Source organism: Lactuca virosa, chromosome 1 (genome assembly GCF_052849685.1).
Source record: "Lactuca virosa cultivar CGN04683 chromosome 1, Lactuca_virosa_CGN04683_v6, whole genome shotgun sequence".
In the NCBI taxonomy this organism is placed as follows: Eukaryota; Viridiplantae; Streptophyta; class Magnoliopsida; order Asterales; family Asteraceae; genus Lactuca; species Lactuca virosa.
Genome location: NC_136426.1, coordinates 88,496,397 through 88,568,485, shown reverse-complemented (window position 1 = coordinate 88,568,485; position 72,089 = coordinate 88,496,397). Strand labels below are relative to the sequence as shown.

Sequence of the window (72,089 nt, the reverse complement as noted above, 5' to 3'; positions counted from 1 at the left end):
TATTTTATAAAACCAGTGAAGTGTATATTTTTTGTAAATCCAAAGTAACGTTGTTAATCCCTATGTGAGTCGTTACAACCATGCTTGATGTGACTGATATGCCTGTCATGACGTTCTTCAGACGTCGGTTTCGGTAAGATATTTGTCACCCTAGACTGACCACGTCTAGCTGTAGCGAACAACTCAGGTGTGGGGGTGTCAACCCCGTATAGATCTATACACAATTACCTCGCTCTCCCTCCAGGAGACTCTGGTTATAACTACAGGACTTACGGTGTATGCTAGGTAGGTACGGTGAAGGAGAGTCTCATAAGAGCCTTAACAGATTTACGCAAATCTTTCTGTTACGAATTCTGTTTTGTATACCATTTTATAACACTTTTTATAAATAATCATTAATGGACTTGTCTACTTGTAATGTATGTCGTGAAAATAGCATACCATTCTTGGTTTTAAACCCTTTAAAATAGCGACAATTATAGTACGACTATTTTACTAGTAAAATTATTTTTTTTACAAAATAATCAAGTTTTGTAGTTTGTTCAATATAAGAGTTTTGTAAAACAACATATTCTATTTTGTTGCGACCCTAACATGTCACGATTTCCACAAAATACACATAAAAATCTTGAAATTTATTACATCCAAGTATTTGTGTAAGTATAAGTGTTAAAAATGCATATGTCCAAAAGTTAACCATTTTTTAGTGTAACACCCATATTTTCGCCATTTTATGTGTTTATACATGACCCCACAAACTTTTATAACACAAAAATGTTGTTAACATTTCCTTTGATTTTTAACATACATTAAGCACCCTTTTTATTTGAGAACTTGTTTCATCTTCAACTTCTAACCATGATACATGAACTTTCCAAAGGATATATTTACTCTAGCATCATGAGGCTTGTAAATCTCAAGTTTATGGAGTGTTAGCATGAGGTATTCAACCTTTCAAACACAAGTAGTTACATAAACCTACAAGTGCATGCAAATATCCAAAGATTTAAACAAAACTTGACTTGTATTCCCCTCCAAAAGGATGAAAAGCAAGAAAATAGTGGGGTATGAAGCTCACATTGGTTGATTTTCGAGAGGTAGAAGAAGAAGGAAATTTTCGAGCCCAACCTTGTCTTGGAGAGATTCTCGAAAGGTTGGTGTTTCTAAGAGCTTAACACATAACAAAAGTGTGTAAACAAGAAGTTGTTATCATAAAACTGTTTAGATTTACAAAGGTTACATGAAGTTCTTACCAAGTTCAAGAGTTTTTGGAGGAGAATCCTTGCAAAAGGCACACCCACACACGAAAATTTTTTGAGAGGAAAATGAGAGAGGACTTAAGAGAATGCTTGAATGGAAGTGATCTTTGGGTGTGGTGAGGGGTGTGATGGTTGCGGAAAAAGATAAGATAGAGAGAGAGGGAAGAGAGTTGACTTGTTGCTTAGTTGATGTGAGGCTTGCATGGGTACATGGTAGTCCATTGCATTGGTGTATGTTAGGTAATAAAGAGGTGGCAACTCCTTTTTTCATTCTTTTTTTTTTGTTCAAACCCCAACCGATCCCATAGGGTTCTCAGTCCAAAAGAAAGCCCAAAAGAACTGGGTTTCGATTTTTGGCTTGGCCCAATAGGAGTTTTCGGCCCAATAAGGCCTAAAGAAAAAGGATTTCGGCCCAATAAGGCCCAAAGGAATGCTCTCGGCCCAATAAGGTTCACGGAAAGAGTTTTCGGCCCAATGGAAAGCCCAATTGAATTTTTCGGCCCAATAGGGCCCAAGGAAAGGTTTTCTGCCCAATAAGGCCCAATGAAGGAGTTATCGGCCCAATAGGGTGTTGGGCCGAGAATTCTTGGGCTAAGGCCCAAAATTGATTGGACTTAGCTATTGTATCGAGTTTTTGGGCTTGTGTGAGGCTTGATTCACAATGTATGCACGTATGAATTTGAATAACATTGTAGTTTGAATTTCACAAAATGGGATGGTACAAGGTTACATGGAGGAAATTGTCTCGTACAAGAATCACAATCTCAACCTTAATTTGCTAGTTGTGACAGGATTTCCCCAAGAAGGGATTGATTTGTTTCCACTACAACCAGACCGGCCATAAACGGGCCGATTGTCCGAGGTTGCAGGGATGAGGAGGAGCAGTGGCGGCGCCTGCGCCCGCCACAATGAGGATCACTGATGGTCGCCCTGCTAAGGCGGATGTTCCAGCGGTGAAGAGTCGCGCATTTCAGTTGACTACCGAGGAGGCTCGGGTAGCGCCAGACGTCGTGGCTGGTACGTGTTTTATTTTCCTGCTTGATATTGATTTGTATTGCTTATGTGTATATATGTGCTCATGTATAGGGACCTTTTTGGTCAATGGTATGTCGGCTCACGTTCTATTCGATTCGGGTGCTACCCGATCATTTATATCTCTTGCGCTTAGCAAGAAGTTCCGGGATATGCCGGGGACTTTGGATTCCCCACTTGAGGTTGAAATTGCGGACGACCGCACTATGAGTGCTGTGAGGGTGTATCGGGACTGTGTCCTGAATGTGCTTGGGGAGAGGTTCTGTGTTGATCTAGTCCCAATACCGTTACGAGGGCTGAAAGTGATCGTCAGGATGGACTAGTTGGGGGCCAATGGAGCCATGATCGATTGCGAGCGCCAGCTGGTGAGGGTTCGAACCCCAAGTGGGGGATAACTGGTTATTCATGGAGATAGGGTCTCGTAGGGGCCAACCCTATGTTCAGTTGCGAGGGATAGGAGACTTCTTCAACAAGGTTGTTCAGGATTTTTGGCATACATCTTGGATACGAGGGTTGAGACCCCGACGGATTTGGGCAGTGTACCGGTGGTACAGGAGTTCCGGGATGTCTTTCCCGAGGAGCTACCTAGAGTGCCTCCGGAGAGGCAAGTAGAGTTTCTCATTGATTTAGTGACGGGTGCCGCTCCGATAGCCAAGGCACCATACCGGATAGCTCCGCCCAAGATGCAGGAGCTGTCTACGCAACTTCATGAGCTTCTAGACCGAGGGTTTATTCGTCTGAGTAGTTCCCCGTGGGGAGAACCGATCATGTTTGTGAAAAAGAAGGATGGGTCACACAGGATGTGTATTGATTATCGGGAGCTGAACAAGCTAACAATGAAGAAACGTTATCCGCTCCCGAGGATCGATGATTTATTCGATCAGTTGCAGGGTGCATCTTGGTTTTCCAAGATTGATATTCGGCCGGGGTACCATCAGATGAGGATTAGGGATGAGGATATACCCAAGACAACTTTCAGGACTCGGTACGGGCACTACGAGTTTGTGGTGATGCCATTCGGGCTCACCAATGCCCCAACAACATTCACGGATCTCATGAACAGGCTGTGTGGGCCGATGTTGGATCGGTCGGTGATCGTGTTTATCAATAATATCTTGGTCTATTCTATGTCACACCCCGAACTAGACGGCGGAAACATCTGGGGGCTTGCGCGTGACTTCATCTTGTAATATCATAACAATTGTATATAATTGAAACAAGACAACACCATCATCATACATATCAAAATACAACCAGCATTGTTTACATCAAGTACAATATCATAAATTACATGTCCAAAATATTTAATGTATGATGATAACAAAATATAACAAATTCCACATTTCCTGCTGACCTTTCTGCTTAACGATTCCCTGAGAATACAAGTTATTTTGAAAAACGTCAACATATATAATGTTGGTGAGTTCATAAGCATATTTGAATGAAAAGTTTTGAATTGTTTGTAAACACCAAAAAATCCGATATTTTCTGAAAATGGTTTGAACCTGATGTATCAAAATCAAGTATTAATGCATGTGTGTTTTCTGTATTTGGAATGTATATAAAATGTAATTCAGATAAAAATCCTGTATTTTATGTAGCAAGTAAAATGTATTGTTTAACTGTGTATTACCCCAGAAAATCCTATATTTTCTGTTTATAAAAGTGTTGTGGTCTCAACCCTAAGACCCAATATCAGTGTATGTATGTTTTTGTATCAACAAGATTTTATAGGTGTTCCATAAAATTATGTTGAAGAGGATCTCTATGTGAGCCGTTTTAACCATACTTGATTATGACGAATTCGCCTGTCGTGGCGTTTTTAGGCGCCGACTTGATGTACGGTAAGGTTTGTCACCCTAGACTGGCCTAGTCTAGCTGTAGCGATCAGCTCAGGTGTGGGGTGTCACCACGTATAGATCTATACACAAACTTTCGCTCTCCCTCCAGGAGACTCTGGTTATAACTACAGGATACGATCGTACACTCTAGAGGTGTCAACCGACATGTTTCACTAACATCCTTGACTGAGTTTACGCGAGTATTGTATTATGTTATATAATGTTTACTTGTATGTTCTATGTATGAAAAGCCCAACGAGTATGTATGTGAATGTACGAGGCCCAACAAACATGTAGGAGGACCACTAAGGCCCAGTAAACATGTAAAGCATAGTTCAAGCCCATTAAGCATGTAAATGGACCACTAAGGCCCAATAAACATGTAATGCATAGTTCAGGCCCATTAAGCATGTAAATGGACCACTAAGGCTCAATAAACATGTAATGTATAATTCAGGCCCATTAAGCATGTAAACAGACCACTAAGGCCCAATAAACATGAAATCGATGAATTTATTTCGTTTGTTATTACATTGTTTGTTTAAGCTTGATTGTTTCCTAGAATGTCATAAAAAGTCCACTTTGTGAAAATATGACAGTTTTTGGCCCAAGTACCCATAAGTTGATGTATTCGACCCATTAATATAAAAATTTACATTTTGGCCCCTTTTTAAATAAAATGACATTTTAGGCCCAAGTTTTGTAAAAATAATATTTCCGGCCCATATATATATAAAATGACATTTTTTGGCCCAAATATTTATATATTTCTGTTCTCAGCCCGTCATTATAAGAATTTACATTTTTAGCCCATTTTTGATAAAAACGACATTTTCGGCCCATGAAATCGTAGATTTTCATTTTTGGCTCAAATTTGTATAGAATGACATTTTGGTCCACAAAAATCATAATGTTTACATTTTAGGCCCAATAACCGTAAATGCCCATTATGGCCCATAATGCGAAATTTAACACTTTTAGCCCTTTCAAAACTATGATTTTCATAAAGAACCATTTTTATGTATATTTTGACTCCTTTAGTCCATGTAAAGCCGTAAATTTCATAAAACCACCTTCTTGTTGTTTATTTGTCAAAAATGGTCCCTTTACAAACTTTTGTTTAGTTTTTCCAACATTCTTAACATGTTTAACACTTTTATCTTTGTAATAAGATGTATAAAGTGTTTTAGTTTGCTTATATTGTCGAGATCTATGAAGTTCATCACAAAATCACACATATAACTTAAAGAACACACATAAACATGCACAAATACATAGATCTAACACATATCAACTTGTATTCTCCCCCAAAACATGTTAAAACCGAAAACAAGGGGTATGAACTCACTTTGCTTTGAAGTTTCGGTTTTTGATGAAGAAGATGAGGAGATTTCGGTCCTAGCAAGCTCCTTGAGGAAGTTTTTGAACTTAGATGGTTCTAGGGAGTTAGATCATGAAATAAAGCTATGCAAGAAAGAGTTCATAGTATTAAGATGGAAAGTAGGTGTTTATACATGATAACAACTTACCAAGAGGTTGAAACCTTGATGAACACTCTTGAAACACCCACACACACCCATGATTTTTAAGGAGGAAGAAGGAGGAATTTTTCTTGAGAGGATTTTGGAGAGTTTGAAAAATCTTGAAGTGAGATGTGGAGAGGGGGGGCGTCTCGGCCGAATATCAAGAGAAGAGAGAGAGAGAGAGAGAGAGAGAGAGAGAGAGATGTGAGGTGATGTTGCATGGAAACCCACCATGCAAAAGTGATGTGTCACTTGCAAATTAATTCTCTTTTTCTCTCTTTTTTTTATACGCATAATGGGCCGAGGATTTGGGCTAGAGAGATGAGAATGAAATGATTTGGGCCCAATCTTGGCTTTGTTCGAATCTTAAGAAGCCTAATAGTATTTTTCGGCCCATTGGGCCCTTATGAAGGTTCTCAGCCCAATGAAGCCCAATTAAAATGGTTTACGGCCCATTAGGGAAAATGAAATCATTTATGGCCCAACAAGGCCCACATAACCCAAAATGTTAAAGTCTTATGAATGTGGGTCCAATTAGAGCCCAATAAGAGAATCCTAGTTCATATTAAACTTGAACCGGGATTTTTAGGGTTTTCAACCCTTGGTTGACTATATGAGATGCTTTGTATAAGGTTTTGAACTTTACTTGTGAACATTGAGTAAGTTTGTTGTCATTGAATGAGCATAGTGTATAATATCAAATTAGGGTTACAAGCATCACAGCAGCTGATGTTTTCATGAGACTAAAATTTCCTAGCTAAAATGCTAGTTGTGACATTCTAAGACCAAGGAGCAGTACGAGCAACATCTGAGGGAGGTATTGGTGACACTGAGGACGGAAAGCCTTTATGCCAAATTCTCAAAGTGTGATTTCTGGTTGAGAGAGGTATAGTTTTTGGGGCACATCATCAACCAAGAGGGTATTTTGTTTGATCCATCCAAGATTGAGGCAGTGATGCGATGGGAAGTACTGAAGAATGCATCTGAGATTTGTAGCTTCTTGGGTTTAGCGGGGGTACTATCGGAGATTCATCCAGGATTTCTCCAAGATTGTTGTACCTTTGACCCGTTTAACCAAGAAGAATGTGACTTTTTGGTGAGGCCCGGACCAACATATGGCTTTCGAGACCTTGAGACAGAGGTTATGTGAGGCCCTGATTTTAGCACTACCCGATGGGTTGGATGATTTGGTGGTATATTGTGATGCGTCTATCACGGGATTAGGCGTTGTACTGATGCAGAGAGGGCATGTGATCGCGTACACCTCAAGGCAGCTGAAGCCTCATGAGGCGAACTACCTCACTCACGACCTGGAGTTGGGGGCATTGGTGTTCGCCCTCAAAATATGGAGGCATTACTTGTATGGAGTTCGATGCACCATCTTTACTGACCACAAAAATTTGAAGTATTTGATGGATCAGCAGAACCTGAACATGCGGCAGAGGAGGTGGCTGGATGTACTGAAAGATTATGATTGTGAGATCTTGTACCACCCAGGGAAGGCCAATATGGTGGCCGATGCTTTGAGCCGCAAGGCGGCAAGTGCACCGATTGGGAACGTTTGTTTGAGGATGACGGTGATCTCTCCATTGTTGGATATGATCAAGCAAGCTTAGGTGGAGGGTGTGAAGAAAGAGAATTGGAAGATAGAGCGGATTCGGGGTCAGTATCCCTTGTTTGTTCGGGATAGACGAGGTCTTCTGACACAGTGTGGCCGGGTGTGGGTACCGGTAACCAGGGGTGTGAGGCAGAAGATCTTGGAGGAGGCACACAAATCCAAGTTCTCTATTCACCCACGGGCCACGAAGATGTATAGGGATTTGAGGTTGAGTTACTGGTGGCCCTGCATGAAGCGGAAGGTTGCGTGGTTCGTGGAGCGGTGTTTGACCTGCAGGAAGGTCAAGGCCGAACATCAGAGGCCTCACGGCAAGGTACATCCGTTAACAATTCCTATATGAAAATGGGAAGAGATCACCATGGACTTCATCACGGGGTTACTGAGGACGGCGAGGGGTGTGGATGTCATATGGGTTATTGTGGATAGATTGATGAAGAGTGCCCACTTTATTCCGATCTCCGAGAGCATCTCCGCTGAGAAATTAGCGGATATTTACGTGCGAGAGGTGGTGGCTAGGCACGGGGTGCTAGTGACAGTAGTCTCTAACCGGGATGTCCAATTTACATCCAGATTTTGGAGGAAGTTCCACGAGGAACTGGGCACTCAGTTACATTTCAGCACGACTTACCACCCCCAGACGGATGGCCAACGTGAGAGGACGATCCAGACGCTCGAGGATATGCTTCGGGCATGCATGTTGGATTTTGGAGGGAGTTGGGATACATACCTCCCACTAGCAGAGTTTTCATATAACAATAGTTATCATGATAGTATCGATCGACCACCGTTTGAGATGTCGTATGGTCGGAGGTGTAGGAACCCTGTTTGTCACACCCCCAGCCATCGGCGGAAACACCGGGTGGTGTAACATCATTCTTTGTATCACATTTATATAACATATACTAAACAGTACTAAAGAAAATACATACCTTTATTGATGATTGAAAGTGACATTATTGTTTTCCTAGTACTTATTACATAATATTCGACTATGGCATACTTCTTAATGAACAGAAAGGTAATAGTAAAACTTCTCCTGTTCGAATACATACCAGCTTTTCAAGTTCCTGAAAACACATGCATTTTAAAATACGTCAACATAAAGTTGGTGAGTTCACAGGTTTTGACTCCATATGAAAATAATACTTTTCCTAAGTTCAAAAGTTTAGTTTTTGAAAGTATCATTTTGACGCTCCAACATTTAGTATATATATTAGGTATAATAGTTTACTTATCAAATAAGTGTTATACCTAAACGTTCCTTGGACCTAGGGTATAAGTAGGGGGGAAACTTATACTTAACATTAATACTTGTATACGACAAAGTATAATGTTTCTAACAATTTGCTACCATGAGCATGTAACCGCTGCTATGATATAATACCTCTGATAAAACACACTCATGATTTCCATGAGAAACAACACACTCATGATTTCCATGAGAAACAACACCGTATGCTTCATCGACACCGGAACAATAACAAGTAAAAGGATAGTTCGTCACTCGCTTATGGTTGACTGTAGCTAACAATCACAAGTGGGGTGGTCAACCCGTATACTAATTATACACGACTTCCTCGCTCACACGAGATTAACGGTTACAGTTTAGAGGGTTTCCACTAAGATCCCCAATCTTAGTTGATGAATACAATTACTCATGTAGACTCCGACGGCTTCCTATAGCTATAACAATAAAAGCATTTTCATGTCTAAAACCCTAAGTTATTATACTATGCCTTTAAACATTACTCCTAAGTTCATATTACTTTAGGCAGTACAACAGCTATAACTTGAGGAAAAAAAACAGGTTTTATCTTAACATAAAAACCAACAATAACAATTTATAACATACCAAGGTTTATCTTGTCATAAAACCAACAATAACAACCTATAACATACTGTCACACCCCCAAACTGGAACGGCGGAAACGTTCGGGGGTGGTTGACGTCATGCGTAGTATCACAACAGTTGTATCATAGCAAGCATAGTAAACACAACCAAACATTGAATACATATATGAAAAAAAAAGTTTACATTGTCTTAATACATAGTTTTGTTCATATCAAAAGTAAAATGGAAAGACGTGGCTCTAACGCTCCGACTTCTCCAAATTCCTGGAAGTACATGTCTACTAATTCCCTGAGAATACAAGCAGTTTTGAAAGAATATCAGCATAAAGCTGGTGAGTTCATAAGCATTTAGTTTTGGTGGAAAATGTTCTTTGATTCTTTTGAAAAGTGTTCCTCAAGAAAATCCTATATTTTCTTATGAAAAGCGTGTTTAAAAACCCGTTCCTTCCATGACTTCCCGGTTCGTACTAAATACACACAATCCAAGGAGTCAAGGAACGAATACGAATATCTATTAGTAGAAAATAAACCATCAGTTTTAGAAATGCCGGTGTTATCCTGGGAAAATCCCATATTTTCCCTAAAAACAGCTTATCCATCCCAGAGGTAGAGATGAAAGTTTAGAAATCCCTGATTACTATCAGTATATATAAAAGTAGTTTTATTACTCAAAATAAAACAATGAAGAATAGAGTCCGTAAACCAAAGTTAGTTTATACTTATTTGCGAGTCGTATAACCATACTTGATATGACCTAGAAACCTTTATAACGTTCTTCAGGCGTTAAGCTAAATGACATTTGTTCACCTCAGGCATGCCTGCCTAACTGTAGCTAGCAGTTCAGGTGTGGGATTCTCAGTCCCGAATAGATCTATTCACAAATCTCACGCTCTCCCTCCAGGAGACTCTGGTTATACTGAGATAGGATTTAGCCCTGTACACCTAAGGGTACAGTATTGAAGTAGAGCCTCACAATTATGTATAATCTAATTTACGATCTAGAAACAGTATAAAACAATATTTATCATTGAATAATTGTACTTTACACTCCTGAGAAAATATATAACATAAACTAAATCTGCCATAGTTTATATATATTCATCCATGAAATCTGATTTGGTAAAAACTGCCTAGAGGGTTATCCCAAGCTATACCCATTATAGTTTAATAGAATTGTTATGGAAAATGCTTTGTAAAAACCTTTTTGAAAGCTATAAAGTTAGAATTCCAAAATAAAAGTTTCCCTTATGCTCAACATATTACAAAAAGGGATAAAATATCCGAATATGTTATTTAACGTGGAAATCGTTGGACTGTATTAATAAGTTAAAACTTAATAAAATACTTTGAGTTTGGCTTGTATCCCCCCCCCTAAAAACATTAAAAACACGGAAAATGTAGGGGTATGAACTCACCTCGGGTGGTGGTTTGAATGAAGGATCGATACGGAATGCTGAATGTTCAAGTGAAGCCTTGAACACGTTTGATCCTAATTAAATGCAATGATACATAAAGGAGTCAAATGAGGGTATATCACTACTAGATATGACGAGGAACCACTCTAGGGACTTGGCACTACTTGCACTAAGTGTTAGAACCTTGTAGGATTGCATGAGGGGAGTGTATGGCCACCTTGAGTGTGTGTGCGGCCATGGGTGTGCGGCCGAAGGGGTGTGCGGCCGTACACTCATGTTAGAAAGTGTCTTTGAGGTGTTTCAAGGTCCATACTTGCATCCATGAAGTGTTCTAGGTCTATACTCAATTGTAGTGCAAGTTAAGGATCCTAGAAGTGGGTTTGCGGCCCTAGGATAAGTGTGTGGTCGCACACGGGAGTGTGCTACCGCACAAGGGTGTGTGCGGTCGTACACAGGTGTGTGCGGTCGTACACCCTACATGATGATGTCCAAAATGCCAATTCTAAGGTGTAGCAAAGCTAGGGTCATGTCCAACTCGAATAGGGAAGTCAAACTCTCACTTTGGATGGTATTTTAAGAGTGTGCGGCCACCATATGTGGGTGTGCGGCCGCACTCCTTCAAAGAGATGAAGAACATGACGGGACTCAATGATTCAAGGCTTAGATTAAGTGGTTGTTCAAGCACAACAAGCTAAGGGATGGATTACTCATGTTTTTGAAGCTTTGGAGGGTTTGTGGTTGAAGAAGCTTGAGAGAAATGGTGTTGTGTGCTGCCAAGGTGTTAAAGGAATGAAAGCAAAGGGGTCTACCCTTTATATAGGGGTGGGTGTGTGGCCATGAGGGGTGTGTACGGCCGTACACCCATGTGTGCGGCCGCACACTCCTCCAAAAAGGGGTGTATGGCCTGATTTCGTTACTATACGACTTGCTGACTCATTCCTAATCTCGACCTTGGTTGTACTCAAGCTTAGAACGCTTAAATGAACCCTTAACCAGTGCTAGGAGTTAACAGAAACGAGTTTAACTTAGATTAACTGACTAGATATACCAGGTAGAAGTTTCGGGTTGTCACACATACCAAGTTTTATCTTGACATAAAACCAATAATAACAACATACTTTTTAACATATAGAACTTCCGAATATAACTTCGGAACTATATCGCACACAACATATATATAGAATCCTAAGTATAACTCAAGATCTACATTAGTACAAGAACATGCTAACAAGTTGATAATAGTTGTATATATTCAAAATATTATATTTAGAACAACTATATCCCGGTTATTATAACTATCTACGTTGATACTAATATACTATCATATAGACATAATAATAACGTATATACAATATTTAGCATGCATTTTCCCCCGAAAATATTAGAAAGTGGGGCCGTGAAACTCACCCTAGTAGCGTGATTTTATGTAATCTAAGCAGAAACGGTCAGCGGTACGAGGTCGTCGGGGCTCGGAATGCAAGAGGGCTTCAGCAAATTAGAGAAAGGAAAGAAGTTCAGGTGTAAGAATGACTGGGGTCGAACTTGCCATTTATAGTAAGTTTTTGGACTCTCACATCGTGAGTTTTATAAGACTCACGTCGTGAGTCAAGCATGATCATCTCATATACTTGCCATTTGCGTCCCTAGCTTCGGAAGGTGGCCAGATAAATCCTCACGTCGTGAGATATCCTTGCTCATGTCATGAGTTTGGAACTTATCCCTTCGCAGCCTCATCACGCACCTTCTAGATCCGAAATGTGGCAAAATGACTCCTCACGTCGTGATTTTCTATGCTCACGTCATGAGTTCAGTCGGATTAGGGTTTCTGGCAGCTGTATCTTCAGAAGGTCGTAACTTTCGCATACGAACTTCATTTTTCACGTTCTTTATATCCACGCGTAGGTATTTACGAGTACTAAAACTCTATTTTAGACTTCAATAGCTAATTCTAAGTCTATTTTAAATTCCTCTTATTATAGAGATTTATAGTGTTCGGTTTATCATAACTTCTTCATGCGAAGTCAGATTCAGACGTTCTCTATATTTTTGGAATCGTATGGACGTATACTTTGAGTTGCATCATAAAGAAAGTTCATATTTGTATTAGAATTTATCATGAACTGCATAGCACTTTTATCACATTACTAGTTTAACAAAATCACATTACATGATTGGCATAACCACATGTGATTGTCTCTTGACCTATTTTGACTGGTGTTACACTGTTTGCTGGGGTGAGGTATGGCATCAGTCATATAGAGCACCGAGGAGGTGCTCAAGACTACCGAATTGATTCAGCAGGTACGCGACAGGTTGCGAGTCGCGTAGAGCCGTCAGAAAAGCTATGCTGACCGGCGCCGTTCGGACCTCGAGTTCCAAGTGGGGGATTTCGTTTTGTTGAAAGTCTCACCATGGAAGGGTGTTCATTAGGTTTCGGAAGAGGGGTAAGTTAGGGCCCCAATATATTGGTCCATTCAGGATTACTGCCCGGGTGGGCAAGGTGGCTTATCGCTTGGATCTGTCCGACGAGCTTAGCCAGAGACACGACACCTTCCATGTGTCTCAGCTTCGGAAGTATGTCACAGATGAGGTCGTGGTTGTTTCTCTGGACGACATTCAGGTGGATTAGATCCTGAACTACATTGAGAGGCCCGTTGCGGTTCTGGATAGGAAGACTAAGGTCCTTCGTAACAAGGAAGTGAAGCTAGTGAAGGTGCAATGGCAGCATCGAAGAGGCTCCGAATGGACAAGGGAGCCGGAAGATGAGATGCGATACCACTACCCAGATTTGTTTATGTTGGATTAAGTGTCTAAGCCCATAACTATTTTTGGTATGTACTTAATTTGTCGATCTTTGGGTTTTGTCCCCACCTTCTGGGTTTTCAGTTACTTCTTTTGTTCGACTACGAATTCTGGTGTTCGTACTTTGGCAAAAAGGCGGGTCATTCATCAGCTAATCTCTAAACAAGACGTCCCGAAGAAAAATTGGCAAAGGAAATGGCTCTGGGTTAACCGGGACCTTGTGGGGCGTGGGTATCGCAAAACACGAGACTTTCCTGATCACATTCCCAAATTGTTCGGGAGCAAGCTAACCCTCAGCAAGCAACTAAGCGACATTACCGTTGTTGGAGAGAATTGGGAGGATTTCGTTCTTGCTGCGGCTGGTATGAGTGCCGCCTGGCAAGCCCGCGGGAAGATGGCTCAACTGTTCTTCATGAGATGCGGTATTCTTTTGTTTCTTTCTTCCCTTCCCTCCACCCCCCCCCCCCTTTTAAGGAAAGGGGAGGAAGAGTAGGGTATCCGATGAGTCCTTATATTCATTTCTTATTTGTGCAGGTGTTGAAGTCGAGATCTCTTTGGATATGGCCTTGCGCGGTCACTATTGGGGTAGACTCTATCATCGGGAGGTCGATCTTGTAGAGGCTCTTCCCCCTCCCGTATCTGAAAGGCGTATGCAAGAGCTAGCTGGATTGCTCTTCGTGGAATGGGGAAATACTGGTTCTAGTGGGCCTGCATTGCCTTCCCAACCGGCTGTTGGAGTCGTTACCCCGACTCGTCCACTGAATTCTGCCCCTTCTTGTTCGTCCATGGGCGCACCTCATGCTCCTGTCCGGAAAAGACGAAGTGTGCATGTGGTGTCGTCGTCAGACGAGGAGACAGAATCCGATGATGTGGGTCTTCGTCCTCGTAAAATGCGCAGGACTGTATCTATAAGCAAGATTCTTGGAAGCATTGGGGATGTTCTTGGCAACAAGTTCTCAATGTCTGTGCAGGAAGATAAGGTGATGATCCCTGATTCTGCGACGCCACCTCCTCTATCGTTTTCCACAGCCTCCCCGATTGATCTTAGTTCTGACTCAACATTTGGGGGTGCATTGGGTTCCCCCGCTGGTTCCATTCAGTCAAAGAAGCCTTTGGAGGAGGGCGGAATGGGAACTGCGCCTAGCTCCTCATGCTCCAAAGCTTATGCCCCAGGCTAGGCGATTACTGGGCATTCTTTACTATCGAATGATACCAATGCCCAGGAATGGAGTGTCTATGCTTATTCCCCGGCTATGATGAGATTTATTGCGGGCAAATCTGGGGTTCAAGTTGTTGGTGACCTTCGTTATGTTGCAGCCCAGGCTTCTGCTCTGATGGTTGCAGCCGCCGGCCGGGTTTGCTGTGTCGGGGTGACCGAAGCGCGGCTGAGACCTTTGCGCAGTACCATTGTAAACCTGAAGGAGGAACTCCAGGGTGAAGAGGCTGAGTGTCGCGTTCTCTCTGAACAGAATTGTGTTGTGCCCTGCGAGAAAGCCATTCTAGAGGAGCATGTGCTCACTCCGGAGGACCGAACAGAGCGCCTCGAGGATCAAGTAAGCTTTCTGACCCGAGAAAAGAACGTGCTGGCGAATAAATTGGCCCGGTGCCAACGTCAACTGGCTCGAGCACGTGTTGATGGTGTCATTGCTCGGGGTGAGTTACAATGGTTGCTAGAGAAAGGAGTGATGCGTGCGATCGAAAGTGTCATTGAGAGCACTGAGTTCGCCAAAGGGGTCCAGGGTGTTTGTGAGGCTTGTGAAGCGCTTGGGTTCGAGAAGGGGAGACAACTGAGTGAGTGCTCCACGTCTTCCGGTAAATATGAAGTTTCGGGTCCTTACCAAGTGGCGAGCAGGGCTAAGGAAGTCAACACTGCCCTTACATCTTTTGTCGAGATGGATTTTGCTGGCCTTATCCGTTTAGGGGAGTTAGATTATGATGGCTTCCACCAGTTGTGGCAAGCGGATCCCAGGATGTTCTTCCTCAGACTCTGAGGGCTGATTTGTATATACTCCTAGTTGGTTTTGAAATAGATGTGCCTTCCCATGCATTGTTTGCAAGGGAAGGGATTGTACATTTTGTCATGCATTGTCATGGAAGTGCTCTCTTCCTTTTTACTTTCGTTGTACGTGCGTGTATGTACATTTTGATTTTTCCTGTAATAAATTCAGGTTATGGCTGTTCGACGTTTCTACTGTGATTTGTTTTTTGTATACTTTCCCTTACTCCAGGGTTTACGTCGTATTGGCTAGTGTGCCACAAACGTCGCATAGCTGCTACTACTGAGTTGTGCTTCGTTGATTCGTGTGTTCAATCAGGCTTAATGTGTTAAGCCGCGAGATATTAGTCACTACTGAGGACTGTACTGTATGGTCTAGTTGCCAATACATAGGCCGAGATTGTCACCTCGAGGCCTTATACTGTTATATTATCAGGGGAAAGGTTATGAACCTTTTAGAACCCCTTTTTCTTGTGCCTTTAAGTGGTATTTGTACATTCTCAGCTCTGAGATATTATAGGCACATTGTAGGTAAAGATTATGACTCTTTTGAGACCTACGGTTGCATTTTTGCATAGGTTTTGCTCAAGTAGCGTAGGTGATCTGCCATTGTTGCTACTTGGAAAATATGCACAACCTTTTTACTTTTTGCAATTTAAACAGAATTCTGGAAGGCTCTTTCAAAATGCAAGTTATAAAAGAAAGGACGCATATCAATAGACACTTGGTATCTAAGTGCCAGGGCGCATGCCCGGCTTTCGCGTCAGCACCGGGAGTATGGTTATCCTGTGCGGAGTTAGACCATGCTCTCTGTTGGGCGGTGACGTACTTTACTTTTTTGCAACTTTAAACAGAATTCTGGAAGGCTCTTTCAAAATGCAAGTTATAAAAGAAAGGGCGCAAATCAATAAATACTTGGTATCTAAGTGCCAGGAAGCATGCCCGGCTTTCGTGTCAGCACTGGGAGTATGGTTATCCTGTGCGGAGTTAGACCATGCTCCCTGTTGGGCGGTGACGTCCTTTACTTTTTTGCAATTTTAAACAGAATTCTGGAAAGCTCTTTCGAAATGCAAATTGTATTAATTCTTTAGGAATGAAAGAAAGGACATAAGTCGATACACACTTGGTATCTAAGCGCCAGGGAGCATGCCCGACTTTCGTGTCAGCGCCGGGAGTATGGTTATCCTATGCAGAGTTAGTCCATGCTCCCTGTTGGGCGGTGACATCCTTTCTTCACCTGATGTAGATGGGCCTTCATGGGTCGAGGCTTCCTCTTGCTTCCCTTGGCGGGGCCCGGTGTGGGGGAACAATGTGTCGCTTTACGTGCTCTGGGGTTGTTGTCGCCTTCTTTTCGCTTTGACCCGACGAGCACTACAATCGTGGAAGGCGCCTCCCCTTGGCTGGGTGAGAACTCCATCTGGACGGTTCTGTACGCCTACTCCTATGGTAGTGTGCTGAATTACCGGAGGATCTGTTATTATTTTCAAAGGCCCTTGCTGGTTCTCTTCTTTGGGAAGACTTGTGCGCCATACGGAACGACATTTTGCTCCTGTTGGTGGTGTTTCTTGTGCTCGCCTCCTTTGCTCTGAGGAAATTTGGTTCACGTTTTCCTTCCGACAGGGTTTGCTCTGGATCCGAAAGTGCTCTTGTGCGGGGCTTGGCACGGGTTTCGATTATCGGCCAGACAGCTGCATTCACCTGTGGACAAGCGTTTCTTCGTTGTGTATTTCGCACCCCGTATTTTGGCTGAGCAACCCTTTGATTAATGCTAGTTTCTTCCTGTGGAGGAGGGGTTGTGAGTAGACTAAACACGTCTCGTCGTCTCTTCCTTGATTCTTGGGTCGGCACTCGTGCTTCAGCAGATTTCTAGTGGGAGGTCTCTGTCTTTTGGTGACTGCCGTTTTGACGCAATTGGGTTTCATGCCTTGCTTTTCGTTGAGCGTCGCACCTGTTGGCTAGCTTAGTTGCTATTATCGTGGTTGATCCATCACTTGTGCTGAATTTAATGACGTCGTGGATGGTAGATGGAATTGCTCGCAACTAGAAAAGCGTAGGGCGTCCTAAGAGAATGTTGTGTTCAGTCGGGCAGTTGATAACCGAGAAATCGAGCACCCTTGTTATCTCCTTTGTCCCGTCATGGCTAACCAGAGTGAACGGGAGTATGACTGTTCCCGTTGGCCAGATGCGGTGACCAGTGAAACTGACTAGTGGGCCTTGGCACGGTGGTTGGAGGTAATCTTTCCATTCGATGGGCAGTTGGCTAAGGCAGTGCTCGTAAATCACGTTGACTTGATTTTCGTTGTCGATGTAAACTTGTTCGACATGGTGTCGACTAACGAAACTGGTGATGTGCTGTGACAACCCGAAATTTCTCTTTGTATAAACCATTCCATTCAATCAAAGTCAGGCTCGTTTCTGCTATCTTTTAGCATTGTTTAGGGTCCGTTTAAGTGTTCTAAACATAAGTGCAATCAAGGTTGAGTTTAGGGATGAGTTAATAAAGTCGTAAAGTAGCATTTCGGGCCAAACACTCCTTTAGGAGGAGTGTACGGCCGTACACCCCCTCATGACCGTACACTCCAACCTATATAAGTGGTACTTAGCCATTTGTCAACACTTTACACACTCCAAAGCCAAGATTTCGGTTTTTTCTCTCAACTATCATCTCATTTCTTACCAAGATCTTCAAAGATGTAAGTTTTTCCCACCTTGAATTATTGCTACATTACTTTATCTAGTGGTGAATCCATGTTTTCACCTCATTAATCTCATCTTTGGCTAGATCTTCATCTTTCACCAAGAACACACACTAGTTCTTGGTGGCTGTAAACCCTCTTCAAGCTTCCAAATCGTGAGAAACTGCTTCCTATGCTTATTACCTACTAGAAATGCTTGATATTGACCTTGAAATCGACTAACTTAGCATGAAAATGAATGGTGTACGGTCGTACACACCTCATAGGGCCGTAAACCCTCTTTGATGCTCATTATTGGCCTTAAATTTGCATTAAAACTAAGCATGGGACCTAGAACACTTCCTAGATGCTAGTTAGGACCTTAAAAACGCCTCAAATACACACTTCTTCATGATTGTACGGCCGTACACTCATGGGTCATACACCCATGGCCGTACACACCTTAATGTGGCCGTACACCTCCCTCATTCAATCACATATGATTTTGACACTTAGTTTCAAGTGTTTCCAAGTCCCTAGGGTGGTTTCCTATCATAACTAGTTGTGATATACCCTAATTTGATGCATATATGTGTTATTACATGCTACTTAGGATCCGTTTGTGTTAGAGACTTCACTTGACACTCAGCATCCCATATCGACCTTTCATTCAAACCACTCACTTCAGGTGAGTTCATACCCCTATGCCTTTACTGTTTTTAACGTTTTCAGGGGGAATACAAGCCAAACATAAATGATTTGTGAAACTTTTACAAAAGTCCTGAGATTATAACCAGAGTCTCCTGGAGGGAGAACGTGAGTTTGTGTATAGATCTATACGGGATTGACAATCCCGCATCATAACTGCTAGCTACAGTTAGGCCGGCAGGCCTGGGTGACAAAGTCATTTCGATTCCGACGCCTGAAGAACGTCGTTCAGGCAATTCAATGGTCAAGTATGGTTATAACAACTCATAAATTTTGTACTAAGAATATACGATTAATGTATGAATGGTAACAACTTCAATCAGTTTTATTATAAAGTAATAGAACTACTATACATATTACAGTTTTCAGAACTTTCCGAATGTACTATACATACTAGTGATGATCAGGGGTTTTTCATGCAAACAGAGATTTCTTATTCAATCAAACAATGCACAACACATTCAATGAGATTCAGTAACAAAATGCATATGTTAGAAAATAATGGATTTTCTTGGAAACATACGAACATTTTACAAATTCATCATCAGATTTTCAATACAAAAACATGCTTATGAACTCACCAGCTTTATGCTGATACTCTCTCAAACTTCTTGTATTCTCAGGAAAATAGTAGACAGGTACCTCCTGGAGTTTTTGAGAAGACGGAGCATATAGAGCCACGTCTTTTACTTTTGATTATACTTTAATTGTATAAAGTCAAGAACTAAACAGGTGTAATTACCTTTTTATATATATTCAATGTAATGGTTATGTTTACTTTGATTACTGTAATGCAATGGTTGTGATACTATACATGACGTCATCCACCTCCGAACGTTTCCTTCGTTCCGGTTTGAGGGTGTGACAGATTGGTATCAGGGCCCTTGTTTATAGTGAACTTAGTATACCGAACCTTATATGGTATACAACTATAAACACTAAGGGGCCGAAGTGCTCTGAACTAAAAGTATACTTTTAAAATATATAAGTATTTTTATAAAAAGTATACAAGTATACCTGAGTACCAGAAACAGTGTCATAAGTAGAACGAAACAAAAGTATTTGGATGTTGGACGCTGCGGTTAAACCTGGATAGTTATGTAATCATGTGTGGGATCAATATAGCCTGATCAACTATATTCATTTGAGACATGACCAACATGTGTCTGGGAGTGACTGTGGTGTTGTAGCAAGCCTAAAACTTGTTGGATTAATGTCTAAGTCTATAACTATATTTGGTATATACTTGACCCGACCCGGCATGGTCCATTTGGGTTGCACTTCACCGGCACAATTTATATGGATAGTCTTTTGAGAATAGTATATTTATGATTTATATTAATATATTATAAGTTCTAATATATTAATATGGAATCATATTATTTAATTAGTATTGATCAAGAATTAATTAAGTGATCAAAAAGGAACTAATTAAATATGGACTCTTAGATATATATATATATATATATATATATATATATATATATATATGTGTGTGTGTAGTGGGCCAAGTTCATTTAGGTTGGGCTAAGTCTTCATGGATAGTCCATGGAGCTTTAACCCATGGATCCTAGGAAATGAAAGGTCATGGGTATTAGGGCTTAACCCTAATCCTCCACACTATATAAAGGGTCTTATGGTTCATGAAATTATGCTAGTGGCTAGTGTGGATACACTAAAGAGGGCAATAACCGATTTCATAGTGTGAGCCAAGTATCCATATTCTCTAAAGGTTTTCCAAGGTGTTTTGGTGATTTGTGATTCCACTTGAGGCTTCCACACTATTGGGGCTAAGCTCTTAAAGCTTGAAGACATCAAGCTACATCAAAAGGTATGTCATCTAACTAGAACTTTGTAGTATAGGTGCTTCATAATATGCTAGTTCGGATGAAACCTTGGAATATTTAATATTTGCATGTATAATAGAGAAAACATAGATCCAAGGTTTATAGGGTTGCATGTACACCATAGGAGTGTTAGAATGCTCAAAACCCAACAGTGGTATCAGAGCCATGAGTTGTTTTCTGTTATATTGATGCAAATGTTTTATTTTAAAAGTTGGAAAAAAAAAAGAAAAAAAAACATGACGTTTGTCAAATTTTAAGATAATTACTTGTTTTTGTGAAAAACTAATTATTTGTAAAATTTGAATCATTTGCTATATGAGTTGAATTAGGTCAAATTTAGTAAAAGATAAAATGATATGATTATTTTATTACTTTTAAAAGTTTGATCTAAAGAGTTTTTTGAAACCTCCATAAGTTATGGATATGAAAAAGTTTTAAAAAAATTGATTCAAAGTTTTTTATGGAGTTACAAAACTTAGTCTTAATGTTTTAAAGAATTCCATAACTTGTTCTTAAGTTATGGAACATGAAAAGTTTCATCATAAAACAAGTATTTAACTCCATAAGTTATGGAATCCAAAAGTTTTCAAGAGTTACAAAACTTGCCCTCAAGTTTTGGAATTTGGAAAAAGTTTTTTTATGATAAAAAAAAAGAATTGAATTCTAAAACTCTTGGGTTCATAACTTAAACAATTAATTAAATGGTTTTAATTTTGAATTTAATAATTGGAATTATGATGTTTTTATTGAATAATTCAATTAACTCTTATGGACTTTATTAATAGATAATTAAAGTGTTTAATTAAAAGAGAATTAATAATTCCATAATGACATGGTTTAAATTTAATTAAATTAAGAGTATAGTTTAATTAATAGATTAAACCACCAAATATTTTAAATGTCTAAAATACACCCTTATACTATTATAATATTAAAAGTTTAATATATTATATGTATAAGAGCAAGTCGACTTACCATTAGTAGGCCTCATTCACGAAGCCGGTCTATAAGGGGGGTATAAGGCTACTGCCTATAAAATGGCAGTTTAATGGGTGTCCACTCTCACCCACCGCTTCCTTGACTGGTGGATGATCGTTAGCCGAACAGGTAGGACAAGGACGATAATTCTCCCTTCATTAAAAGTATTAATGATAAATACTAAGTAACTAAACCTTTTATAAATTCTCAATCTTAGTTACTTAGGAAAATGTGAATAAGGTGCTAATCCATGAAATTACACTTTGCACTTTGTTTAAGCTGTTAGTGGAGCGTGTGTGGTTAACCGGCACACTAACCTGGACTTAACAAGGTAGGCAAATGGTAACTTAATGTTTATCATAGTATCGTTGGAGCGTGTGTGGTTAACCGGCACATCGATTGAGGGGTAAATATTAAGGGTACCAAGTGAATTTGCATGGTTATTCACACCTTGTTTTGTGATCCTCGGCATCCCAGTCACAAAACCTGAAGGGCACACTCGAGATTGAAACATGCCATTGAAAAGTTCAATGAATCTCAAAAGAATCTAGGAGTTTCAAAACCAATTAAAACCTAATAATACATTTCGTTTATCTTGGTGGAAATTGGTGAATCGTCATTCACCTACCTTCAAATATTTTATAGCTTGGATTACGGCATCCCTCTTCCAAGTTATAAAATAGTTTGTTGGGTCCTAGCCTTAATATATCATATTGGGTGTTATATTAAGGACTTAAATCAACTTTACGTGAATTTCTCCCATTGTTGATGTCTGGTTTAGACAACAATGATCTTCCCAAACCAAGCTTTCCTAATGAATATGACTTCCCGAGTTTGGCTCATGGAAGTCATACTTCTCTTCCACCTCCTCCAATTATTCTCCCTAACCCGCAAGTTCAAGGTCACTCAAGCCCTAATGGCAAGCAAGGTATATGTGTGATCACATCTTAGAGATGAAGTCACATATTGACAAGCCGGGAGAGTTGGGTGTCAAAGTCTTGAGAAAGTTGGATGTTCAATCACTTTCTAAGTCACATAGTGAGTTCCTTTGGGACTACTATGAAACAGACTATGACATGAACCTTAATGATCATATTTATTTGCTTGGTGCTGCTGAATCAGCAATGATTTGGAACGATAGTAAAGCAAATTTGATTAGAAGATCAACTTCCTAAAAACTTTATGGACAGTGACAATGGTGACGCTGGAAATCCAGAAAAAGCATTCTCTTCCTAATGGAAAGGGATTGACCATAGTCAACCCGGTTGACCAAATGGTAAAGAGAAAGGCTAAGTCTGAGATAGTCCCATTACCAAAGGGTCCATATGTTTATTTTGCCAAAGGAAGGGGCGTTGATTGCAAAGCTGCCAAATTTACCTAAGGATGTTAAAGTCAATAAGTTTGACTCTACATCAGGTAGAGCCCATTATCTAACTCTGTTAAGTTCTATTATGAGATCCTCATTACATGATGTGACTGGGTCACATGTTGATGTTTTAAGAATCAAAGAATAGAGAGAAATCTTAAAGGAAGTATATGCTGATTCTGATCGCGAAGGTGGATTTCGATCGCATCAGAATTTTGAGCAGTTGCTTAAGAAGTTATGATATATTGATAAAGAATAGATAACAACAATTTTCCATGTGGATTGTAAGGATAAGTTTTTCCGCAAAGTTTTAAAATAAAAGAAAATTGTTTAATTTTATTTATTTGAAGTATCCTTACAATGGCATTTGTGGAAAATTGTTGCTTATATGATTCCACTGACAGCAATATTGGAAAATGGATTTGATTCTTTCATTTGTGGTAGTGTCTAAATTTACCAAATCAGGAAAGTTCCTCATCACCCAAGTTTCAATTGGACCGAAACTTGGAATCATGCAAGTTGAATAGTATGATGAATGAGAACTTTCAAGCATTGGAAAATCAAGACTAATTACTTGTTCACATGGATGTGTGAGTCAAGTGAAGGACTAAAGGGATCGAGTACACATTCTTGTGCACTGGTCATGTCCACCACAAAGCTCGTTAAGACTATTTGATTTACTAAAGTTTAGTAAATATGGTTATACTTACAAGTTTAAGTATAATTCTGAAACATTGGAAAAGTCTCAATGTATGGCAGAACGAATGGGAAGAATCAAATTAGGCAGAAAGATAAAAGTTTCTCAAATCTGAAAAGATGGGAGAGTACTTTAGTATCATGTTTGTGATCATCTTAATGATTTAGAAATCATATCACAATTAGTCCTCTAAAGGTCATCTTAGTGCATTCTTATGACTAAGAAGAGGAGTCATGAATTGTTGAAATGGTTAGATCAGGAAGATGATTCATACTTCGTTCCAAAACAATTCTTAGAGTCATACTCCAAGATTGTAACTTGAGTGACATATCTTAAAGAAAGGTTTAAAACACTTGTCAAATGTAAGAGTAATAGTGTCCTACTCTTGTACATTTGAAATTGGTAAGTTGTGATGTTTTGGATAAAACAAAGACCAACTAAGGCCAACTGTGTGAAGTGTTTGTCTTGATAAAGAATCTGCACTATCTCTTGAATATTTGGCAAGATAGTCTTATATGTCAAGAGGATAGTGGGAGTCTTAAAGATCCTAAAAAGAATTTCAAGAACTAATCAAGAATAAAACCTGAGGTTCTTCACTAGCACACGACTTGAGGTTTATAACCTATCGTGTTGACATATTCTGTGCCCATTCCAGTTAAAGTTGGCTTTGCATAGGAGTTCTGAAAGTTCTCAATTGGTTGCATAACAACTTGGAAGCAATGGCAGGCCCTGTACTGCCAGGTGGCAAGAAGTTAAGATTGCATAAGTTCAGTCCATATGAGTTTGGATTTGTCATTATCCTTGTCTTGTGACTATGGTTTTGACGATTCACATGGATAAGAACACATACACCATAAAATCTAAGGGTCATAAGGTTTCTCTCCGATTCATGAAAATGATGGTGAGGAAACACTTCCACCAAGTAGATTTGAAGCAGACGGCAAAAGGTCTAAACAATTGAGACTATGATTACGGCATCCCTTTTCATAGTTCTGAAATTGTTTAGACACACATGCATGCTATCTAAGGAAAGGTGTATGATTTTGATAAAGTTTTATCAAAGCATCTCGTATCAGAAATCTGAACTTTGGTAAGAAAGTCAATAAAGTATTGATTTCTAGAAGTCCAACTGATTTCTGAGTACATGTCAAAGCTAGTGGGAGCATAAGTGGTATGCTAATAATCATCATGTTAGTGGGAGCATGATAATTATTGTTAGTGTTGCAAGTTAGCAATGTTAATTATAGAAAACAAAAGTTTCAATTCGTGAGGCTGCAGGGATTGAAAAAGTTGTTTTGCTATAATTAAGGGAGAGGATATACTTCATTTCAGTTCTAAAGGCTTAGATTGAGACCTTAATCATCCTTAGTCAAGAATATATATATATGAATTTCATGTTGGATTGGTTTAACTTAAGGAAATTCTATATATTGCGTTCTCAAAATTCGATTATGATTACGGCATCCCTCTTCATAGTCAAATTTTGAAAACATGGCAAATAAAAATATTGTAGCAAAAGACTGGTCTAGAATCATGTCTTTATGTGAGACATCATGAATCGTGTACCATTTGCTTTGGGTACAGGATCGATTGCATGTGCTATAATATTTGTCATTTCTAAATTTTTCCAAATGCCTAGAGGCATTAAGAAGGGAAAAGGTCTAGAATTGGATATGACTAAAATGATTAAGCAATTATCGAGGACAATCTGAGGTTTACCAAAGATTGGTTGCTCAGGGACAGTTGGAAGTATAGTGCTAATTTTGGAAGGACCATATTGACATATTCTGAAAAGAGGCATCTCTTATTCAGAAGTGATAGTCAAAATGAGAATATGGAGTTGTCTCCATAGGTGGAAGTTATCTGTGTAAGATTAGAAAACTTAATGCAAGAAGCATGTCCAAAGCAATGTACTTTGAATATGAGACTTAGTTTCCATGGAGTTGATCTCCATTGGAATACCTTATAATGACTGTTGACAAGTTTTTGTGACTTTGTACATATTCATTACAGGAGGGTCAGTGCATATAAGTTTAAAATCTAAACAGATTTCGATAAATGATAGGAATTTGAAATTCTCACATTTTTCGATAAGGATTTGGGAGTGTGAAATTAGAATCATTGAAATTATGTTCAATTGGTTAATTTCACAAAGTAAGGATCATAGATAAACATAGAGTGCATACTTGGTGTATGGCAAAGCTATTGTTTAAGAAAAACATAGTGTACATGCTTGGAGCATGGGACAACTAGTGTTTTTAATTCAAGTATAAAGTTGATAAAACCGAAACAATGAATAATGAGTAATCAGTATGGTGATAAATAAAAGTGTTTATTTATATTCATAGGGTTTGATACCATATTTGATTCATTTATTCTTGTGTTTCACTTTGCATGTTTTGACTTCCAGAATAACTAAGTCGCTCTTCCTGAATGATTAAGTTATTCAAACCATCCACAGTCGGTCATATGTTGGAAGTAGATATGAATCAAGACTGTCATGGGTTGGTTTGTAGAGGTCCAAGTTGGTGGACAAAGTGGTGCTACAACACTCATGAGTGCTCATAAGTTCTGAGTATTGGATTTAACCCTCGCTCATTTGAATCACTTCATGGATTTTATCACGAGTGATCATGAGACGATAATATCTTATATTCTTCAAACCTAGAGATATGAGTTGTTACTATGAGTTGGGTATACATTGATTGCACGAAAACGCATTTGGTAACTCGATCTTATAAAACGTGCCTTTGTGTATGATTCAACAAGTAGTAGAACAAGCCATATGAGTTGAAGTTTATCCATTCCTTTTACCTTCGGGATAAAAGCGATATCTGTGGGCCCCTCGATGATTTAGCGATGACACATGTGAGTGCTTGGCCAAGCCAAGACTGATTTGATTTGTTCAATCAGTCAGTCATCATAAATCGAAAATCGGGAAACAACAAATGGCCAGAGAGAATGATTATAATCCATGTCTCAGTCCATATGATATCTAGAATGTAGGAATATATGATCCCTTATCTAATGGACAAGTCATTGACAAGGTCAGAGTTCGACAGCGGCTTTAAGAGCTACGATTGCCAGTTAGGTTTTGAAGTCATACTCAATAATAGTTTTAGACTTATCCAAGTGGGAGACTGTTGGATTAATGTCTAAGTCCATAACTATATTTGGTATGTACTTGACCCGACCCGGCATGGTCCATTTGGGTTGCACTTCACCGGCACAATTTATATGGATAGTCTTTTGAGAATAGTATATTTATGATTTATATTAATATATTATAAGTTCTAATATATTAATATGGAATCATATTATTTAATTAGTACTGATCAAGAATTAATTTAGAATTAATTAAGTGATCAAAAATGAACTAATTAAATATGGACTCTTAGATATATATATATATATATATATATATATATATATATATATATATATATATATATATATATATATATATATATATATGTAGTGGGCCAAGTTCATTTAGGTTGGGCTAAGTCTTCATGGATAGTCCATGGAGATTTAACCCATGGATCCTAGGAAATGAAAGGTCATGGGTATTAGGGTTCCGACATGGTTGTCTACACCGCTAGATTCTGTGATCTGGCTCTCCTCTGTCCGGGAATGGTCACCCCGGAAAGCAAGATAATTGAAAGATACATTTGGGGATTGATGCTCCCAACTCAAGGAAATGTCCTGGCTGCTAATCCTACCACTTTTGACAGCGCCAAGTGTATGGCGCAGACCCTTATAGATCACGGGGTTGATCTGGATGAAGTAACAGCCGCTCCCGAGCCACCAAAGGAGAGTGGTGGGAAGAAGAAATTATGGAACAAGCGTAAGGGCCAATCTTCGCAGGAGCCCTCCAAGAAACAACAAACAGTGGCAGTTCATGCTGCTACTACTCCTGCTGCTGTTCCCACTACTCCAACCACTCCCAGCCGCTATGCTGGAAACCTACCCCTGTGCAACAAATGCAACTTCCATCATTTGGGAGTTTGTAGAGAAATGCAATGCAACAAATGTGGCAGAAAGGGGCATACAGCACGATTCTGCAAGACACCAGCTCAACCGACCAACCAAACTACTAAAGCAGGTGTGGGCCAAGCCTGTTATGGCAGTGGGGAGGTTGGGCACTTCAAAATAAATTGCCCCAAGGCAACAACAGGCAGTAACACAGGGAAGGTGTTGGCGATGGGCCAGGAGGAGGCGGTTGCTGATCCCACAATTGTTTCGGGTACGTTCCTCCTCGAAAACTCTTATGCATGCATTCTTTTCGATTCTGGTGCGGAGAGAAGTTTTGTTAGTCATGCATTTAAACATCTACTCAAATGTAAATCCCAACCTTTAACTGAAACATTTACCGTCGAGATGGCTAAAGGAAAGAAAGAGAGCACTAACGACATATTCATAGGTTGTACCCTTACCTTAAACGATCATTCCTTCCTAATCGATCTTATGCCAGTTTCCATAAAAAGCTTTGATGTCATCATTGGTATGGATTGGATGAGCCGCAATCGTTCCGATATCCTTTGTTACGAAAAAGCCATCCGTCTCAATCTTCCCTCTGGCGAAGCCCTTACCATTTATGGTGATAAACTCAGCCCAAACCTTCGTATCATTTCATGCATCAAGGCTCAGAAATATCTACGAAAGGAGTGCCATGCATTCCTAGCTTACGTTGTTGACGAAAAGAAAAAAGTTAAAGACCTCGAGAGCATCCCCGAAGTCTACAACTTTCCTGATGTCTTCCCCGAAGATCTTCCAGGAATCCCTCCTGAGCGCCAAGTCGAGTTCCGTATCGACTTAATCCTCGGAGCTACTCCTGTGGCTAAATCCCCCTACCGCCTAGCGCCGGCAGAGATGCAAGAGTTATCCAGCCAGCTCAATGAGCTGCTCAGTAAAGGATTCATAAGACCGAGTTCCTCACCCTGGGGAGCCCCGATCTTATTCGTGAAAAAGAAAGATGGATCCTTTCGAATGTGCATTGATTATCGAGAATTGAACAAGCTTACCATCAAGAACCGTTACCCCTTACCCAGAATCGACGACCTTTTCGACCAACTTCAGAAAGCCAGTTATTTCTTAAAGATAGACCTAAGATCAGGGTACCCTCAGTTACGAGTTCACGAGAATGATGTGCCCAAGACAGCATTCCGAACTCGTTACGGACACTACGAGTTTGTAGTAATGCCCTTTGGTATAACCAACGCACCGGCGATATTCATGGATCTGATGAATTGGGTGTGCCGCCCTTTTCTAGACAAGTTCGTGATCGTGTTCATTGACGATATACTTGTCTATTCTCGGAGCGAAGATGATCATAAACAGCACTTGAGACTAGTGCTAGAAACACTAAGGGCGGAGAAACTCTATGCAAAGTTTTCAAAGTGCGAATTCTGGATTAGGAAGATAACTTTCCTTGGTCACGTGGTTAGCGAGGAAGGCATACATGTGGACCCTTCCAAGATCAAAGCGATTGAGAATTGGTCAGCACCGAAGACGCCTACAGAAGTCCGTCAATTCTTGGGTCTCGCTGGCTACTATCGCAAATTTATCCAGAATTTCTCCAGAATCGCTAAGCCTTTAACCGCCCTGACTCAGAAGGGCGTAGCCTTTAGTTGGGGTGAAAAGCAAGACACTGCATTCCAAACATTGAAGCAGGCCCTATGCAGCGCACCTATCTTGTCCCTGCCCGAAGGGACGGAGGACTTCGTTGTCTTCTGTGATGCATCCAATCAGGGCCTAGGTTGTGTGCTCATGCAGCGAGGAAAGGTTATCGCCTATGCCTCGAGACAACTGAAAACGCACGAGGTCAACTACACAACTCGCGATCTAGAGTTGGGAGCAGTGGTCTTTGTGTTAAAGATTTGGAGACATTATCTCTACGGAACCAAGTGCACTATATTCACCGACCATAAGAGCCTACAACATATCTTCGATCAGAAAGAGTTAAACATGAGACAGTGGCGATGGGTAGAGCTACTCAGTGACTACAAGTGTGAAATACGCTACCATCCCGGCAAGGCCAATGTGGTAGCGGATGTCCTCAGCCGAAAAGAGTATTCAGGTCGTAGAGTGAAGGCACTGACAATGACCATCCATTCCCATTTATCCGCTCAAATCAGAGAGGCTCAGCTGGAAGCCTTAAAACCAGAGAACATGACGGATGAAGCCTTGAGAGGAATGGAAAAGAACTTAGAGGTTAAGGGAGACAAAGTTTACTATTTCATGAACCGGATCTGGACCCCGAAGTATGGAGGTTACAGGGAGGTTGTCATGAACGAAGCTCACAAGACTAGATACTCCGTTCACCTAGGTTTAGATAAGATGTATCTGGATCTCAAGCAACTCTATTGGTGGCTGAACATGAAAGCAGAGATCGCTACCTTTGTGGGCAAGTGCTTGACTTGCGCCAAGGTGAAGGTGGAATATCAAAAGCCCGCAGGTCTGCTTCAGCAGCCAGAAATACCTGAGTGGAAGTGGGAAAGGATTACTATGGATTTCATTACTAAGTTGCCCAAGTCTCCGAGTGGGCACGGCGCCATCTGGGTAATTGTTGATCGACTGACTAAATCCGCCCACTTCCTACCAATCAAAGAAAACTTCAAAATGGAGAGACTGACATGAATCTACATTCGAGAAATAGTTCGCCTTCATGGGGTGCCTGTATCCATTATCTCCGATCGAGATAGCAGGTTTACCTCGAGATTCTGGCAGTCACTACAGAAGGCTCTCGGAACTAAGCTGGATATGAGCACAGCTTACCATCCCCAGACAGACGGGCAGAGTGAGAGAACCATTCAAACATTGGAAGATATGTTGAGAGCATGCGTCATCGACTTTGGCATGTCGTGGGACACTCATTTGCCCTTGGTTGAATTTTCTTACAACAACAGCTACCATACGAGCATCAAGGTTGCACCGTTCGAAGCCCTCTATGGTCGTAAGTGCAGATCCCCTTTGTGCTGGGCGGAGGTGGGTGACACGCAGCTAGTCAAAGGTCAAGTCCCCGATAGCACTCTCACAGGCCCAAAAATCATCCGAGAGACTACTGAAAAGATCGTACAAATCCGGGAACGACTAAAGGCTTCAAGAGATAGACAAAAGAGCTACGCTGATAGGTGACGAAAACCCTTGGAGTTCCAGGTTGGTGATCGTGTTCTGTTGAAGGTCTCACCCTGGAAAGGCATGATACGCTTCGGAAAGCGTGGAAAGCTGAATCCGAGATACATTGGATCGTTCGAGATCCTCACTCGGATTGGTCCCGTAGCATACAAACTCCGCTTACCCAGAGAACTTAGCAACGTACATCCTGTCTTCCACGTGTCAAATCTAAAGAAGTGTCTGTCCGATGAGACACTTGTGATACCTCTCGATCAGATCGAACTAGACAAGAGCTTGCACTTCGTGGAAGAACCTGTAGAAATCATGGATCGAGAAGTCAAACGAATGAAACAAAGCCGTATCCCGATAGTGAAGGTTCGCTGGAATGCCAAGCGGGGACCTGAGTTCACTTGGGAGCGCGAAGATTCAATGAAACAGAAGTACCCTCATGTTTTTCCCAGTCCATGATTTGTATTCTATGCTTGAATTTCGGGACAAAATTCCCTCTAACGAGGGGATGATGTGACAACCCGAAATTTCTCTTTGTATAAGCCATTCCATTCAATCAAAGTCAGACTCGTTTCTGCTATCTTTTAGCATTGTTTAGGGTCCGTTTAAGTGTTCTAAACTTAAGTGCAATCAAGTTTGAGTATAGGGATGAGTTAATAAAGTCGTAAAGTAGCATTTCGGGCCAAACACTCCTTCAGGAGGAGTGTACGGCCGTACACATGGGTGTACGGCCGTACACCCCCTCATGGCCGTACATTCCCACCTATATAAGTGGTACTTAGCCATTTGTCAACACTTTACACACTCCCAAGCCAAGATTTCGCGTTTTTCTCTCAACTATCATCACATTTCTTACCAAGATCTTCAAAGATGTAAGTGTTTCCCACCTTGAATTGTTGCTACATTACTTTATCTAGTGGTGAATCCATGTTTTCACCTCATTAATCTCATCTTTGGCTAGATCTTCATCTTTCACCAAGAACACACACTAGTTCTTGGTGGCTGTAAACCCTCTTCAAGCTTCCAAATCGTGAGTAATTGCTTCCTATGCTTATTACCTACTAGAAATGCTTGATATTGACCTTGAAATCGACAAACTTAGCATGAACATGAAGGGTGTACGGCCGTAAACCTAGGTGTACGGCCGTACACACCTCATAGGGCCGTAAACCCTCTTTGATGCCCATTATTGGCCTTAAATTTGCATTAAAACTAAGCATGGGACCTAGAACACTTCCTAGATGCTAGTTAAGACCTTAAAAACACCTCAAATACACACTTCTTCATGAGTGTACGGCCGTACACTCATGTGCCGTACACCCATGGCCGTACACACCTTAGTGTGGCCGTACATCTCCCTCATTCAATCACATATGATTTTGATACTTAGTTTCAAGTGTTTCCAAGTCCCTAGGGTGGTTTCCTATCATAACTAGTTGTGATATACCCTAATTTGATGCATATATGTGTTATTACATGCTAAATAGGATCCGTTTGTGTTCGAGACTTCACTTGATACTCAACATCCCATATCGACCTTTCATTCAAACCACTCACTTCAGGTGAGTTCATACCCCTATGCCTTTACTGTTTTTAACGTTTCAGGGGGGAATACAAGCCAAACATAAATGATTTGTGAAACTTTTACAAAAGGATTTCAATAAACTTAACACGGATGCAATTGATACAACCATACAGTTTTCTATACTTTCATAAAACATACATATATTTCATCCCTTTTTGTACTATGTTGAGCATAAGGGGAGTTTTTCATCATAATCACAGAACTTTCAATGTAAAACATGAATTGAACGCACAAATGAACATATAAACTATAATAGGTATAGTTTATGGAAAAATTAACATATCAATGTACAAGACAGAGATTCAATGCAACCAGACATATAAACTATACAAAGCGTAGTTTATTAACTATGTAGACAATGTACTAAATCCAATGGATTCTTTTTATTCTACATATAATCGTTAGTATAGCATTTTATGAGTGAGCATTCTTCGCGTACTTACTTGAGTACTAACAAAAGTCCTAAGATTATAACCAGAGTCTCCTCGAGGGAGAATGTGAGTTTGTGTATAGATCTATACGGGATTGACAATCCCGCACCATAACTGCTAGCTACAGTTAGGCCGGCAGGCCTGGGTGACAAAGTCATTTCGATTCCGACGCCTGAAGAACGTCGTTCAAGCAATTCAATGGTCAAGTATGGTTATAACAACTCATAAATTTTGTACTAAGAATATACGATTAATGTATGAATGGTAACAACTTCAATCAGTTTTATTATAAAGTAATAGAACTACTATACATATTACAGTTTTCATAACTTTTCGAACGTACTATACATACTAGTGATGATCAGGGTTTTTCATGCAAACAGAGATTTCTTATTCAATCAAACAATGCACAACACATTCAATGAGATTCAGTAACAAAATACATATGTTAGAAAATAATGGATTTTCTTGGAAACATACGAACATTTTACAAATTCATCATCAGATTTTCAGTACAAAAACATGATTATGAACTCACTAGCTTTATGCTGATACTCTCTCAAACTGCTTGTATTCTCAGGAAAACAGTAGACATGCACCTCCTGGAGTTTTTGAGAAGATTGAGCGTATAGAGCCACGTCTTTTACTTTTGATTATACTTTAATTGTATAAAGTCAAGAACTAAACATGTGTAATCACCTTTTTATATATATTCAATGTAATGGTTATGTTTACTTTGATTATTGTAATGCAATGGTTGTGATACTATACATGACGTCATCCACCCCTGAACGTTTTCGTTGTTCCGGTTTGGGGGTGTGACATGTGCAATGGATCGTTGGGATCCCAATGCTCCGGCCTTGGGTCATTCATGGAGAATGCTATGTTGAGGACGTTTTGGTGGTACAACCTTGCATCGGGATATCGACTTTGGTTGTTGATGCATGGGAGAGGCTCGGTGATGCTAAGTATTTCCACCCTTTTCTCTCGGTCTCTTCCTCCATCCTTTTGATTTTTGGGCTTATGTTTATCCTCGTCGAATTTTGTCCTGAGGTATTTTGCTATATCAACAATGTTCCCTACTAGTTGCTTCTCATCAATCTCCATCTTTAGCATTATACACTCGTTTGTATCATGATTTTTGCTTTTATGGTACTCACAGAACTTAGGCTTGTCTTTGTTTTCCTTGGCTGGGGCTTTGTTGATCGCGTGAACGTCGGTATGACCGCTTTTGCCATCGTCCCGGTAGAACGGTTTGTATCATCTAGACATATGTCGGGGGTGACGATTGTGCCGCTGCTGGTCGCCATCTTGCCTTCCATGATAGGTCAAGATTGGTCGTGACACCGCTTCCTCCTGCTTGGCGTATGCATTAGTTATGGCTTTAATGTTGGCTTCGTTTCGCCCCTCCCCTTCGATTTACCTCAGATACTTCTCCACACGGAACTTAAGTTCATCCCGGGATCGAGGAATGGTTCCCTGCATCTTCTTCGATAGGGGCCCTAGGAGTAAACCTTAGGCGAAAACACCTGTTACCAGGAACTCTTCATGTCCTGGAACATTCAATGTCGCCAACGTGAACCGGTCATAATATTCACGGATTGATTCCCCCTCTTTCTGCTTGCATGCCATTACAGAGTTAGTGTCCCCCTGCCTTTCCTCAATTGCATGAAATTATTGAGGAAAATGTATTTCAGTTGCTCAAAGCTGGAGATGTTTCCTGGCTTCAGAGATTTGAACCACTTGCCAGCGTTGCCAGTGAGGGTGCAAGGAAAATAAGTGCAAGTGAAGCGACGATCCATCTTGAGGGAAGTCATCGTCCATTCATAATTGTCAATGTGGTCGTATGGATCTGTGGTACCGTCATATTTGGGCATTTGTGGGATCATTTCCGTGTGCGGAATCTCGTACTGCAGCAGATCGTGACTGAAATTAGAGCTGGCGCTTCGCATAAGATTGTCCATGTATGAGGATAACATCCCACCGTAAGCCATATGTTGTTGTATTTGGTACGGGCTTGCATACATCTGGCTATGCATGGTCGTCGACGATATATATGGCTGATACGGAGGCAGGTCTGGTATCGGCCCGAATTGTTGGATGTCGTATTGCCCTATTGGGTGAAGCGTGTATGAATGCGCTCCGGTGTATTGTTGCGCATTCGGGTTGAACGGCTGAGCGGGCTGCTATGAGGGGATTGACTTTGGTTTGAACTGGGAACTGAACTCCAGATCCGGAAGAACTGGATCCCTTACCAGCCAGGATCTGCGTGCTCGCGACTTGTGGCTGAGTCGGCATATGGATGAAACATGGGATCGTGGAGGAAATTTGTGGTTGTGGTTGGATGGTGTGGGGGATCCAAGTCCCAGTGCCGGAGGTGTGTAGGAGAGACTGTTTTTGTGAGACAGGGGTCCCCGTTGATTGTGTGGCAACGATTTGCGGAGTTGCAGTTACGATTGCAACTTGTGGAATTGGGTCGATTGTTGGGCGCCATAGATTGGCCGCGAGGACTGTTGCCGTCACTGCCGTGGAGCTCGGTGGCGTTTGTGAAACTGGTATGAGGGTTGATGCATGTTCTTCCTGAACGAAAGGTTGTCCTCCCTCTAGTGATTGCATCGGACGCAGCAGACTTTTCTCCAGTGTTTCGGACACTATTGGGATTTCACCTACCATTGTTGCTCTGTGAATTTGTTTCGTGAGTGTATCGTTCTAGAGATACGCCCGGATGGCGCCAGATGTTGTGATATGTTGGAGACGGTAGCGTTGAGATCGTCGGTGGATTTGGAGTAGATGCCCTCTCCTGATATCACAGTACAAAAATAGAAAGTAAATCGTTAGTCGACGTCTGGTAGGGGTTCCCGGGACGAAGCTCCAACGATCTAGTTAGTGTTTGTTCTCAGAGAAGAAAAAGAATATTCACTGAAAGAGAGTCCTCCCTTCTTCACGAGGAAGAAGGATCCTTTTATACCTGGTTCCGGAGGCACGTGGACCTCAACTGATTCTGTTGGACATTCCTTCGTGGGACGTGACGTGGCGGACTCCTACTGGAAGATCCTTTGTCACGTCCTTTTTGCATCCTCTCCTCATTGGCTAGAGGAGGATCTTTCAGTTATTACGGAGATCGTGGCTATCGTTTGACGAACACGTGAGACGCTCTGAATGGTCCTACACTCGCCGGGATGTTATTCCTTGGTGAGGAAGTTATAGTGCTGCTCTACACCATAACTATCACGCCTATGTCTTTCGTGTTGGCGAAGGCCCGACCTTGGCTTCGGACTTGCCCCGACTGAGTTCAGCTCAGGCCAAGCTCGGTACTAGTTTTGACTTCTCTTTTTGACGTTCCCTCTGAGGGATATGTTAACAAATATTAATATAACACTTCTGAAAATTTGATCTATTTGATAAAATTCAATAATTATATGATTTATCATTTTTAATGTGTATATAAAATAGTTACGCCTTAAAAAACAACACGAGATCATGAGTTAACTTTAACTTTAACTTTAACTTTACCGACAAACCACTCCCTTATGAAAACCTTGATAATACATCCTCCACATATCTTTATATATATTAAAAGAGAAACTTAATGACATCATCTTCAACAATCAGGGCCATTCATTATGTTTCATTGATTAATTTCAACCATTAGATCATTTTGATGATGTCATCATAAAATAAAATAAAATTAATATTAACAAAATTCAATTGACTATGTTTGGAAAGTTGAAAACTTATTAATGGTGAATGAAATTTTTAATTGGAATGTATTGAAATGAAATAAATGTAGCATAATTGTCAAAACATAAATATGGTTCATTCCTTTTTAAAATCAATTAATTTGTATATACCTTTCATAATTATAGAATTTTAAATCAAAGAATTCAAAATAGTATGATATGATTCCAGTGGCGGACACAGACATTTTTACTAGCAGTGGCACAAAAAAAATTCGTCCAAATATAGTAACATAATTTTTTTTTTAAAGTAATAGTACATTAAACCGATTATTACATCTTAATATTTAAATTTGACATTTACGAGTACACATTTGTGGAAATTTTTTTTCTCTTCCTGTTGATGGTTCAATCCCAGCTTCACATAGAGGTCACATAGAGGCAGAGATGAGCTCTTTTTTTTTGTTTTGTACGATTGTTCTTATGGCTACACCCATAACTACAGAATTGGGTATTGGGTTTAAGTGGGTTGTGAGCTAACTTGGTGGTGGGCTTACCTAGCCTTAAAGATTAGAGTTGCACCTATAACTTTTTTTGGACAGCAGGTGCACCTATATAAAATAATTTTTTTTTTACACTTGTGGACAAAATTGGAGCAGTGGCCTGGGACCCATTTGCTCCATATATGTCCGCCACTGTATGAATCACAATATTAATTTCTTCATATCCTTTCCAAAATCGTTGTTTAAAATTATGTATAAGTATAATCTCATTAAGTTGTTATCACAAATTCATGAAATCTGGACTTTGCAACGTCACGTTCGAATACCAGCTTCATAAGGTTAGCAATTTTTTTTTTTTTGATTTACTGATTAATTTCTTACATCTGGTTATACTTTATGTGTTCAGTATATGTATCAATGGCTTATTAGTGGGTTTTTGATAAACGGACTTAATACTGTGTGTGTGTGTTTGCGTGTGTGTGTGTGTTTGGATTGGATTCTATGTTTGGATTGGATGACGTAAAATTCAGTTTAATTAGTTTTGTGTTAATTTGATTGGATTATGTGTTTGGATTGCGTGTGTGTTTGTATTTGGATTGGATTCTTACTGTCATCGGTTTTGATTTAGACGAAGGCTGGTATTCTTTTTATTGTTATGACTGTTTAAAAAAATTAAGTAAGAATGATGATGATACTAATGCTGAACCATTTACTTGTGATGCTTGTGGTGGAGTTTCTGATGTTTACAGCAAGTAAGTTCATAATTTTACATTTGTAAAGTTCTTGTGCCATTAATCTGTATTCGAATGTTTCCAATATTATTTTATTGTCCATTAAAGTGTCATTTTATAATCTTTAGGGTGGGGGTCGTAATTCGTGTTCAATATGAAATTGGGTATGCTTCTTTTGTATTGTTTGATCGTCATGTTAAAGATGTTATTTACCGTGGTAATCAGTGGCTGATGGAAAATATATCAAACGTAGCATTAATTTTTTTAATCGCCAACTCATCTCTTATTTTGTTTTATAATATTAATTTTGTTTAATATATGTATCGAAGAATTGAATAAATTCATTTTAACCAATTAATGCATCCAATTCTTTTTAACATAAAAAGTTGTCTACAGTATGTCCTTCAACAATTTGTACTTTTTTTTATGCATTTCCCCGCGTTTAACGCGGGTTATAATCTAGTTTTTTATAATAATAAATTGGGATTTGAGTGACTACGTGTCTACCGATTTGCAAAAAATCAAAATAGCTGGGTAAAAAAATAGTCAAGGAAGTATGTCGATCGATAGGGCCACTGGCCACTGGCCACATAGAGGTGATAAATTGAAGGAAGTATGTCGATCGATAGGGATGTATTTGTCATCGCAACCCTCAAGAAGCGGACAACAATTGCATCCTGCTTGCATAATTTCGCGCTATAGAAATTGTTATCGTCTCTGTTGTAACTATCTCCTAATCTCCATGGCATCACCCAAATTCAACTTACTATTTAAACTCCAGCAAATCATCATTGAATCGAAGTCGATCAATCAGGGGAAAACGTTGATCGTCCATGGAAGGAAAATTGAATCAAGATAAATCCAGCATTGATACAGAATTACAAACCAAGTTACTCCTTCACAGTGATCATGATCATAAGGGTGGTATGAGAACCATGCCATTCATCTTAGGTACTTCAAATCCCCAAATTCTTCCATCATTATCTGTATTCTAAACTGTAACTCACAGGAAAACCTTATCCGTCCACGAATTTTTTTGAGTTCGAGTATGAATGAATCACTATCGTATCAATTAGGGTTTTGATTTTGTTTTTGGAGCAGTGAATGAAGCATTCGAGAGAGTGGCGAGCTATGGATTGTTGCCAAACATGATCTTCTATCTGATGGAAGTTTATCACATGGAAGCTGTAACCGGAACAAGCATACTCTCAGTCTGGTCAGCACTTTCAAATGGTCTCTCCATTTTTGGTGCTTTCATCGCCGATTCATACTTGGGTCGGTTTCGGGTCATTGCTCTCGGGTCTCTCTCTACCCTTCTTGTAAGTCTATCATTCTTCTATCAAATGACCCGAATAAGAACCTTCAGATTCTTAAATAGAAACTATTGATGATCTTCTCCTTTCCACAGGGGATGGTTTTTCTATGGCTGACATCCATATTCCCACAGTTAAGACCTTCATCTTGCGATGAACTCAATACCATTTGCAGCCCTGCAACACCAACCCAACTCACTTTTCTCTTCACATCTTTTGGTCTACTCTCAATCGGATGTGGTTGCATCAGACCATGTTCCATGGCCTTTGGTGCAGACCAACTCAACAATCATCCAACCCAAAACAACCAAAGGCTCATTGACAGCTACTTTAATTGGTACTACGCTTCTGCAACAATGTCAATGCTTATATCTTTTACACTAGTGATTTACATTCAAGATGAGTATGGTTGGCAGGTTGGATTTGCAGTTCCTGTGATGTTAATGGTGTGTTCTGCTGTTATGTTCTTACTCGGATCGTCTCTTTATGTGAAAGTTAAAGTTGGTGAGAGCCCGTTTTCAGGGTTCATTCAAGTTCTAGTTGTTGCTTTCAAGAACCGGAAAGTCAATCTTAGTCGCAATGACTGCTATAATCATAGCCATGGAATGGATCGAGTTGAGCTAACAGAGAACTTAAGGTTTCTCAACAAAGCATGCATTATTAAAGATTCAAACACAGATCCATGGAATCTCTCCACAGTTGAAAAGGTGGAATCTCTCAAATCCTTAATTAGTATAGCACCAATTTGGTCTTCGGGAATTCTATTATTCACCACAAGTTCACAAAGCTACCCAACACTCCAAGCAAAAGCAATGAATCGACACATCACCTCAGGATTTGAAATCCCACCCGCATCATTTGTCTTATTCTTGGTCTTAACAGTCACAATATGGCTCGCCTTCTATGACCGTATCTTAGTCCCGATTCTAACCAAACACACACATCAACCGCGTGGGCTCCATGCAAAAACCCGAATGGGAATCGGGCTACTAATCTCAGTCATTGCCATAGTGGTGTCTGCAATCGTGGAAACCATAAGGCGCCACATGGCAAGGTCGGGTAATGACATGTCAGCATTGTGGTTGGTCCCACAGTATTCTTTGGTAGGATTAGCCGAGGCTTTTAATGCAATAGGGCAGTTGGAGTTTTATTACTCCGAGCTTCCGAAAAATATGTCAAGTATTGCTGTGGCGCTCTTCATGGTGAGCAATGCTTTTTCGGGGATTTTTGGAAGCTTTTTGATCAATGTTGTTGACTCTGTAACAAGTGAAGGTGGTAATGTGAGTTGGTTATCGAGTGATATTAATGAAGGACATGTGGATTATTATTATTGGTTACTTGGTTTCTTGAGTTTGCTCAATTTTTTCTACTTCTTAGTCTGTTGTCGTCTTCATCGGATGTTTTCATCGTCTACATGAGCTTGAAGAAGGATCAGAGTTTGGGGATTGAAGCTCAACATTAGGGTTTTAGAATCCAATATTGCCATGCCATGCAATGTGTTTCTATGTGAATCCTGCTTTAGTGTTGTAGCATGTGGATAATCTAGTAAATAATTTCAAGATCCTTTGTTTTTGAAGGATGATATCATTCGCTTTGTTAATGAATTTCAATTTCTTTCTCGATATGGTTTTTTACCACCCACCCATGGCATGGACATTAAAATTTATTTTGCATGTTTAACGTTTATTGTTTTAAAGAATTTTGATTATATTGTAATTTGATGCCGATAAGGTTTGTTAGCTATCTTTATTTAAATATGTCTTATTTTTAGTTATATATTCTTAGGTTCAAATTGTCAACTTTGTATGATAGCTAGAGCACATCCTTTTTTATATATAAATAAATCATGCTCAAATGAATTACAAGTTTACAACCATTTTAGTTTTCCAACTTTCCGTAATATTGTATTCATCTATTACTTCCTATTCTTCATCTTCTGCATCTATGATTAATGAAAGATGCAAGAAACGAGGTTAAGATTTTGGCAACGTTCATGGGTTACCCTTTTACTGAAAAGGAGGAAGATGACAGGGAAGTGGAAAAGATAATAAATTTATGTAGTTTTGAGAAGTTAAGCGAGGTGATAAGAATGGAAGAAGCCATATCTTCTTCAGAAAAGGAGAAAAGGAGAAGTTGGAGATTCAGTTAATTATCTTACACGTGAAATGATCGGGATTTTGGACAAAATCACCGAAGAAAAGTATTATGGGTTAGATATCTCATTTTAAATATGAATCACCTTCTCTTTGTTTTTTTCTATTCTATTGAATAAATGGCATCGTATATTCATATTTTATAATATTTGGAACATGATATAACCATAAAGAATTAAAAAATTACAACAATTCAGAGTATATGTTTTTGTTAATTCTTTAACCATCATGTTTTCTTTGGTTTATCGATTTCACTTCTTCGATTTCTTCAATAAATTCCTCAAATGGGTTGGAGATACAAATGGAACGAGTTAGAAATAAAACATTATTTACGCAACAAATTACATAGTTTTGGTGCAAAGAATGCTTTAATGGGTTAGAGATGCTTAAAGTGGTGTTTCTTTTGTAATTCTTTAACGGGGAGAAATTAATCTCATAAACTATATATAAATTTTTAATTACTCTAAGCTTCTGAAAAGTATGTCAAGTGATGTTCATGGTGAGCAATGCTTTCTAGGGGCTTGTTGGAAGCTTTTTGGTCAGTCTTATTGACTTGGTAACAAGTGAAGGTGGTAATATGAGTCGGTTATCGAGCGATATTAATTAAGCCATGAAGGAAATCTGGATTAGGGGTGTAAGTGAGCCGAGCTACTCGGGATCGACTCGTTAAAAGCTCGACTCGAGATCGAATTAAAGGAGTCTGAGCCGAGCTCGAGCCTAAATATGAGGCTCGTTTATTAAATGAGCTCGAGCCGAGCTTCAATTTATAGGTTCGCGAGCCTAAACGAGCCTATATATATATATATATATATATATATATATATATATATATATATATATATATAGAGAGAGAGAGAGAGAGAGAAAGAGAGAGAGAGAGACTCGGGCCCCGTTTGATAGTTGCTGACTGAGAAAGTGCAGACTGAGAAATGTCTGTCTCAGTAAGAAATTCTGACTGGGTAAGAAATCATGATGTTTGATTGTACATCTGACTGAACGTGCTGACTGATGCAAAATGACTATTTTACCCTGATGCGCTATTCGTTTTTATACAATATAATAATAATAATAATAATAATAATAATAATAAAGATAATAATAATAATAATAATAATAAAGATAATAAAGATGATGATGATGATGATGATAATAATAATAACCAGCGTTACACATTATATAAAATATTTGAGTAAATATAACAAAAAAGCCTTCTAGCATAGTGGAAAAGATGTGACTTTGTGAATATAAGGTCATGGGTTTGATTCCTACTGCCCTCTTTTAATTTGGTGTGCACCGAATTTTTAAGGGTAGAAGTGGAAAGTCTTTATTCCTTTCTCAGTCAGCCATCCCCCCATCTCTTTCTCACTCAGACCTTGCTGACCGAGTCAGACACCCAAATTTTGTTACGAGCCCACTAAATTGTTCACGAGCCGAACTCGAGCTTAATTTTAACTTTCGAATCGAGCTCGAGCTTCCTCAAAATTAAACGAGCCGAGCTCGAGCTTGGTCAAGCTCGGGCTCAGCTCGGCTCATTTACACCCCTAATCTGGATTATTACTATTGGTTACTTGGTTTGTTGAATTTGCTCAATTTAGACACCCAAATTTTGTTACGAGCCCACTAAATTGTTCACGAGCCGAACTTGAGCTTAATTTTAAGGCTCGAATCGAGCTTGAGCTCGAGCTTCCTCAAAATTAAACGAGCCAAGCTCGAGCTTGGTCAAACTCGGGCTCGGCTCGGCTCGTTTACACCCCTAATCTGGATTATTACTATTGGTTACTTGGTTTGTTGAATTTGCTCAATTTTGTTTAATCATTGATATGTTGGGATGTTTAGATCTTCCACATGGGTTTGGAAAAGAAGGGGGTAAGAACTTTAATGGGCACATGGAAGATGGCTTGCGTTTGATATGGAAATGCATGATTGAGAGTCCATTTTCTTGGCTCTTTTGTTTGTAGAATAGCTTTTTTGTTTTGGTAACATAGGGTTGTTAATTCAATTTTCGGTAGTTTCCAAAATTGATTTAATTTTGTTAGCTTTGTAATTTCCCAATTCTAGTAAAGTTTTGCCAAAGGGTGAGGTCTTTATCCATAGTACTGAATTATTGATATAAGTTTCATATGTCAATAAATCTGATTCTAATATATCAACTATCAACTGTGTAATGAGTAGTTAGTGGTGGATTTTTTTTTTTTTTTTTTAATTTTGATTATTTTTTTTATAAAAATCTTAAGAAAAAAAAAGTATTTTGTCATTTCTTTTATAGAAATACAATTGGATTTGAGAAACGTACGTCTCACGCGCCTACGGAAAATCAAATTAGCGGGATAATGAAGAATTGACGGATGAAAGAAAAAATGGCCAAAGGGAGCTGACAAACTGAAGGAAGTATATTGATATAAAAGGGATGTATTTGTCTGTGGCAAGAAAGAAAGTAACAAACAACAATGCAATCCTTGTTGCTTGCGCGGTTTCGTGTTCTAGATATCGTTATCGTCTCTGTCACATTCTAACTATCTCAATGGCATCACCCAAATTCAACTTACTGGTTAAACTTCATCAAACCATCTTTGAATCGAAGTCGATCAGTCAGGGGAAAACGTCGATCGTCCATGGAAGGAATATCGAATCAAGAAAAGTCCAGCATCGATACAGAATTACAAACGAAATTACTCCTTCACAGTGATCATGATCATAAGGGTGGTCTGAGAACCATGCCATTCATCATAGGTACATAAAAATTCCCGATTCTTCCATCGTTATCTGTACTCTGTACTCGAACTCCCAGAAAAACCTAATCGGTCAACCAGTTTTTGCGAGTTCGAATATAAATGCATCTCGATTGTACTAATTAGGGTTTTGACTTTGATTTTGGAGCAGTGAATGAAGCATTCGAGAGAGTGGCGAGCTATGGATTGATGCCAAACATGATATTCTATCTGATGGAAGTTTATCACATGGAAGCTGTAACTGGAACCAGCATACTCTCCGTCTGGTCAGCACTTTCAAATGGTCTCTCCATTTTTGGAGCTTTCATCGCTGATTCTTACTTGGGTCGGTTTCGGGTCATCGCTCTCGGATCTCTCTCCACCCTTCTCGTAAGTCTTCCACCTCGCATATTAATTTTGATTTAGGGGCTGTATTTAATCTTCTTGTTGCTACAGGGGATGGTTTTTCTATGGCTGACCTCCATGTTCCCACAGTTACGACCTTCATCCTGCGATGAACTCGACACCATTTGCAGCCCTGCAACACCAATCCAACTCGCTTTACTCTTTTCATCTTTTGGTCTACTCTCGATTGGATGTGGTTGCATCAGACCATGCTCCATGGCCTTTGGTGCAGACCAACTCAACAATCATCCAACCCTAAACAACCAGAGGCTCATTGACAGCTACTTTAATTGGTACTACGCTTCTGGAGCATTCTCGACAGTTGTTGCTTTTACAGTAGTGGTGTACATTCAAGATCAGTATGGTTGGCAGGTTGGATTTGCAGTTCCTGTGTTGTTCATGGTTTGTTCTGCTGTTATGTTCTTACTTGGATCTTCTCTTTATGTGAAAGTTAAAGTTGGTGAGAGCCCGTTTTCAGGGTTCATTCAAGTTCTAGTTGTTGCTTTTAAGAACCGGAAAGTCAATCTTAGTAGCAATGACTGCTATAATCATAGCCATGGAATGGATCGAGTTGAGCTAACTGAGAACTTAAGGTATCTCAACAAAGCGTGCGTTATTAAAGATTCAAACATGGATCCATGGAATCTCTCCACAGTCGAAAAGGTTGAATCCCTCAAATCCCTAATTCGTATAGCACCCATTTGGTCTTCAAGTATTCTACTATTCGCCACAAGTTCCCAAAACTACCCAACACTCCAAGCAAAAACAATGAATCGACACATCACCTCATGGTTTGAAATCCCAGCCGCATCATTCGTTTTATTCATGGTCTTAACACTCATAATATGGCTCGCATTTTACGATCGTATCTTAGTCCCGATTCTAGCAAAACACACACATCAACCACGTGGGCTCCACCCAAAAACCCGAATGGGAATTGGACTACTAATCTCAGTCATTGCCATGGTGGTGTCCGCGATCGTGGAAACCATAAGACGCCACGTGGGAAGGTCGGGTAATGACATGTCAGCGATGTGGTTGGTCCCACAGTATGCTTTGCTAGGATTAGCCGACGCTTTTAATGCAATAGGGCAGATGGAGTTTTATTACTCCGAGCTCCCGAGGAGCATGTCGAGTGTTGCCATGGCCATGTTCATGGTGAGCAATGCATTCGCGGGGTTACTTGGAAGCGTTTTGGTCAATGTTGTTGACTCGGTGACAAGTGAAGGTGGTAGTGTGAGTTGGTTATCTAGTGATATTAATGAAGGACATGTGGATTATTACTATTGGTTACTTGGTTTTTTGAATTTGCTCAACTTTTTCTACTTCTTGATATGTTGTCGTTTTCATAGGAGGTTTACATTGTCCACATGAGCTTGGAGAATAAGGGTAAGATTTTGGGCATTGAAGGTTAACATTAGGTTTTATCATGCCCTAGTGTTGTGAATTATATTCACATGGATAATTACAAATTATGTAATATTAGATACATATTTAATAAACATTATACGAATAATCCAAAAGAAATCATATGGTGGTTTTTTATGGGATCATATAAGATAACGTAAATTGCTATGAGTTATATCAATGTCATGCTATGTAGTGTTTGATTTAATGATTGAAGGATTTTTAAACAGATTCATACTATTTGATGTTAACTTCACATTAAATCTAATGTAAATTACACTATATGGATGTAATATGATATAATGTGAAGTTGATGTTGTGCATGTAACATCCTAAATTTAGGTTAAACTTAAGTGGATTAATGGTTCACAGTTTATGAAATGTAATGGAAGTCTTGATCTTGGAATGACGGGGGTGACGAAGGTGGCAGTGGTGGTGCGGATTATAACGATGGTGGTGGTGGTGGCGGAAACAATATGGCAGCGGTGGTAGCGATGATGGCGGCAGTTGTGGTGGTGGTGATGTGGAAATTATGTCTTCTAAAATAACAAGTTCTCAATACTAGAAGGACCAAAATTGTAAATTTTGGTTAATGAACTCTTTTTTCAAATTTGTTGTTTAGTGTTGAAAAATCAAAAAGGGCTGGTGGCTTAAAATTAATGCAACTGAGAAGGTCTCTATGCATTTGAAGAAAGTTGCATGTCAGCGCAAGAAGGAAACGTATACTTTCGGCACATTAAAGTCGACGTATTTAACATGCTTTCACATTACCCATGCATATGTAAAAAGGCTCGGAGGTTATTAAAGATTTTATCAAGATTATAACATCAGCCTAAATACATCACAACAAAACCACCCTAACTCATAGTATTTTTCTTTTTATCCAAAACTCTGTAACACTGCAAAACTATAGTGAATTGTTTCTCGGCTTCCTCCGCTCATGGTTTTTCCCGTTTTGGGTTGTCCTCGTAAACCCTTGTGTCTCTTTTATTTACCGTTTTCATTCGTATTTTATTGGTGGTTGATTATGTTCGATATTTTAATTCCATTCCGCATCGAACTAATATTAGTCTAAATTACTCGGATTCTTGGGGCGTGTTTTCACACACGTTTTACTACAATTGGTATCAGAGCTTCCGGGTTTTAATATTAGTTTATTGGGATCATTTTATCAAGTGATTGATCATGTCTTCGATGAAGTACGATATTCCGTTGTTGGATCGAAACACCAGATTTCCTCTATGGCAAGTAAAGATGAAAGATATTATTATTCAGATGGATGTACATAAGGCGCTTTTGAGTTCTGAGAAGATGCCCGCTTCGTGGACGGAAGAAGAAAATGAGACGAAAGATTTAAAAGCTCAATCACAGATTCGTTTGCATTTGTCAAATGATGTTTTGCAAGATGTTTTGAAAGAAACTTCAGCGGCTGCTTTATGGTTGAAGTTGGAGCAATTGTTGATGACGAAGAGCCTACCAAACAAGTTGCATTTAAAGCTGCGGTTTTTCAATCTTAAAATGATTGAAGGAGGTTATTTAGCTAAACATTTATCCACATTCAAAGAGTTAGTAAATAACTTAGAGAATATGGATGTTTAGTATGAAGATGGAGATTTACCTTATTCTTGTTGTCGTCGTTACCCGAATCCTACAACCATTTTCATGATACGATCATCTATAGTCGTGACACTCTGTTCCTAGATGAAGTTTTTACAGCTTTGGATTGAAAAGAGAAGATGAAGCATATTGCCAGTGGTGGTTCAAGTGATGCGAAAGACGAAGGTTTAAATGTCCGAGGAAGAACAACAGATAAAGGTAAAAATCCTCAATCTTCCAACAAGACCAGATCCAAGTCTAAAAGCAAAAGAAAGTTTTGTAATTACTGTCACAAGAAGGGACATATGATTGATGAATACTTCAAGTTGCAGAATAAAGAGAAAGCAGCAGCAAATGGTAAACAAGCTAGCACTTCGGGTGAAGCCGATGTAGTAGAGGACGGTTGTATTAGAGAATTTCTAACAGTTTATTCAGATAACTGGATTCCAGTGGTGAATGGATACTCGATTCTGGATGTACTTTCATATGTGTCACAACAGAAGTTGGTTTTACACATTTGAAAAGGTTAACCAAGGTTATGTTCTGATGGGTAACAATTCTACATGTCCAGTTGTTGGACATGGCTCAGTCAGAATTCGGATGTTTGACGGGGTTATCCGAACCACTGGGGAAGTTAAATATGTTCCTGACCTCAGAAGAAACTTGTTATCTCTCAGTTCTTTTGATAAAAACGGATATGAGTTTTCTGGTTAAGATGGAGTTCTTAGGGTATTCAAAGATGGTTCTGATAAACTGAGAGCCAAGCGCAAAACCTCAGATCTCTACTTTCTTGACGGGAAAACAATCTCGATTGATGTTGTTGTTGTTTCAAAGTCCTTTCCTGGTTCAGATCAATCCCGTCTTTGGCACCTTCGACTCGGCCGTATGAGTTTTCACGGCATGTCTGAGTTGAGTCGAAGAGGATTACTTGGTGAACAAAAGATTGTTGATTTAGAGTTCTGTGAAGACTGTGTATATGGCAAGGCAAAAAAAGTGAGATTTATGAGTGGTATGCATACAACGAAAGGACCACTTGACTATGTACACTCAGATTTGTGGGGACAGGCTCGAGTTTCTTCGAAAGGTGGAGTTGTTTATATGCTCACCATCATTGATGATTTCTCCAGGAAGGTGTGGTCTTTCTTCTTGAAACATAAAGGAGATGTTTTTTCTACCTTCATAAATTGGAAAGTACAAGTTGAAAAGCAATCAGGATTGGTGGTAAAGTATCTTCGCACGGATAATGGACTTGAGTTTTGCTTAGAAGAGTTTAATGCCTATTGTCGAAAGGAAGGAATTACTTGACATCGCACGGTAGTCCATACACCTCAACAAAATGGCGTAGCTGAAAGGATAAATCGCACCATTGTGGAGAAGGTCCTGTGTGTAACGCCCGTGTTTCGAGGCTAAGCATTGATGCGATGATGTAATAGTCTAGGTCAACCGTTGTAACCCATTTTAAAGTAATAAAGATGAATTACTTGAATATTATGTGAATTATGTGCTTTTGTGTGCTTATTACTTGTTTATAATAATATAATAAATAAAGGATAAAAATAAGCGTCAAAAATAAAATGTTAGATAAGCCCGTTATCGATGAAGAAAGTTGTAGTGGCCGTGACAAGGATTTCGGAGGTATAAAGAACGTCGAAATCCGAGTTATAACGAAGAAGTTATGGCATGTCGAAGTTTCGCGACAGAACCGGCACGACACTGCGTGACGTAAATAGTGAATTTACGATAGAGGACTTTTTAGCCTTAGCTATCTAAATGAAAGTCGTAGTGTTTGTTAAACCGAGAGCATGCATAAAAAGAACGCCCAAATCTGACTTTGTATGAGGAAGTTATGATTTTTCTAAGTTTCGGATTAGCAGTATGCAGCCCGAAGTTCGAATATTAGATCGAACTATTTCTGGCCGACACAACCTAAGCGAGAATCGAATGTCTCGTTAATAGTAGCGCAACGGTAAAAGAACAGATGAAATCGGACGTCGGATGAAGGATATATGAATTTTAACGCATTTTCCTGTCCCGACCTGTTAAAAATATAACTTTAAAAATATAGTCAAAATTAGCCAACGGAGTCTAAACAAAAGTTGTAGAATACGATCCCACCTACGCGTGGATATAAAGAACGTCGAAAACGGAGCTCGTATGCGAAAGTTATGAATTTTAGAAGTCGGGAGGCGAATCTGCGAGAATCGATGACGTGGCATAATATCAGCCGTCACTTGTTCCCCACGGTCTCGCTTCGGATGGTGACAGCTGGTGCGAGGGCTACGCCCCGCGTAATCTGAAGGACGCCCCGCGTACGAAGATGTTACGCTCTGCGGTCTAGCCTTCCACGGTCCAGAAGCCTCCACGATGACCCAGCAGCTTGTCGACGCGTGTTGTACGACTTCGCGAGTACGCCCAACGTACTTCGGACTACGCCCAGTGTAGTGCGAAGCCTCGCACCTATAAATAGGGGTGCGAGGGCAGTCGATTTTACACACCATTTCCCATTCTTTTTCTCACTCTACTCTCTCTCTCTAGCCACCCTAATCTACCCCGAAGCCTAGGGAACCTCCCTAGCACTAGAAGAAAGTCCCGGAGCGCCCGAAGGCTCCGAGAAAAAGAGTTTTTTGGTTTGAAACTCTGCCCGCACGGAGCCCAGTTTTCAAGCAAACTTCCCGGTTTCGTCGAAAGAAATTATTTTAAGAAGCGAAGTGTTGTCTGAATCACTCCTTATAAGGTGAGTGTATAGTCACTTTCATCTTACACATAGATATGAAGTATTTTATATAAATTACGTGCTATGTGTATATATATTATATGTTTACTTGAGATCTATGTTGGATGAAAGATCTGAACATCTTTCTCTTTAGATTTGAACTTTTTCCTTCAGATCTAGACTTTTTCCTTCAGATCTAAAGTTTTCCCTTAAGATCTAAACTTTTCTTCCAGATCTGACCCTTTTTCCTTCACATCTAGACTTTCTCACTTCAGATCTGAACTTTTCAGATCTAAACCTCATATATGAATAATTTATACTTGAGATCTATGCTATATGAAAGATATAAACTTCGTTTTCATATTTGAGTTGTATATGTGTTTTATATCTACAAATATGTTGGGTAAAACATAGGTAGATGAAATAGTTGGTGTGTGATAAAATGATGAGAGGCCTCGATGTTGACGTTGATCCAGTCATCTAGCGGAGTATGGATGACTACCATAGACTTTTCTAGGAAGTCCAGTGGAACGCTAGCAGGTTCGCAACCTGTAGGTGTTTGTGAACGATGTGTTCACTGGTGTACTCCATCCACCCCATGGTTGCCTTTCGGACACTTATGGATGAGGAATCCCCTTAGCAGTAGTGTCCATCCCGATGAAATTCCTTAGGATAGGTCCCTTATGATAGATGCTTTAGGGACGTAAGGTGAGGATAACGGGAACGGGTAATCGGGTTTAATGATTGTTGAAAATAATAAACTGATTTATTATGGGTTGAAAACCATATATGCTCACCAGGCTCCCCAGCATGACCCACTCAGTTTCTTGTATTACAGGTAGTGACAAAAGCATAGTTGGATGATTTGACGATATATTATGGATTCATAGGCCAGTAGAAAATAAATAGAATGTTGTGAGGCCTATAATGTTTTGAGGCCAATTTTGTTTTGTGGCCTATACTGTTTTGTTTATGCCTTTGGTCTGTATCGACGATGACATCCTGAATGTAATGAAAATACATTTCTTTAAGAAATGCTTTGATAAATTTTCATCATATTTTGTTTTGGGAACAAATTCCGCAACACTTTTCTTTGAAAGATTACTCTGATTTTATTATAAAAGCATAAATGAAATCGGTCTTTTGTGGCCGTAAAAATGGGGATGTCACAAGTGTATGCTTTCTAATTCCAAATTGCCAAAGTCTTTTTGGGTGGAGGCTGCCTCGACTACTTGCTATCTCATCAACTGATCACCATCACGAGCAATTGAGAAGAAAACTTTGTTTGAGTTATGGTCCGGGAAACCTTTCGATTATACAAATTTAAAGCCTTTTGGATGTCCAACTTATGCACGAGTTGACAATGGGATGTTAGGACCATAAGCAATAAAATGTGTTTTTCTTGGGTACAATCTGGGTGTTAAAGGGTACAAGTTGTGGAGCTTTGATCTGAAGAAAGTCATTATCTCAAGAGATGTTACTTTTGATGAGTCTAGTATGATTCAACCAATCTCAGACTCTTCAAAAGATACAGCTGCATCAGATGCATCATCAGAAGCAAGTAAAGAAAAAGCTCAAATAGAGGTGGAACTTCCTACTTCACCTTCTACTTTCGTTCCAAGTTTAGTAGAAAATCAGGAGTCTTCATCGTCTGATGAGCCCGTTGTTGTTGAAGAGTCAACATCTTTACCACCACGAGTTACCACTCCATGCATTGCAAGAGATAAACCGAGAAGAGATGTTGTACCTCCAAAGATGTATGATGAAGCTGATCTTGTTGCTTATGCATTTATTGTTGCTGATGATATTAAGTCTGGAATGGAGCCTGTGAATTATGATGAGGCTGTTAAGTCTAAAGACTCAAGTGATTGGATGATTGCAATGCAAAGTGAGATGGAGTCCTTGCAAAGAAATGGTACTTGGGATTTAGTTCCTATTCCGAAAGGCAAAAGACCAGTTAAATGAAAGTGGGTCTACAAGCTCAAGGAACCTGTCAACCCGGATGAGAAACCAAGGTACAAAGCTCGTTTAGTAGCTAAAGGCTATAATCAGATTCCTAGTATTGATTACACTGACATTTATTCCCCAGTTGTTAAACATACTTCTATCCGTTTATTTTTGGGATTGGTTGATTCTAATGATTATAAATTAGAGTAACTTGATGTTACTACAGCTTTCTTAAATGGTGTGCTTGAGGAAGATATTTTTATGCAACAACCTAATGGTTTTGTAGTTCCTGGCAAGGAGGAATATGTGTGTAAATTGAATAAATCTATTTATGGCCTCAAGCAGTCTCCTATACAATGGTATAAGAGGTTTGATTCGTTCATGACTAGTCACGAATTCAAGAGGTGCGCCAGTGATTGATGTGTTTATTATAAAAGCAGTGATGAGGGCTCGATGATTTACTTACTCTTATACGTGGATGACATTTTGATCGCAGCGAAAGATATGAAGGAGATTCATAATTGAAAGACTAGTTGAAAGCTGACTTTGAAATGAAGGACTTAGGAGCTGCAAAAAAGATTTTAGGTATGGAAATTGTTCGTGACAGGAAGTCTAGGATCTTTCATCTTTCTCAGGAAAACTATATTGAGAAATTCCTAAGATGCTTCAATATGCATGACGCAAAACCTGTCAACACACCTTTTGCAGCTCATTTCAAGCTATCATCCCGTTTAAGTCCTACTACTGAGACTGATATGGCCTACATGGAACGCGTACCATACTCTAGTGTTGTCGGATCCTTGATGTATGCTATGATTTGCAGGCACCCTGATTTGGCTTATGTTGTTAGCATGGTTAGTAGATATATGGCGAACCCGGGAAAAGAACATTGGAAAGCAGTGCAATGGATATTTTGTTATCTGCGTGGTACGTCTTCTATATGTCTACACTTTGGTAAATCTAAAACTGGGGTGCTTGGATATGTTGATTCATATTATGGAAAAGACTTGGATAAATGAAGATCGATTACATGGTATGTGTTTACTTTGCTTGGTTGTGCTATTAGCTGGAAAGCCCATTTACAGTCTACAGTTGCTTTGTCATCTACTGAGGTAAAGTATATGGCGATCACAGAAGCAGTTAAGGAAGATATTTGGTTGAAGGGTTTATTTAGTGAACTCGATGATAGATTAAAGGTCACCATGGTATTCTGTGACAATCAAAGTGCTATCTTCTTGAGTAAATATCAAAAGTTTCATGACCGAACAAAGCACATGGATATCCGTTTCCATTTTGTGTGGGATATCATTGAAAAAGGTGATTGTGTCGTTGACAAAATTCCTAAAAATTATAATCCCACTGATATGTTCACCAAGAGTCTTCCTATAGCCAAGTTCAAATTATGTTTGGACTTGGTGGGTGTTTCTGATCGCAATTGAGCCTGGTTAGGCTCGTGGTGGAGGAAGTATTTTATTTTTCGGAATCAGTTTTTCTCTATATGGTGATTGCAGGTTCTTATAGAGTATTGAAGTTTGATAAGCATGTTATGATTTTCATTTTGTTTTTGTAAAGTCAAGGTGAAAATTGTGGAAATTATGCCTTCTAAAATGACAAGTTCTCAATACTAGAAGGACCAAAATTGTAAATTTTGGTTAATAAACTCTTTTGTCAAATTTGTTGTCAGACATTAGTGTTGAAAAATCGAAAGAGGGTTGGTGGCTTAAAATTAAGGCAACTGTGAAGGTCTATATGCATTTGAAGAAAGTTGCATGTTTGATTCAAACACCACATTGTAACGGATTACGCTCTCACATTTCTTTAATCCTATTGATGCTTTACGATGGACGGAGAATGGCAAGAGGCCAGAAGCAGAAGACAGAGGAAGACATCGAAGATCGGAGATCAAAAAAGGTGGAATCACACAGGGGTAATGACGATGTTTGTATCTAATCTTCCGCATGAGACCAGAATCGACTCCTTAAAAAGTATCTTTGCTAAATACGGGGGGAAGTGGTGGATGTTTATGTGGCTACAAAGAAGGACGTAAACAAAAGGTCGTTTGCTTTCATGAGATTTAAAAAGATGAAAGATGAACGAAAGTTTGAGGCATCACCTTCAAAGGTAGAAAGCTTGAAGTTAACATAGCGAGGTTTGCAAGGAAACCGGTCGACTCTACGGAGGATAAGATAGTGATGAACCAGAATCTATATAGATGTCCAATGGAAAAGCGATGGAATGGCAGGGATAATAGATCTTTTGCAGATGTTGTAGGTGGTAGGAACAAACTACGGAGAACTCTGCCCGACCAACCTCAAGAATATTCGACTCCAATTAAAATCGTGGATGACTCACCGCTTAGGGGATGGTTGAGATGTAAGTTAACCTTGATCGGGGAACTGTATAGTTTGGATCACCTGGAAAAGGCACCATTCTCATTCAAGAATTGTGATGGGTCAAAATGTGAACTAAAATATCTGGGTGGGCTAAGAATTGGTGTCAAGTTCATAGATGAAAAAAGCAGAGATTCGTTCTTATAAGGGTGGACTGAATGGTTTAGGTCGATGGAGAGTGGTGATATTGCGACCTATAACTTAGAAAGGATTGCATGGTTAAAGATTCTTGGTCTCCTACAAAACAAAATCTATGGTCGAAAGAAAATTTCACGACAATTGCAGACTCGGTTGGCAGAGTGATTATTCCATTTGGAGTTGATATATCTAATGCGAATTTAGCCTACGGGAAAGTGGGTGTTATCACAAACTCGTTATCATACATCTCCAGTGAGCCGATCGTGGAGATTAACGGAGAGACTATTAAAATCAAAATTGTTAAAGTCGATCTTGGCTGGACTCCGTTTAAGCAATACGAGAAATCATTGGAGGATAACTCCTCGTCAGACGATGGTGAGGAGGACGTGGATGACATGGAAGGAGATGACGAGGATGAACATGTATCTGATACTATTCCTATACAGAATAACATCGAAGAACTGGAAGAAGGAGAGATTGGAACTGAGGAAGGAACGGAACTAAATTAATACAGAAACATGGCTGGCAATACTAGCTACTTGGTGGAGGCTCCGTCACCGGCGACCATGGCAGCGGAGGAGACTGACAGTGGAAGTGGAACCCCACGCATAGAGAATCTCAAAAGGTGCAAATTAATGTGAACGTTAATGAAGGGTCACACGAAGAATCGGTAAATGCAGCGCCACCCCAAAACTTGGAGTCTAATAATTTGGACCATATGGATACGTCAAATGGGCCCCTAAATATTTTAACTCTATCCGGTTGCTTTGGGCCGTTTCCTAACAGTCCGGGTCGAGGTGAACTATATACGGGTCGGATTAATAACAACTTTAAAGGATCCCACGATAAAAGAAGAAGGATATTGACGCCGATTCCTGAGTCGTCCAAGGAAAACCAGATGGTGTCTTCATGTCAGCCCACTATCGATCTAAATCAAGTTCCGCTTCCATCTCAAATCTCGCTCCCGGAATCGGACGACGAGTCACAATCAACATTATCTTTGGAAATCAGGAACACGGTGGAGGTTGGTAAAATGTTGGGCTTCGATATGTAATGTGACAACGAGGTCCTCAAAGAGGTACTTGGCGAAGAAGGAGAAAACCAATTACCCCAATGAACATCATGTCACTAAACATCAGAGGCCTTGGAGAGAAACATAAATCTGATTGGGTTGGTAGGCTGAGAAGAGAACATAAATTATGTTTGGTTGGAATTCAAGAAACGAAATTGGGTGAATCTTCCCAGCCTTTCAATCCAGCTATTTGTTGGGGCGACTCTGACTGTAATTTCGAGCAAGTATTCACTACAGCTAGATCGGGAGGGATAATAACGATATGGGATAATAGAATGTTTTCATTGGTGGATGTGATTAAATCAAGAAATTTTATAGTGACACTGGGGAACTTTGTGGGTATCGATGGGCTCACGGATTTTGTTAACGTGTATGGTCCCCAACAGGAACGTGAGAAAGTTAAAGTATGGAAGGAATTGTTAACAATAAAGTTGTCGAGAACGGCAACCTGGATTTTCATGGGAGATTTCAATGTGGTAAGGCGACCTGATGAACGGATAAATTCTGAATTCTGTATCCGAAGTGCAAACGAGTTCAACAAGTTCATCCTTAATGGCGAATTAACGGACTTGAAGATGGGAGGTCAAAAATTTACATACTTCAGAACTCTAGGAGGGAAATTGAGTAAGTTAGATCACTTTTTGGTGTGTTCCAATTTTCTTTTTGTGTATCCTCTTGCCTCCTCTTTTGCAATGAATAGAGACCTATTAGACCAATCCCCTATTGTGATGAGGGCTAGATGTGAGGACTTTGGACCGCCCCCGTTCAAGTTCTTAAACTCCTGGCTACTAAACGATAAACTTGATGGAGTCATTAAGGATACGTGTTATGGGTTTAGAGGTTATGGTACCCCTGACATGATTCTCTTGAATAAATTGAAGCACCTAAAATCGGCTATCAGAAACTGGAAAATCAACACAGTAAATATGGAGAACAGGGAAGTTGAAGAATGGAAAAAAAGAATGGCAGAAATAGAACTGTTGGCGGAATCTTGATCCCTGACTATTGCTGAAGTGAAAGAAAGATCAAATTTGGGAGTCAAGATTGACGAACACGCAAGAGTGATGGCCATGAACTTAAAGCAACAGGCAAAGTTAAAATGGGAGATTGACGGAGATGAGAATACCCGATTTTTCCATAACTATGTGAATAATAGGAATCGGAAAAACCATATACATGGGATTATGATCAACGGTGCTTGAAGTACTAGTCCGTTGGAAATCATAAAGGAGGCATAAAAGTTTTTTGGGAATAAATTTAAAGAGAGATGGCCAATTAGACCAAAATTCCGTAACCCGGGTTTTAGAAAACTTTCTGAACTCGATGCCAGATACTTGGAAGCCGAATTTACAACCGATGAAATAAAAAACACGATTTGGTCATGTGGTGGTGATAAATCGCCGGGACCTTATGGATTCACGTTCAAATTATTAGACCACAAACAGATGGCTTATAATTCAAATTATTTTCTGTTGGTGGAGCTTTCTGTTGACATATTGGAGAAGAAAGGTTGGCTGGAAAACAGAGATAGAAAAGATGATGGATGGTGGTAATCGTGTTCTCTGATACCATATAATGATTTCAATCTTTTTGTTTATTTTATTCCATAGAATTGTCACAGTATAAATACAGGAGAATATCCTAAAGACTATGGAAAGTTACAACAAATAAGGAAAAATAAATCAAAAGAGATATGTACATTAAATAATACAAAATTCAAAATAATTTGAATTATACGCCATCTGTTTGTGGTTTATTTTATTCCTTATTTGTTGTAACTTTCCATAGTCTTTAGGATATTCTCCTGTATTTATACTGTGACAATTCTATGGAATAAAATAATCAAAAGAGATATGTACATTAAATAATACAAAATTCAAAATAATTTGAATTATAAGCCATCTGTTTGTGGTCTAATACAAATTTGTAAATTTTTTTTGGGAGTTGTTGAAAGAGGATATCGTGGGGATGGTAAAGTACTTTGAAGTGCATGGAAGGGTATCATGTGGGTGTAACTCCTCTTTTATATCCCTTGCGGCGAAATCTAAGGATCCAGTTCATTTCGGAGACTTCAGACCAATAAGCTTGATCGGGTCCATTTATAAAATTATAGCAAAACTGCTTGCAAATAGATTAAAAAGGTAATCGGCAGCATCATTGATGAAGTTCAATCTGAATACGTGGAGGGTAGAAACATATTAGAAGGGTCGATGATAGTTAATGAGCTTTGCTCATGGGCAAAGGCAAAAGGCAAAAAGATGCTACTTTTCAAAGCTGACTTCAATAAAGCATTTGATTCTGTAAATTGGGCATTCCTGGATTCAATCATGGAACAAATGGGATTTGGATTAAAATGGAGAATATGGATGAGCGGTTGTTTGGGATCCGGTAGAGCTTCGGTAATAATCAACGGTAGCCCAACTAAAGAGTTCTCAATGACAAAGGGAGTCAGACAGGGTGACCCACTCTCCCCATTCCTATTTATCATTGCGATGGAAGGGCTCAATCAAGCGATGAAAACAGCAGTGGATATAGGAATTTATGAAGGAATAAAATTTTCACAATCTAACATCTGCTTGTCTCATTTATTTTACGCAGATGACGCACTATTTATTGGAGAATGGTCGAGGAGGAACATTGCAAATTTAGCAAGAATCTTAAGATGTTTTTATGTGTCGTCAGGATTAAAGGTGAACTTCAGGAAGTCAAAGGTTTTTGGGGTAGGGGCATCAATTATGGAAGTATCAAACTGGGCAGCTCCTCTCGGGTGTGAACCTTCATCTATCCCATTCTATTATCTTGGAATTCCGGTGGGTGAAAACATGAATCGGAGGCGAGCATGGAGACCGATTATTGATAAATTCCAAGATAAGCTCACGACTTGGAAAGCGAAATCATTGAGCTTCGGTGGTAGAGTAACCCTTGCAAAGGCCGTCCTCGGTAACCTGCCTACATACTTTATGTCGATTTTTGCAGTGTTGAAAGGTGTCATCGACACATTGGAAAAAATCAGAAGGAACTTTATTTTGGAACAAGGAGTATGGGAAAAAAAGTATTTGCTGGGTTGCTTGGGATAAGCTTGTTTCTCCAAAAATGATTGGCGGAATTGGGCTTGGGTCGATTAAATCTCTCAATATTTCATTGTTAGCAAAATGGACGTGGCGATTGAAATCTGATGATTCAGCTTTGTGGGCGAAAACTATTCGATGTATTCATAATTTAGACGGAAGGCACTGGTCTGTTTTTGCTAATAGATCAAGTATCGGAGTATGGAAAAATATAACTAAATCCAGGTCGTTTCTACAAACGGTCAACATTGATCCCAATGAAATAATATCTTGGAACTTGAATGAAGGTCGTTGGACATCAGAATTTGTTTCTAACGGTAGCTTTATGGTAAATCGGTTACGTGAAAGGATCGAATTAGCTGGGTATGTGGTATGTGATGGACCGTTTAATTGGGGAAAAGCAACTCCGTTCAAGATTCTGTCATTCATGTGGAGAGCAAAGCAAGGAAAAATTCCATCCGCTATGACACTTAGTAAGCGTGGGATCCCTATCTCATCAACAAGATGTAGCGGTTACAACTTGGAAGAGGAGACATCTGACCACATTTTGATCACGTGCCCGAAGGCGACTACTGTCATAGAATTGATCCTAACTTGGTGTGAAATCCGTTGTGAAAGATTTACTTCGGTAAAGGATATGATACTTTTCGTTTCAAGGTGGTCAGGATGTAATAGGAGAAAGAGACTACTGAATATGATATTATGCGGAGCATTATGGTGCTTATGGTTGGACAGAAACAAACGGGTTTTTGAAAATATTCACGCATCACCGGTGATCACAATAGAAAGGATAAAAGCCTTAACTTTTACTTGGTGCAAACATAGAACTTCATGCAAAAAGGTTGATTGGATAGTGTGGAATTTATGCCCTTTTCTTTGTTTGTAATTTTCATTTTGTTCTTCTTTGTACTCTTTTACCCACATCATCTTGATGTGGTTTATTAATATATTTTCCGTTTTCCAAAAAAGACGCAAGAAGAAAACGTATACCTTCGACATATTAAAGTCGACATATTTAACATGCTTTCACATTACCCATGCATATATAAAAAGACTCGAAGGTTTTAAAGATTTTATCAAGATTATAACATCAACCTAAATACATCACAACAAAACAACTCTAGCTCATAGTATTTTTCATTTTATCCAAAACTCGGTAACACTGCAAAACTAAAGTGAATTGTTTTTTTGCTTCCTTCACCCGTGGTTTTTCCCATTTTGGGTTTTCCACGTAAACCCTTGTGTCTCTTTTATTTACATTTTCATTCGTATTTTATTGGTGGTAGATTACATTTGATATTTTAATTTCATTCCGCATCGAACTAATATTAGTCTAAATTACTCGGATTCTTGGGTCCTGTTTTCACACATGTTTTACTACAGGTGAGGTGGTGGTAGTGGTGGCGGTGGTGACAGGGTAGTGGTGGTGGTGATGACAGTGGTGGCGGTGATAGGGTAGCGGTGGATGTGATGGTAGGTCGGTTTTTACGGTAATGGTGTGTGTGTATGTGTTGTGGGGGTAGTGGTGGTGAGGTGTGTGTGTGTGTGTGTTGTGGGGGTAGTGGTGGTGAGGTGTGTGTGTGTGTGTTTGTGGGGGTGGGGGTGGTTGTGTGCATGTATGTGTGTTTGTGAGGGTGGGTGTGCGTATGTGTGTGTTTGTGGGAGTGGGGGTTTGTGTGTTTGTAGGGGTGAGTATGTGTGTGTGTGAGGTAGTGGTGGTGGTGTGTGTGTGTATTTTTGGGGGTGGGGGTGGGTTGGGGCGGGGCTTGGGAGTGGGTGGATATGGATGGGTTGGGGGTGTTAGGGTGAAGGTATGTAGAGGTGGGTGAGGTTGGGATGGATTTCTGTTTATATTTTTGAAATTTTCTGGAATTAGAAAAATATGAAAAACAATGATTATGGTTTTGCAAAATTTTATAAGTTCTTTGCAATTTTGGAAAATGTGAAATTTTCATTTTCCGAGTAAAATTTAGAAAAATTGTTGAACTATACGCATTTTCAAAATTCTCATTTTTCTTGAAAAGTTTTTCGGAAAACGACTCATTTTTTCCGTAACTAAACACACCCTTAGACTTTTTGTTTAGGTCTCATAGACGGTTAAACCGTTAAAGTGATCCCAAGGTTAATTTCTACATGACTTGTGTAGGTACCCAATAACAAACGGTTTTGACCGATTGATCACTTTGATTTCGATATTGAAATGACTTTTTTTTTGCCTCGTTTTAGCTATAGAAATTCCAAAACACTTCTCAAATGTGCGTGTGTTGTTAATGTGAAGCGTGGGTTTAAATGACCAAGGTGAAATCAAGTGTTTGTATCGAGAATTACTACAATATAGTTTGATGATTTTCTTTAACTATGCGAATTGAAATTGCTTATTAAGGTTATGGATTGATATGGGTTGCTTGAGCAGTTGAGCTTAGTGGTGAGTAAATAGTAAATGAATAATATGTATCAGATAAGAATCTTAAACATGCAACGTATGAATTCATGACCTAATTAGGAATAGTAATGAAATGTAGAATTATTAGTGTGGATATGATCAAATGCTAATGAAATGTGTTTATTAGATCTTGTTATGATAAGTAAAACATATTAAATGTTTTACTACAGAACTTGTCGATAGATTTGATTCAAATGGTTGACTTGAAACTTAAAATTGAACAATTGTGCAAGGAAATGACAAAAATGAAAAAAATATGTATAATGAGAATAGGTGTGTGTTATATAAACATTAAAAAAGGTAGATGCTTTATGAAATTGAAGAGTACTGCACTATCTTGAATTGTTATTGGAATATTGGTTATAATGTGGATGATAAATATTGTGTCCATGTAGGGATTAATGTGAACCAATAACTTAATTTATTTTAAAAATGTTATTTATATTTTTAATTAAAATAATATATATATATATATATATATATATATATATATATATGGTAAATTACACCGATCGTCCCTCGTGTGAGTGCCAGAAAGCACGTTTGATCCCTATTTTCAAAAATTAACTCGGACCGTCCCTCGTTTGTTTTATACTTGCACGCTTCATCCCTGAAAGACGAATTTGTTGCGTTTTTAGTCCGTTCCAAATTTAAAATGACCATAATGTCCTTATGTATTTATTTTTCAATTAATCTAATAATATTTACTATTATTTTTAATCTAAAAAGAAATTAGGTCCCACTTCCACCCCCTAGTCCTCTACCTTCACCTCACCCACCATTTTTCTCTCTAAACCTGAAGAACACCATACAACACCGGCAACCACTACCTCCCTATTATGTCAAAATCCGGCCACCGGCGGTACATCTGGCCTCCAATCCGCTACCTTCGCCTCTACAATCCGAATTTCCGTTCAAAACCTTCGTCACCGCTGTCAGAATCAACAAATCCACAAGCGGATCTATGCATTCGTTGTCTTAGATCTACATCATCGTGTTCTTCGTCTTCGTCACCACCTGTTATTCGTCACCATGTTTTCGTCGGAGATGGAGCCCAATTTGCATTGCTTTGCGCTTAGGTCTTGGGAGTTACAAACCCGATTTGCAGATGTGTGGCCGTCGGCATATTTGAACAAGAGAGGAGAATGTGGTTGAGTGGATCTTCTTTCTCGGAAGTCATCGATCTCCTTCACCTGTACGCCACCATCAGAAGTCGTCGACGGAGTTTCAGAGGTGTTTTCAGTGATCGGTGGTAGTATCGGAGGAAGAAGTCAGGTTCAAAGGTGACACTTTAAACATAAGCAGATGTAATTTAAGGGTGAAAGAAGGTGGTAGCAAGTGGTGTAAGGTGGTGATGGTGGTTTGGTTCAATGGTGTTAGTCTATGAAGAAGGTGTGAGAACAGGGGAGAAGGAAAGTGACGTAATGAGGGGTTGGGATATTTTGTTTTTTTTTCTTTGTTTTTAATTTAAAATTGATAAGGAAATAAAAGAAAATGAAAAAAGAAATTATCAAGGGTAAAAAGGTCATTTCATGTCAATAGGGACTAAGTGTGCAAGAAAAAACAAACCGAGGGACGATCTGAGTTAATTTTTGAAAATAGGGACTAAACATGCTTTTTGGCATATGCACGAGGGACCAATGGTGTAATTTACCCATATATATATATATATATATATATATATATATATATATATATATATATATATATATATATATATTAAAGCACATGGATAGTTTTAAGAGTAACTTTTCTCAATTCATACTTTTGACACTTTTAACTTTTTCTAATTCATATTTTTTTCGCTTTACTTTTATTTTCTTACACTTTTGCCTTAACCTTTTCCAATTTATACTTTTGTCAATTTACTTTTATTTCCTTACATCACATTTTTGCCACTTTAATTTTTTTTCTCTGCAAACACGTCTGAAAAAAGTAACACCCCACATTCTCGCATACATTTAAGGGTTGTGGTTTATAAGCTATTAAAAGAAAAAAAAAACTATTATCTTAATTAGTTGTACACGTTACTAAGTTCAAAAGCATATATTTCATTCTTAAGGAATGTGAAATATTCTTAAATAAGTATCTTTTAATTCACACAAACCACCAAACCTTTCAAATTGGCATTTAAAATTGCGTATGATTTTAAACAATCAAATATAATATACCAAGAACAATCATGATTTTACGAAGGGTGTTGAACCAAGAACAAGGGATTCTTAAAGAATAAAACGATGGCATTCAAGTTAAATATTGACATAGATGTTCATATTTTTTTTTTATTCTTGAAGAATGTTAAATTCTATACAAATGGTGTTCATGTTTTTTGTGTTCTTAAAGAATGTTGTCAATATGAAACGTAGATTTCTAATTCTGTAATAATGAAATTTCTATTAGAACGAAAAACTTAAAGAATGTTAACTTATGTCGTTATATTCTGAAAGAATGAAACTTTAAGTATGATGAAGATGACTTTTAATCATGAAGATGAAGATGAATGTTGATCATTTCTAGTGGTTATGAAGATGAATTAGATGTAAATTAAATTTGATTTTTCTATTTAAATGGTTATTAATTGATTTAACAATTTACCATATATAATTAATAGCTAAGATTACAAAGTTATTCTTATTAAGGTTTTTGAAATGATTGGTTCATATTAATTCCTATATTCACACAATAATTGTTCATCCACATATGAGTGTGTGTGTGTGTATATATATATATATATATATATATATATATATATATATATATATATATATATGGGTTTTCCGGATTAAACCTTAACTTTATTTTTTACTTGAAAAACCCTCATATTTTTTCTGTTTTCCTGATTTAGCCCTCACAATTTTTATTTTTTTGATTTACCCTTACATTTTCATTTTTTTTGTCGATTTTGCCCTTACATTTTCTCATATTTTCATCTTAAACCTTAACTTTATTTTTTTTCTAAAAAACCCTTACATCTTTGTTATCTTGGAATATTTATTGCATCCAGTTCCATAACTTCATAGTAGATGCTTCCAGCTTCATGATGATTTTGGAGTAATTCTGGAGAGGTGGTCATGTAGATGCATTAGTTGACAATTGGTCAAGAACATTGTAATTTCATGTAATGATATGGAAAATTTCAACCCAAGATGCGCAACGATCATTAGTTTAATCAAGAGTTATCTATATTGAGTTTTTTATGTTTGTTATGGTGAAGGAAGGGTAAAAGTTGTTATTGTTGGCTTTTTTATTCTCATTAGGGAGTTATAGGGTTCTATGATAGAATATGAGAACGACAAGAAGAGAAGAAAGACAACATCCATCGGCGAGAAGAGGTGGAGGGGATGGCTTGTTCTTCTTCCATCATCGAGCCATATGACTCCTAATGAGAATAATCCTTGATTATATTGATGATTGTTACACATCTTGGGTTGAACTTTTTTAGATGATTACATGCCCCTGTAACACCGTAAATTTTCATACAATTTTTTTTAATCACATAAATCTTATCAACACATATCACAAATTCGCCAAAATGTCAAATTATCAAAAACACGTGTTCATATTTATTTGAATAGAATCCAGGATCCTCAGAACATAACTCCATCTCGTGTGTACAATCAAGCCGGCGCCTTCCCGTGATCCTGAGAAGTACCTGAAACACATAACACATAACGCGGTAAGCACGAAGCTTAGTGAGTCCCCAAGCTACCACACACATCTCATTAGCCTCTCATGGCTATATCTCGAATAAGACCCTCTGGTCAATGTGTCTCAGTGGAACCCTCCGGTCCCACAACTCGGGTGGACCCTCTGGTCCTATCTCAACAATGCACAGGATAATATACGGCATAAATCATAAGACAAAATACATGATATCACATGTCTCAGTATAAGCACATAATATCAACATATACACAGAATACTATAACGACATAAGTCACAAAGATAGTATGCACAATAACACATATCACATTATAAACAAATAAGACCCTCCGGTCAATAATGTACTAAGACCCTCCGGTCTACAATATACTAAGACCCTCCGGTCAATAATGTACTAAGACCCTCCGGTCAATAATGTAATTAAGACCCTCTCGTCAATAACACGAATAAGACCCTCCGGTCACACATAAATTACCACACGGGTAAGTATAGTGAGAAGACTCACCTCGGACGGCGAACAGATCCTATAAATTCTGTTGTTGTACTCCGGCCTCTACCACTGAGCCAAACCCACAATTAACCCCATTAGGATCTAAGACCAAACCTTCACATATTAGGTCTATATATGGTCCACCAACCCGACCCATAAATAACCCAAGCCCATTGGGCCCAAACCAAATGGGTCCACAAAGGTCCACTAATGGCCCAACTATGGCCCAATTTTCCAAATTTGGCCCAAACCCTCATATGGGCCTTACCCCAAAGCCCATCTAAATATTATAGTACACATTATTGCTCTTGGATGGCCCATCAATAGCCCAATCACCAAAGCCCAATAGAAAGGCCCAACTCAAGGCCCAAGCAAAATTAGGGTTTTCACATAAAATGACGATTAGGGTTAAGTGTTTCTCACTTAACCCATTAAGTCCATCACTCCACTAGGCCATTCACACAATGAAGTCGGACATAATTCACAATATCAATCTAACAGTCCAACCGCGGGTCCCGGTAAAAATCCAAACTAACAAACCCAAAATTAGGGTTTTCTAAACCCTAATTAGGGTTTCTAGCCCAATCACCAACCAACTAGTCCAGATCAAGCATTTGGGCCGATTAGGGTTTCACTATGTCAAGCACCACCCACTACCACCTCGGATAGTGGTGGTCAGTGGCGGCTCATGGCGGCGGCCACCACCTCACGAGGTGGTGGTGGGTTTTCCGGCCACATAAACACACATACAACCTCAAAAACACCGAAAGCAACAAATACACTCGAAGACACACCCACAGCCACCTCCCACGGTGGCTGGTGGCGGCGGAGGGTGGCAGAAAACAGCAATGGGTGGCAGCCACCACCTTACGGTGGTGGTGGCGGGTTCTTTTGATTTCCAGCCGAGCAAACCCACGTACACACTCACAAATGTGATCTGAACACACAAACACATCTAACTCAGCCTCGTTGGGCGGCAGACGACGACCGAAAGCATAGAAGCGGCGACCTAAGGCCACCGACGACCACAGCCGATGTTCACGACGTCGCATTCATAGCAAGAACGAAAGAGAGAGGAGGTGGGTGGCGTTTAGACTTACCGGCAGCTTCCCTTTCGCTCACGCCCAGCACATCGACGAATCAAAGCTTCAACACTCGGTCTCGGTGGTTCATTTGACTGCCACGATGTCTCCGGCATTAGGGTTGCATTTTCGGTGACGAAGTGGTTGCTGGCGGAGGGTGGTGCTCGGTCACGATAGGGGCAGCGGCTGAAGGTGCTACAATTGATGGTGGCGGCCGATGGTATAATGATTTAGGGTTAGGGTTCCAATATCCAACGAGAGGGAAAGAAAAGAAGGATACGGGGTTAAACCCGTGTCCAATTCAAACTATGTTGCCCAAACATACACTTTTGGTCCCTCCCCACTAAATTATTTTCGGTGTAAATCCAAAAGTTACCCTTTAGCCCCTGATTCTATAAATTCCTTTCATTTTAGGTTCAAAACTTACCATTCAGCCCCTGAGCCTCTCAAATCTCTTCAAATTAAGTTCCAATAATTTACCAACTTCTAAACTTGTATCAATTGGCTCCCCAACACCAACTCCCCGCTAAATATTATTTACTTTAGGATTATTATTCATATTAACCCTTATCTATTTATTTATTTAATATACGGGATGTTACACCCCTACAACGTACTTCACTACATCGATGATGCCACATGGAAGATAAATGTATGCAATCATCAAGCAATGGAGTTACAACACAATATTTCTAGATTTACTCCAAATCATCATGAAGCTGAGATCATCTATCATGAAATTATGGAAACGAATGCAAGAAAACTTTCAAGATAACAAAGATGTAAGAACTTTTTAGAAAAAAATAAATAAATAAAGTTGAGGTTTAATCCTACAAAATGAAAAAATGTAGGAGCTAAATTGAAAAAACTGAAAATGTAAGGGGTAAATCGAAAAATAAAAAATGTAAGGACTAAATCGGGAAAAGAAATATAAGTTTTTTCAAGAAAAAATAAAATTGATGTTTAATCAAAAAAAAAAACTCAATATATTTGGTTTTTTTGTAAACATCCCATAATAATACACATGGAAATCAGGGAAGTATACTTGGTTAAATATACAAGTTCTATAGTCGAAAGTCTCTGTAACATCCTATTTTAAGATTAGCTGTAAATTAATTTAATTAAATAATAATTATAAAAGTAAATTCAATTAAATTTATATTGAAAGACCGAGATTAAAAGATTAGGAGTTTATCTATCTCATGAAAGGTCTATATTTGACCGTCCTTTACCTAACTAATCCTTTGATCGAGGGACTAATTTGATTAGGTCCATATAGTTAATAGACTTTGATGATTTTCACCCAATAAATCAACAATCGGTAGTGGTTCTTATGATAATATGATTCTTCTTTGAGATTTATACTAAGGCCCCGTTTGATACGCATCTTTTCAGGTCCAAACAGATCTTTCTGGCTGAATGGACCGGAAAGACTGTTTGATTTGCACAAAAGAAGGGGTCTTTCCCGGTAAGATATGTCTTTCCCAGAAAGCCCCAAAATCATATCTTTCTGACTGAATGGGCTGGAAAGACAATTATACACCAAACCCCACCTCTTTCTTTCTTTATTGGATTATTAATTTTTTTAAATAACTTTTTTTAAATTTATTTTTTATTGAATTATTACTTTTTTTCATCATTCAGCACAGTTAATCAGATGTACAATCAAACAGCATGGTTTCTTTCCCAGTCAGAAAACTTTCTCAGACAGCACTTTACCGGACAACACTTTCCCAGACAGAAACTATCAAACGGGACTTAACCTTACGACATTCGTCTAAACCATATAATATACTTTGCTCTATATTTTTACCAATAACCTTTTTCTTGTTTATGTGCTCCTTTACGTGAGCTAAATATCAGCACATAACAAGAACAACAAGTAACACATGTTTACAATTTTAGATTACTTAAAGACGATTAACTAAAATCAACTACTCCTTTTCCATAAATAGTACTTGAAAATATTCCAAAAATCACATCTACAAATACGTTATGTTATGTTATGCTACACACTCCATTACTAAGTGAATCACGAGGAGCTCTTGTCTTCAACAAAAACCCTTCAAACACATCCAAAACAAAATTTAGACAAATGGCGTTACATTTTAAGAGAAATATGATCTTAAAGGATCTGACTTTGATGCTTGTCACGTCATGGATGATGATGGTGACGATGGTATTCAAGATGATGGTGGAAACATTTTGGATAGTGATCGGAAGGTATACAGTCTCTTGGGGACTTGACTTATGGGTGCGTCTCGAGTTGATGCTTCTCAAATATGAGATGGAGAGCATTAGTGATGCTTATGTTGTTCCCTACGATTACTACAAGGTAACCCTTCACAAATTTGTAAGCTAGCCATATACATATATGTATTAATTTATATATCGAGATACACACATGTATAACGTAATAAGCAAACATCTAAAAGAAATAAATACAAATAAGAAGAACATGAGACGATATATTATGTAGATAAAAGATAGGTGTCTGTATTTGGTTGGTATTAATGAAGTTAAAACAAATGAAGGTTCATGATGGTTTTAATTGAGGTTGTATGATCTATAGAAATAAGTATATATAAAAAAGAATATGATACAATGTATGATGGTTCCAAAAATGACTTTTAGGCGTTTGCAACCTTATAGTTATGGTCGACTCAGTTTTCAAAAGTTAGATCTGATGCAGCCGTTGATCAGAAGTGTTCGTTGACATTTGTGGAATGTTGAAAATAATGTTGATATAAATGAAGTTTGCAAACTTGTGAGAAGCGTAAGATTGTGAACTTTTCTTTATTGTTGTTAAATTTGTTTTAGATTTCCAAACCTTGCACCGAACATTATCTATGTGTAGGTTATTGAAGGAATATACGTTATGAAAACTCAGTGAAGAATCCAAGATTTTTAAGTATGAATGTACTATTATAATAATTTCTGTTTTGGAGAATGTATTATGATAACAGAATTTGGATTTCTTTATTTCTTATGTAGTAAGAACATTATGAATTTTGATTTGAATGAATTATTTCACAAACCAGTTGTGACTTCATGCCTTATATCATGTACATAACATCACTTAATCATATGAATTGGGCTTAATTATAGAAACATAAAAACCAAATTTGTTTCAGTTTTTAATTTGGTTATGAAAATTTGGAAATCTCCGAAACATGAACTTTTTGAGAAGTTTGGATGTGAGAAAAACTTCAATCGGTGCCAATTGTGTTTATTGATAAGAGAAATTAAATATACTCCTAATTTCTCTAATGATAAACTTATAGGGCATTTACATAGGTTTTCCAAATATATCATTTTGTGGAAGAATCAATTTACTTACAAATTATACGTAATATTACCATTTAAAAACAATAAATTATTTAATAATTTTATATTAGTTAAAAACTTTATATTATTTAAAATTTATTAAATAAATATAAGAAAAATTATAAAAATAGTCCCTACCGTTACAAGAGTCGAAACTTTAGTTTATATTTGCATTTCGTTACTTAGTTGGTATTCATGGTTTTATATTATTAAGATATTGATCAATGTAATTTCCATTTATTTATATTTTATCTAAAATTATTAAATAATTAATTACATAAATAGTTAAATAAATAATTATAAAATTATTTAATAATTTTATATCAGTTAAAAACTTTTTATTATTTAAAATTTATTAAATAAATATAAGAAAAATTATAAAAATAGTCCTTGTCGTTACAAAAGTCTTAACTTTAGTTTATATTTGCATTTCGTTTACACATTCGGTATTCATGGTTTTATATTATTAAGATTTTGATCAATGTATTTCCAATTTGCTTTACATTTGATCTAAAATCATTATTTTAATGCTTGTTTGAGATTTGTTTTTATTGATTTTCCTTATTTGGTTATCAGTTGATATTACTATTTTATTGAGTACAAATTACACTTTTCGGTCCCTATGCTCGGCATTCGTCTGCAAGTTTAGTCCAATTTCTAACATTTGTTACTATTGGTCTCTAATGTTTCAAAATCCATCCCATTTGATTCTTCCGGTTGTCATCACCTCTCACCCGTTAAATGTAAGTGAATTGACAAATATGCCTATGTTTTGTCTTTTATTTTTATTTAATAAAAGGATCCACTCTTCTAGCCGCACACACTACTCCACCCCACCCCATCCCTTCCCATCGATTCCCTTCCTTTTCGTCCCCTTCACTTCCTTATCTTTCCCACCACTATGTTATGTGTTATACTCCTCATACAACGTTTAAGTTGCTGACTTGGCATGTCGACCCGGACGGGAACACCATGCCACACTAGGCTACCTTGCCAACTGAAGACCACATTGTTGTGAAGATGTAACTAGCATTCCCATCTTCTCCCAAAATGTATGATATTATGCGACAGAGAATCCATCATCATTTGAATTTTATTGAGTTAATGATTTTGCAAAAGAGGTGGGATTTTTGTTATTCCTATTTTTATTTTGATCAAATCCTAAACTAATGTTAGAATTGGAATCAAAATAAGTTCATTCATGGGTTTCTAGTACGGTACAAATATGGGATCATGATTTGGTACAAGTTGTTCATCCCTAATACCTGCCAAGTGTGATTACACCACTAATAATATTTCAGAAACATTTAATTCTTGGATTGGTGTATTGTCCTATCAACTTGCGTTTAATCTACTTGATACAATCAGTGAAAATATTAAACAAAATTTCATAATTGGTTCTTGTGGTTTGAAAAATATCGCACTTTGTGGACAACTATGAAAAACGTCACGTTACTGGTCCCAATGGTTTCGAAACCTTGCATTAATGGTCATTCCGACGTTAAAGCTAACTTTGCAGTTGTTATTTTTATGAAAATACCATTTACCCTTGAACTAAATATGTACTATACAACAAACATCAAGGACTATTCGTGTAATTTTGAAAATTTTAAGTTTTCTATGAATATATATATATATATATATATATATATATATATATATATATATATATATATATATATATATAAAAGGGGGGAATTCATTGAGAACACTAACCTTTTTACGATCTTCGAAATACCTTTTGCAATCATTGTTTTAGATCTTATTTTTTATCGAAAAAATAGATAAAAATATATAAACTCATCGGTTTTTAACCTATTTTTATATTAATATTCAATTTTTTATATATATATATATATATATATATATATATATATATATATATATATATTCAATTTTTTTGCATATAACGTAAATGTGAACCATATGCACAAACTCAATAAATTACCTTCTATAGAAGCATCTTAGTCTATTAAAATGTTTTTTAAAATATCGAGAAAAAAAATCACAAATGAGCATATATGCACATACTTAAATGTGCATGTGTATGTTTGTGATGTGAAAATTTGCACATTTATGTTTATACACATAACAACAACCATAACATCAACATCAACATCAACATCAACATCAACATCAACATCAACAGTACCCATGATCTCATTCTAAACATATGAAATATCACTCTAAATATGCAAATGTGCACATCACAAATAAAAACATGCACATTTGATTATGTACATATATGCTAAGACACTACTATAGATGATGATTCATTAAGTTTATATATATATATATATATATATATATATATATATATATATATATATATAAATTTTTTTTCGAGTCATGTGCATATAGTGCTATTTTACGTTATATGTAAAAAACATTGAAAGTCAATATGGTAATAGGTTAAAAGTTGATAATTTAGATATTTTTAGCTATTTTTTCAATAAAAAAAAATAAGATTTTTAACAAGGGGTTGAAAAAATGATCCTAAGATCATCAAAAAAT

General features: G+C 38.5%; 4 protein-coding genes and 1 long non-coding RNA gene across 6 annotated transcripts; all 5 read left to right on the top strand.

Annotated features, from left to right (window-relative positions):
* The first annotated feature begins 38,236 nt into the window (after positions 1-38,236).
* On the top strand, positions 38,237-40,614 carry LOC145150169 (protein NRT1/ PTR FAMILY 1.2-like). Its single transcript, XM_079075260.1, has 3 exons — positions 38,237-38,611; positions 38,762-38,979; positions 39,069-40,614. The coding sequence occupies exons 1-3, from the start codon at positions 38,494-38,496 to the stop codon at positions 40,389-40,391; spliced, it is 1,659 nt and encodes a 552-aa protein (XP_078931386.1). The 5' UTR covers positions 38,237-38,493; the 3' UTR covers positions 40,392-40,614.
* A 247-nt stretch (positions 40,615-40,861) lies between these two features.
* LOC145150153 (protein NRT1/ PTR FAMILY 1.2-like) lies at positions 40,862-45,766 on the top strand. The gene is made up of 4 exons (XM_079075259.1): positions 40,862-41,182; positions 43,393-43,856; positions 44,007-44,224; positions 44,291-45,766. Exons 2-4 carry the CDS (start codon positions 43,739-43,741, stop codon positions 45,611-45,613), a joined length of 1,659 nt encoding a protein of 552 aa, XP_078931385.1. The 5' UTR covers positions 40,862-41,182; positions 43,393-43,738; the 3' UTR covers positions 45,614-45,766.
* Positions 45,767-54,948: 9,182 nt separating this feature from the next.
* Positions 54,949-56,497, top strand: LOC145116664 (uncharacterized). The gene is made up of 2 exons (XM_079052994.1): positions 54,949-55,055; positions 55,570-56,497. The coding sequence occupies exons 1-2, from the start codon at positions 54,949-54,951 to the stop codon at positions 56,495-56,497; spliced, it is 1,035 nt and encodes a 344-aa protein (XP_078909120.1).
* A 2,098-nt stretch (positions 56,498-58,595) lies between these two features.
* Positions 58,596-59,456, top strand: LOC145116650 (uncharacterized). The gene has a single exon (XM_079052974.1). The coding sequence runs from the start codon at positions 58,596-58,598 to the stop codon at positions 59,454-59,456; it is 861 nt and encodes a 286-aa protein (XP_078909100.1).
* An 8,694-nt stretch (positions 59,457-68,150) lies between these two features.
* LOC145150137 (uncharacterized) lies at positions 68,151-69,304 on the top strand. Of its 2 annotated transcripts, none has more exons than XR_013730968.1 (2): positions 68,151-68,583; positions 68,901-69,304. It is a non-coding gene; the product is annotated as an uncharacterized LOC145150137 (long non-coding RNA). The 2 variants fall into 2 exon arrangements; XR_013730974.1 differs by having other exon boundaries at positions 68,883-69,304.
* The last annotated feature ends 2,785 nt before the right edge of the window (positions 69,305-72,089 follow it).

Coding starts and splice junctions, on each gene's coding strand:
- LOC145150169 (XM_079075260.1), top strand. CDS start 38,494: ATGGAAGGAAAATTGAATCAAGATAAATCCAGCATTGATACAGAATTA. Junction 38,612..38,761: donor AACCATGCCATTCATCTTAG/GTACTTCAAATC, acceptor TTTTTGGAGCAG/TGAATGAAGCATTCGAGAGA. Junction 38,980..39,068: donor GGTCTCTCTCTACCCTTCTT/GTAAGTCTATCA, acceptor TCCTTTCCACAG/GGGATGGTTTTTCTATGGCT.
- LOC145150153 (XM_079075259.1), top strand. CDS start 43,739: ATGGAAGGAATATCGAATCAAGAAAAGTCCAGCATCGATACAGAATTA. Junction 43,857..44,006: donor AACCATGCCATTCATCATAG/GTACATAAAAAT, acceptor ATTTTGGAGCAG/TGAATGAAGCATTCGAGAGA. Junction 44,225..44,290: donor GATCTCTCTCCACCCTTCTC/GTAAGTCTTCCA, acceptor TTGTTGCTACAG/GGGATGGTTTTTCTATGGCT.
- LOC145116664 (XM_079052994.1), top strand. CDS start 54,949: ATGGCTGGCAATACTAGCTACTTGGTGGAGGCTCCGTCACCGGCGACC. Junction 55,056..55,569: donor CGCATAGAGAATCTCAAAAG/GTGCAAATTAAT, acceptor ACTAAACATCAG/AGGCCTTGGAGAGAAACATA.
- LOC145116650 (XM_079052974.1), top strand. CDS start 58,596: ATGATTGGCGGAATTGGGCTTGGGTCGATTAAATCTCTCAATATTTCA.